Here is a 60,404-nt window from a genome sequence, read left to right as displayed (position 1 = left end):
TGCATGGCTAAATCGAGCAGAATCAAACTGTAACCTTACAGTTTTCACAGACAAGCAAACAACTTGAAAATAGCTTTCTGCAGTTTTGGTTAAAGCTAAGTTCTACTAACATTATACACTACACACATAATCTGCTCCCACACACAGAACAACGTCATGTAAAGTCATAAATATGGCAGCGACAGATATTATGTACATCCTGTGTAACTTTAACATTATAAACTTACCCATGAGATGATTCCTGGAGATCCTCCTGCCTTCTTCTTCTCTTGCATAAAAAATGCATGTGCATCGGCAATAATAGTGCCTGGTAATTCACTTCAATTGTGGCTTTTTTATTTGCAGCGTTTTTTATTTTATTTGCAGAATTTTTTTAATGTTTGGAGCGTTTTTTTATTTGCAGCGTTTTTTTTTATTTGCAGCGTTTTTTTATTTGCAGCATTTTTTTTTATTGTTTGCAGCGTTTTTTTATTTGCAGCGTTTTTTTTATGTTTGCAGTGTTTTTTTTATTTGGAGCGTTTTTTTTATTTTCAGCGTTTTTTTTATTTGGAGCGCCCTGGCCTCTCAGGGCCACCGTAGCTCCCTGATGCTAACTCCGGCGTCTGTTTACAAAATTACGTCATCACTGGACCATTCTATTATGAATTATATAAAATCTCTGTTGATTTTATTTATTTTCTAATAGGCCTACATTTTCCTTTCCAGACAAGTAAAACACATGCACTTTGGGCAATGGCAACAAAACGTACTTTTTCACTTGCAAGAGTCAAGTGAGCTTTAACCCATTCACACGCATTCATACAGAGGCAGAGGCTGGTCAGCGAGACTAACATTCAGACACACTCACACACTGTTTCATTTACTTTGCCCAGGCAAATGATGTTGATCCCTGAGACATTGTGACGTCAACCATTCCTTCAGTTAAAACCACCCATCTCTTACTCTCTTGGTCTGCTTTAGGGAAGGATTGTTAAAGTGCAATTTAACTTTTTGGACACTGTCAATACAGTTACTACCAAAACATTGACGACCCATTTTGGTCTAAGGCTTGGGTCGAGATGTACTGTAAGTTCCTCTGTAAAAGCTGTTGTAAAAAAAATAATGAATACAAAATAAATGTGTTAAGGATCAAGAGCCTGTTTAAAGATGTGTTTCTATCTTTAAGCAGGTTTTGAGAATTAATTTGGTTAATAATAAGTTAAATATATCATTATATTAAAAGAATAATTGGATTCACTTGGACCAAAAAGTAAAACAGAAAATGCTTTTTGCTTGAAAATGTTAATGAATATTAGCTGAAGCCCATTCATGTTTTATTGAGGATTCACTTCCCTAAAAATGTGGACCATTGATGTTTAAAGAGAGACGTTGACATCCTGTCAAGTTAGTCACAAAAGTAGCTGAAGTAAACAAAGGGCTTAGATATATACCTTCAAAATAAAAGCATGACATTTAGTGGAATTAAAAATCTACTGAGTTGTTTAATATATTACATTCTTCCATGCTGTCTGTAAAAGATTGTTAGGTCTTTGATTTTCCTAGCCTTTTCTCATGCCGCAATTGTTGTGTGTGTTTACTGTCGTTTTGAAGAGAGAATACAAATGTAGACATTGAAAAGATGCAGAATGGACTTCATAGAGGGTGTTTAATGTAATATAGAGCAACAAAGCCTATGAAATTCATGAAAACTACTGAGCGGTAGCTAACAGGCCTGTGCTGAGATGACGTCAAACCGCAAATCTTGAATCAAAGTCCTCTAAAGGCTTTCCATCGTATTTAAAGGTCTAGGCTCAAGCCTATTAGATTATGTTGAAATCTCGGAAAAGGCTAATAAGCATCCTTTATGATCAGTTTTTTTGGTATGATTATCATTTTCAAGATCAAGAATGAATGTTTTTTACTCACCTCTACCAAAATATTGGGTCCACCAAAACTATTCTCATTTTAATTTCAGGAACATAGAACTTATGCAATGTAATTTACCTAACAGTATGTAATTATATATATTTTTTTTTTACAGAAACTGATACTGTTACAAAGCATGACTATTTATTCAGAAAGATTTGTTTTTATTTCAATTATGATGATGATTGGTTTTCATCTCAATGAGACTACTGTATCCAAATTGAGATATTATATAAAAGAGCATTTTACATTAAAATGCAATTCAAAGCCACTGATTAAGTTTTAAACAAATTAAAATTGATGTTTAAATGGTATTTGTTTCTAACTTTAAAAAAAGTGAAAGTTCTCATTTGTCTTATTTTGAAAGTAACCGGAAGTGGTGCTTTAAGTGCTTGTAGCTAGACGGTGAAGCGGTTTCTTTTTGCGGAAAACACCCAGGACAGAAGCGGGGCTCGGTGTAAACGTCGAGGCGACTTTTTAAGAGCTTGTTTTTTTATTATTTCGTCAGCACTATTTCATATGTGTAAACCCGGCTGCTGTTTTTGCGAGGAGTGAGGGAACTACCGTCAGCATCTAAAGGAGACGACATCTGGCTTCACACGGTGAGCATCAGCAGCCTGTAGATAATGGACATGGTTTACACAGCATCTGGAATAATGGGGACACATTATCCCCGTACAGCATGTCAGGTGAATTGAAATTACAAACCACCATCGGAAACATTGTTACTGGACAGCTTTAAGCCGAAGTAAATATTAAAATCACATAATTAATTGTAAAATATACATACTTTAAGGCTTAAGGCAGCTAAAGCCAGCATTAAAACAGGTTTGTTGGATAAGTCAGTGGCATTAGAGACAGCTCAGGAAATGAGCTTATTGTGGAGGTGAACATGATGTATGTGGACAGTGAAGTGTTTTCACAGCCTGTGTATTCAACACAGCGCAACATGTAGCTAGGTAGGCCTGCAGCACAGAGTCCGGTCCCTGTGTGACAGACCCTGGAAAAGCTGCTAATATAAGGAAATATTCCAATTACGCATACATATGACACATGTCAGCTCCAAACGTGTGGTTTTAATGTATTTCCTTCTGCTGCCATTCACACGCCATTAATATATGAAAATAAACAGGAGAGCAGATTTTGCCATGGATGCTGGCGTGACTGTGTCTCTGCAGAGAAGAAGGGCCAGCTGCAGGGATCAGACTGCTCTGTACCTGAGCATCAGCTGCTAGGATGCTAAACATATGCCTCTGTTTGTTGAGAGATTATGGTGAATGTATTCCTTATTTGTTTTTCTTCATTCAGGCCATGTGAAGAGGGACTATGGAAGGCCAAAATGCAATAAACAGTCCAAAACAGAGGGATGATGGAGACAGAGGGAGTCATACAAACAACAACACATTCGATCCGATTTTAATGAAATCAACAACTCTGACATGGTGCACAGCTGCCTTGTACAAAGGTGGAAAGGAGCTGGTGAAACAGTCACAGTTATAAAGCTGAATGAGGAAACGAGAGGTGCACATTTCTTTGGATCACGTTGCTGAAAAAATGAGTAGGCGTACTCGATGTGTGCATATGACACAGGACTAACTGAGTCAACTGAAAGCGCTGGAAGGTGTGACCACAAATGACGTAGCTATGTAAGAAGACTTCTCTCCGATGCACGGGTCCTGACAATCAACACACTACTGTGATTCATGCCACATATGTGGTACCTCAGGGGGATACGCCGGTTCATTAGCAGAAGAAAAACAAGCAGATGATGAATACCTGAGTTTTCTCAGCGTTCGTCCTTAGACCAACACATTTAAAAAAAATTTGATTGAAGGAAGCATGTTCTGAATGTGCACCATGCCTAGGAACCGAGCCTTTTCCGAGCCAGAGTACTCTGCGGAGTATTCTGCAGACTGCTCTGTGACGCTGCCCTCTGACCCCGGGCAGGCGGTTGGGCGAACCCATGAGGTCACAGTTCGGAGCTCAGGATGCTGCCTCTGCCTGCCGCGGTTCATGCGCCTCACCTTCGCGCCTGAGTCTCTGGAGAACCTCTACCAGACCTACTTCAGACGGCAGAGACACGAAACCCTGCTGGTGCTGGTCGTCTTTGCCGCCCTCTTTGACAGCTACATCATCGTCATGTGTGCGGTGGTCTACACCACTGACAAGCTGGCTTCTGTCTTGGTGGCATCAGTGGGACTGGCGGCCGATATTGTCCTCTACCTACTGTGCCGGTTTGGGCTGCTTCCAGACCGCATATCGAGACGGGTGGTGCCCTACGCCCTGTGGGTGCTCATAGCGGCTCAGATATTCTGCTACCTGGGACTGAACTATGCCCGCTTCCACCAGGCCAGTGACACGGTGGGCTGGCAGGCTTTCTTCAGCTTCTCTTTTTTCCTGACTCTGCCTCTGAGGCTGACACCCATCGTGCTCATCACCACTGTGTCCTGCGGGGTCCACACCCTGGTTCTAGGCGTCACGATTGCCCAGCAGCAACAGGAACACATCCAGGGGGCCGCACTTGGAAGACAGGTAAGAGTTGGATGGAGGTGGTGTGGATGGATAGTTTTTGATTGTACTGAAATGCATTTACTGGTGTGTAATCTCATGCAGAGACCTCTCCTCATCAAGAAGTAGGAATTCAGTAGAAGAAAGTTAACATTTACTGTTACAGACGAATCGTTCTTCAACATATGATACCCAATTTTGAGATTGATACCTAACTCAAAGTCATTATCAATATTGTTTGTTTTATACATCATTTTATAAAGGTTTACATCAGGTAATGATTGGGTGTAATACAACAGGTATAACAGATATGATCATGGTATATTTTTACTCTGCTCAGAAGTGAAAGTTTATGAATATGCAAGAAAGACTTCAGAAGTCCACCTTTTGTCTTGCTGCACAAACCATGTGTGCATAATATAAGCACATTGATAAAGAACCATTCCCATGCATGGATTAGTGTCATGCATAATGCTGTGAATTGCATGATTTGTGGACTGTTTAAAATGTTCAAAGCCCAAATATTCACAGCACTGTTTATATTCCAGTGTTTTGCCATTGATATGTCCACCACATTTTTTTCTAAGAGAGAAGTCTAGACTCAACACTCAAATCGGATACCAGTTAAAACAATTGTAGTAAATTAGGTTCACTAATGATTCCTATTTGTCTTTCATTGCATTTTGAGTGGGCGGGGTGAGGCAAGCCAGCAGTGGCACATTAAGAAATTGCTTCACTTTCGGAGAGCTCCCATGTCCACAACCTATGGGTTTACCCCTCTGCAAATAGAACTACTTCTATTTTGAAAACGAACACGAAAAAATGCATGCTCAATCAAAAACTTCTGAAAGTCATATACAGTACGTACATGTACTACAGGGAAAAATAAAGGAGCTTATTTTTGTTGGAATTTGCCCATGATAGCGCTAGCAAAGTGCTAAAGAGTGTTGCTGAGATTACGCATTTTTGTAGGCTGACCTGGAAGTTAGCATCAACACCAAGCAATGGAATTCTTCCATTGGATTCCAGTATGTTGCAGAAAAATACTAATACTTACCATGTTTTGCTCAGCAGGATAATCTCCACATATCAACACCACTCTTAATTTTCTAACCAAAATGCAATCACCAGCAGTAAAAAGCTAACTTTAGGCTATAAACAAAATACATCACGGTCGCATGGCTGCTCATCAGCCCGCTAAGCTAAAGGCAGACTTGTGTAGCCATGATGACATTTAGGAGTCACTTGTTAGCAAATGTTGATTTAAGACACATGGAAGCTTCAGAGATTCACAGGTGGGGTATTTACTGACAAATTGAATGTCATAAAACTAAATGTGAAAATCACTTCAGCTTTTGTTGACCACAGACCATATTTCTGGCTCACAACCACAGTTGTGTACATGAGAGAAACAAAACTGTAAAAAAAAGTATTTTCCGGGTTTTAGGACTCTGCACTGCTCTATTTGAGTTCATATAGGTGCGCTTAAGCATAGACCTGTTGTTCAAGTTAACAGTAGCCAATAGCGCTGAATATGCGCTACGTTCCCCGCCATGCTTCTAGCAATCCTGTTGGCTGACAGAGAGGCATGTTTGACGACAGGTAACTCAGTAATAAGGGGTTTTACTTTGCTCCTTCTTTGGCACCCATGTGGTTGAATTAGCTGATAGGGGCGCAAGATGCATTGGCTAACTTAGCTAACTAGCTAACAGCAGCTACAGTTAGCAGCTGTTAGCAGTTACTTTAGCAACAAGTAGAGTTATCTTCCCATCAGTCCGTAAATAGCCTGGTACTGTACGGATTTGCTTATATGGGGTCAGATCAGTCTCATAATACACAAATGCACACAAAATCATTCATACTTGTATTTCAGGATACACACAAATGAGTTCCATTTCAAATACATGTAAATAAAATCCACATACAGAAAAAAGTTTTACATTTATACCGCTTTCTGTGCATGGATCGCTGTGCAGTCGTTTGTGGGTTTTTTGAGACTCCCCTGAACTTTATCAACAAAGCTGAAGGTGGAACTATCCATTTCATAAAATAGCTTGCTAATATGGTCAAAAAACTGTTCACTAACAACATAATCTGCAGCTACCACAAGGACTGTACTGTGTCCAATCCCACAGAGCAAAATTGTTGCCATATTTATGCATTCTGTCATATATAAGTTTTCAAATGATCTGTTTAAACATTGTATTTACATAAAGCCTTTGTGAAAAAACATGTTATGTTTCTTTAATTACAAAGGAAACTTAATACCAGATAACAAAAAACAAACAAAACCCTCCTGAAAAATAAAGTTCCTTATTCACAGTCAAACAGGTCCTTGAGGACCAGGCACCAGATTCCTCAGACAATCTGTAAAACAGGCCGATAAATGGGAAGATACATGAGGTCTTAAACGAAGGTGAAGCCTTTATCAGGGTGTGTGCTGATGAATATAATATGAGGATGATAACAGTATGACAAAATTGTTTGGGGGGTTTTCCCTTTCCATTGGACTCCTTTGTTTACTTCTGCCACATAGTGACATCACAATGTAACACTCAAGCTTATATTGCCTAGCGCGCCAACACATAATATATGATATACTGAGGGGTGGGACATTAACAACACATCTGTAAGCGGTTGGCCAATCACAACAGAGCCAGCTTAACAATCAGAGCAGAGTGGGCTCTGGTTTCAGACAGAGGGTGAAAAGAGGTGCTGCAGCACAGGCAGTATGAGAAGAATAAAGAGCTTTTTGAACATTAAAGCATGGAGACATGTCACAGTGAAGGCACAAAAAAATAAATGAACCTGAAAATAAGCAGAATAAGGCCCCTTTAAACCAAACATGAAACAACACGATAAGACCGCATGAGGCGAAAGTACCTGAAAATGAGCATTATATTTCCTCTTAAAATGAGAATGATCATATTTACCTTTGGTTTCTAAAACTCTTAACATTTTGACCTTTTGTTTTTCATATTCGCCCCTCTAGGACATGTCTATCAAGTAATCGACATTCAGACAGCAGCAACACACTCAAACCAGCAGGAATCCCAGATAAGAACTAAATAGACTGTTGGTCGCAGCTAAAAGTTAACCCACTATGTCTCCCTACATATTTGGAGGAAGTACATGACGGATATTTTATTGCTTCTTGCAGATTATTACATAACCTTGATTTCCTACCTGTCCTGGACCTGGTAAATGTGTAGTGGACAGCTAAGCAAAACACTAGGTTGGACCGGAGCGGTTGTTTTGTCCAATAAGTTGCCTTATCCAGCAGCAACTTGGACAAACGTGTTACCCACAAAAGAGTGGATGCTCTTTTGCTTCCACTCTGAATGGACATATTTGTTCTGAATAAACCACCGTGTCGTAGTTTGATTGTTTATAAAGCCTACGGTAAAAATCATGACCCAAATCTGTGTTACAGCTTTCAAGCCAACTGAATTACAGCTCATCATCATAAGCTTTACTTTGTTTTTGGAATTTATGATCAATAGAGCTCATTAACTCTTAATTAAACCTTAGTTTGATTTCAAAAAAGGCAAACATTTTGAATTATTTTGACAATAGTTACGATTATGAGAACATCTATTAATGGATTATCACAGATACATATTTATCATCCATATCAGGATTCTGTTTAAAAACTATTGTAAATGCTTTAATGGAAGAAGATAATGACCCCAGATGCTATACATGTAAATAAAACACACTTTATTCAATTCAATCTTTTTTTTGCCAAGTTGGAAGTAGGAAACTATCCATATTACTTTTGTTGGTGATTAGATTAAAAAAACCTGTTATCCGACCTGAAATGTAATGAAGTATGCCCTTAATGTGTTAAATACTAGACCTTGACGGTTTCATTGTTTTATTTTTTTCCAGCTACTGGCCAACATAGTGATCTATGTCTGTGCCATCACTGTGGGCGTCATGTCGTACTACATGGCTGACCGCAAGCATCGGAAGGCTTTTCTGGAGGCCAGACAGTCCCTGGAGGTCAAACTGAACCTGGAGGAGCAGAGCCAGCAGCAGGTCAGAGGTCAAACTGAACACTCGGATGTCTCCATGTGTCAGTTTATAAAACATTTTCACTGTGGGGGTTGTATACAGTTCCAGTATCATTTCAAATCAGCCAGTGCTGGGTTTCTGGTACGAGCAAGCCTGGTTAATACAAGTACTAAAAATAAATCTAAAATAAGGGTTGATAATTGAGCAAAGACAATGTATTAGCTCAGAAAGGGACTCTCAGAAAGAATATATATGGTACTTATTTAATATATTTCATTATAATTATATTTAATAAATTATTATATTAGTAGGACTGTAAAAGTGTCAATTGATAGCCAGTTTATGTACTCTCATGAAACTATGAAATCGACAGTGAACAACTATTATAGGAATGGATTATGATTACATTTGGTACAGGCATTCATAGTCAAAAAGGAAATTGGTATCAGTGTTAACCTTCTGCCATCATCAGTCAAACAGTGTAATGTGTCCACTACTTTGAGTGAGCTGTGCTAAAGCATTAGCATGCTAACATGCTTAACTAATTGTGGTTAACATTCTACTTGCTACATGTTGGCATGCTTTTGAATTTTGCAATGAGGGTTAGAAAAACCTGAAAATCAGCCTAGACTTGTTTATGATTTATGAGAGTTGAAATAATTGAACTCCCCATGTAACCCATGCTAGTGTTGGGATGCTACTATACAGCACTCCTTGGCAGTGCCTGTTCTAGTTCCAACAAATCAGGGACTTTAACTGGTGACCCTCAGATTCTCAAGCCAAATCCCGACAGACTGCCCTGCTGGTTTGTTTGGGTCTGGTATTCTCAGCAGTCTTCTCCTCTCCTCTCTCCCTCACATCTGTGGCTCTGGGCATTTTCCAACCGGACTATTTATAGAACAGATGGTTTGCCCCACGGAGGAGTAGGAAAAAGCCAGAGAATGCTTATGGAGTGAAGGTGTTGTGAGAAGGGCAAAAAGACAACAAGAGAGAAGATAAATCCACGAGTGAAAAAAAACCTCTCAGAATATTAATGGAGAAGCCCGGGCTTGGGGAGACGAGGGCCACCAACCAATCAAGCGGCATCCGGTGGCTGCTGGTTAACATGGCAACGGGCCTCCTGAGACGTTGTCAGCTGTAATCACAGAGCCAGGCGCTCAGACGCTGGCTGCTACTCTGCCTCTCTGTCAGCTTTGATAAGAATGCTGGAAGCTGCCCCCTCTTTCCATGAACACAGTGTGTGTATTTGCGTGAAGGCCTGCTTCTAAAACACGTGTTCACAGGTCCTGTGTTCCTGATGAAGATTTGTTCTTTGTCATGTCAGTGTGTGTCTGTCAACAAAGACTGCGCTCTGCACACCTTCTGTATTCCTCAGCACTTCACTCCTCCCTGATATAACTTTATTTGTGACTCAATAGAGTGGTACAGGAACGAGTCCTAAAACCCTCGTCTCAGAGTCAGTGGGATTTCTCCGTAGGATTTTGGAAAATAGCTTGAAATAAGGTCTGTTGTTGACACAAATTTAAGAGACAGATCACGTTTTGTTCTACGACATTAAAGACATCAGCAGTGACCCCCCTTCCAACTGGTGGTTTTTGAAGAGTTTACGTGTCTGAAAAACGATGGTTGTTAACAAGTGGCTGAGTAGGACTAATGAAGTTGTCGAGCACGTTGTACGTCATTACGCCGAACACGGAAACACTCCCGCTAAGTTTGTTAGCTCATCTTTGTAAAACAATATCAGACTGGTGATTGAAACAGCCATGACTACTAGTTAAATTCAGTGTGGCTAAAAGGAAAAGCTTTGTTAAAATATGCCAGCGTGTGAAAGTCAGTTGAAACGATCTTAAATTGGTGTGACGTTGAAGTCCTGCTGTACTCCTCTGTAGTTCAGGAGTTTATAGCATAACGTTTTGCTTCTGGCGATTACATTCATGATTTGAAAATTATAAAAGTAGGGTAGACATGTGGAGATTATCCAGCTGAACAAAAAGTGCTTTTCTTAAACAGGTTTGTTTTCCACAGACCTTATTTTTTACAATATTCCAAAATCCTATGGACAAATCACACTACTTTTTTTGTTGGGGGAACCCATGCGCAGCTTACTTCCGGGTCATCCCTGCACCACTCTATTGTATAAGGAACTGAAACATGGCACCATCACCGTAGCAATTGTTCTAGCTTCACCTTTTGTTTACACTAGTTGCAATAGGAATGTACACCATAGTCTGTTAGGACAGCCCTGAAAAAACATTCAGCAAAACCTCAGATCATTTAGTAGATGGCTGATGCACAAAATTACGATTTTATTTCCTAGTCGGAAAGGTTCCAATCAAACTATGCACGCTTGTGCTAACTTGAGGACCAGGCACCAGATTCAAAGGCTAAAATCCCTGTTTCTTTCCTGAAACGCCTCCATTGGACTACTTTGTTTACTTCTGCAACATAGTGACATCACTATATAACACTTGAACTTCTATTGGCTAGCGCTCCAACATATAATACGTGATATACTGAGGGATGGGATCTTAACGACACATCTGTAAGCGGTTGACCAATAACAACAGAGCCTGCCAGCTAACCAATCAGAGCAGACTGGGCTCTGGTTTCAGACAGAGGGTGAAAAGAGGTGCTGCAGCACAGGCAGTATGAGAAAAATAAAGAGCTTTTTGAACATTAAAGAATGGAGACATGTCACTGTAGAAGTACTAAAAAAATATGCACGTTACAATAAATATTTACATAATTTAAATTGAGACAAAGGGAAGGAAAAAGAGACACGGACTAGATGCAGTTAATAAGTAAGGTTAATACCCTAAAAATGTCAGTACTGATTGCTATCCATCAAACTTTTGTGGCTTTTGTGGGTTTTGTGGGTTTTGTGGCTTTTGCGGCTTTTGCGTTCTGTTTCTCTTTCTGTGTGCTGACTAGCTTAACAGCCAATCAGAGTGCAGGCAAGTGCTTGGCAGCTAATTCAACAGACATGCTTACTTGAAAAGGCGCCATGAACACTTAAACTAGAGCCACAGACACTCAGTGATAGCCCCACATTGGCCTGCTGTCAAAGGCTTAACAGTGTAACACTGATTAAAAAGGCACAGAGTAAGAGGACTGCTAACAATGTTGTAAACATTATTGAAACCAGCCACAGGTCATTGCTTTTTGGATGACCTTATTCTGCAGTCAGTTCTGAAGTGATGCAACCAGGAACACAATTCAAAGTGAAATCAGGCTTGGCAGCTTCATGCTTAACTTCAATTAAAGCCAGCATACTGCTACTTTCAGGCTTTTTGCTAAAATAAGCCAACACGCTGACTCCATGTCTCTAGATATAAAGTAGTTACTGACAGGAAAAACGATTTTTGATAGAAGTATGATCCCTGTTTTTTTCCTGAGCTGTGTATGATGTCCTCTGTCTCTGTGCTTTACAGGAGCGTCTGCTGCTCTCCATCCTTCCAAAGCACATAGCTGATGAGATGCTTCAGGACATGAAGAAGGAACCCAGTCAGAAAGAGATGCAGCAGTTCAACACCATGTACATGTACCGACACGAGAACGTCAGGTAACGTGCTCCTCAGTGGGTCTCAGGGTGCTACATGTCTGACAACATCAGGCTGGTGTTTAGCCATATGTACAAATGTAACATGAATCATGATTGCTGGTCACAGATTCTAACCAACGATTCATTACAATATGATCCTGTTTCAGTTCCTGTCGCAGCATGATGTCATTACTAATGTACTTCCTTGTCTCCTGTGGTCTTGCAGTATTCTGTTCGCAGACATCGTGGGCTTCACTCAGCTGTCGTCGTCATGCAGCGCTCATGAGCTGGTCAAACTGCTCAACGAGCTCTTCGCTCGCTTCGACAAACTGGCTGCAGTGAGTGTCACTACCTCACATCAATTATCTCATTGACATCATGGTTACAAGAAATAAGAAATATTCTGATCAAAAAATAATGTATCCATCTTTTTTTATATTTGGGATTGTGTTTAGTATCCAGTTAAGTAATGTAGTCAATGGTGATACTCTTTGAATATTTGACTTCAATGATAATTATTTTTATTTGTGATCATATTTGTATGTTATTTTACAGTAACAGTAACAGTTCCCTTACAAAACACACAAAAATAATTCAAAGAAAGAAAAAAAGAAAAGAAAAGAACCCCCACCCTCCCCAGGACCCCCGTGGGCCAGATCAAGTTGCAACAGGCCTTAAATGATCATTTTACATACAGATTTATATATCTAAAAACAGGTTTGGATGCTCAGGCTGTATTTTTTTTAGTTGCACTGCTTGTGCGATAAAAGCCATCTATTATGAGTCTGATGCAGGAAGTGATGAATTTCCAAATGAATGATGCAGATCCAGTTCTGGCTGGTATCCGATCTGCCACAGTCATGCCGATCACAATGGACTAGATTTGTCCTCAAAAACAACTCCAAAAAGAAAAAGACACCCATTCCTTTGTTACCATCACCGCTAGGAAACAAAAGGATATTTTTGTATGTATCCCTGCTATTTAGACATGTTGTCTCTATCTTATCTCGTCTTATCTCATCTACCCGTCAGAAATATCACCAGCTGAGGATCAAGATCCTGGGAGACTGCTACTACTGCATCTGTGGGCTGCCTGACTACAGGGAGGACCACGCTGCGTGCTCCATCATGATGGGGCTGGCCATGGTGGAGGCTATCTCGTGAGTACCGGGGGGATGAGAGAACTCAGATCAGTCAGTGTCAAATAGATTCTGATGTGATGGGTTGGGGGGGTCAACAGGGTAGAATCCCTCACTGATGGACTGGTACTTTTCTGTGAAGTGCACAATGATAATTAAGCTGAAATAGATTCTGACTAATCTTTTTGGACTGACGGGTGTGGCCTTTAAATGGAAAACAAAACAAACAAATTTGGAATGAACAATTTGGTTAAATTAGCATGGAACATGGAAGGGATGTGCCTTTTTTCTGATGTTGTTGGTCTAACTGTTGTTTGATAAAGTAAAAAACATAAAACAAAAGGATTTCATTTAGTTTTGATGCCCTTTGCTGCTCTACATGAGATATCTTAGAAACCAGAGGCTAGTTGTACTTTTATTAACACTGGCTGTTTTTCTGAAACCATCCACAGGTACGTCAGAGAGAAAACGCAGACAGATGTTGACATGCGAGTCGGAGTGCACAGTGGGACCGTCCTGGGGGGGGTACTCGGGCAGAAACGCTGGCAGTACGACGTCTGGTCCACAGACGTCACTGTGGCCAACAAAATGGAGGCTGGAGGAATACCAGGGTAATAACTCCATTAAGCACATCTATTGATTAGGTTTTCCAAATAAAAGCACTTCAGTCCTCTTACAATAATATGTACAGTATTAGTAGTTAGTAGTAAGTGTGTGTTGCTTTCATGGTAATGGTAAATGAACTGTACTTATTTAGTGCTTTATCTGGTCATTCACCCATTCTCACCCATTCATGCAGAGCAGTGCACCTTTGATTTGAATTGATTTGTTTCGAACGTGTAAAACAATAATACAAATAATGATAATAAAAATTAAATGAAACCAGAATTTTTCATACTGCACACAATTAAGGAGTATCAAATTGATAAACAAAAAATATTATTGACTTACAAATTATATATAAACAAATGATCTACCTAATTCACATCCGAAAACTAGTGGGAAGAAGTTTACATTTATTTAATCCCACCCCTTCTCCTAAGAACTAAATGACTAACATTTTTTTTTTAATCAAAATGTACATCCAAATGTATGTCTACATACAATATACATTTCCAATAATAAATACATTATATCTATATATATTGTTCTCTTTCGTTGTATTTATAAATACTATCTTTTAATATCTACCAGCCAAAATTCATTTGTTATTAAAAAAACAAACAGAACAAAAAACATAAAAACAACAAATAAAACATAAAGGGGTAAATGGTAATCAAGAAGAAAAGACTAAATAAATAAGCCGTAAACACCCAGTTAGGATTAAACAGTTTCATCCCCCCAATTTGTGAAAATCATGTCCTTTTTTTAAACACTAGTGAACTAAAATTCCAACACATTCACACACCGCTGTCCATCAGGAGTAACTCAGGGTTCATTATCTTGCCCAAGGAACATCAACATGTTGACTGTGTAGACAGGGGTCGAACCCACACCTCACTGGTTTAAAGACAGCCGCACTCCCTCTGAGCCACAGTCGCACATTTGAAATAAATACCAGTTGAATTATTGCCTTTCAAAAAACATAGACAACCTTTTTTAAATCAGCATTATCTTTCCTTTTTTTGCAACCAGTAGCTGTGCACACATACAGTCTTCTATTCACACTTCAACAGTGCGCTACGTTAGCATTAGCGTTAGCATACGCGTTAGCGCTAGCAACATTTACAATGTTCTCCTGCTAGTTATTCTGACTGAGTCTCTTGTGATTCGCGAATAGTGAATTTATCAGAAAATAGCCGCTGCTGCTGGAGTCGTCGGTAATAATTTCAATGTAACGCAGTTTGTTCAATTGTGTAGCATACATCTGTAAGAAAAGAAGAAAGCACACTGCAGCAACCAGACATTTCAACTCAGTTTTCAGTTCAGGTGACTGAGTTATTAAAAAGAATGTTCAGATGACTTTATTAAACTTTCAATTTACATGAAGTGGAACTGTGTCTTTGGCACTTGCAAATAAAACACAGCACAACGTACAGTTCAAACACAAAACACAAACATTTGCATCTAAAGTTCAACAAGCAACTAAGTGGCAGTCATAACAGACATGCTAAATGGATTATTCTGTGACTGCTGTGTAGTCTAATAAACAAATCCTGACGGATCAAGGTACTCATAAATGTCATCATCTCTAAGTGGTTGACCAATCACAACAGAGCCGGCCAGCTAACCGATCAGAGCAGACTGGGCAAAATGAGAAAAATAAAGAGCTTTTTGAACATTAAAGTATGGAGACATGTCCCAGTACAGGCACTAAATATAATATGAACCTCAACATTATTATCATATGTCCTCTTTAAGGGTTTTTTGACTGAATTCATACAGCAGCATTATACCACATTTTAAATCTTTAACCCTGTGCCCAGGCGCGTCCACATCTCTCAGAGCACCATGGAGTGTCTTCATGGAGAGTTCGACACAGAACCAGGAAACGGAGGAGACCGCTGCGACTACCTGAGGGAGCGCGGCATCGAGACCTACCTGGTGGTCGTTCCTAAAGTACCTGTGGGGAAGAACGGCATCAACGGCGTAGTGAGTCCGAGCCTCTAACACACCCACACGGCAAATATTTGGATATTCAAATGTTGTCCTCTTATTGAGCAAGCAGATACACACTGTCACAATATGTTACACAAGAAATCACATTTAACTGTTACACTTACTCAAAGCTGGATTAGGGGCGGTGGTGGCAAAGTCCATTGGGACTTGGCCTGGGAACTGGAAGGTCACCAGTTCAAGTCCCAAAAGACCAAGTGCTACCGTGGTCATAATGGCAACTGCTCCTAGCACTAGGATGGGTCAAATGCAGAGACCTTTTAAATTTCCTCTCTCTGGGACGAATAAAGGCATTCTTATTCTGATTCTGATTTAAATGTCCTGTACATGGACGTGTTCAGGCAAATAAAGAAAGTTAGCCTGCTCTCCGTAGTAATGTGCTCTGGCTTTGCTTGTTTCCATTAGAAGCTGTCTGTTACCTCTTCCAATGGAAACTCCCCGCTGTTGATCAACACCACAGAGTGTAACGGCAGTGTTAACACCGCCTGCACCACCCCCGAGGAACCGGAGGAACTGGACACAAGGGTAAACACAAAGTCTACAGACAGAATGACATTGCAATGTGCTGTTGCTGGCACCCAAAGGATTCAAGTGTTGTTCAGTCAGAACGATATCAGGAACTTTGATACATGAATGGGTGCTCTTGACCATTTGCATTTTTTCTTGGCTAGTGCCTCATTTCTCTTTAACTGCACCATACTCACCATATTTGGCTAGTATAAAGGTCAAAGTCATTAAAATTAATAACCCTTTGGTGAATTAACATTTTGTGCAGATCATATTGATGAGACTATGACACCATCTTGTGTTCAGAGGTGGAAGAAGTGCTCGGATAAGTAGAAAGTAGTAATACTAAGGTGTAGAAATACTCTGTTACAGGTATAAGTGTGATATTGTAAATTAAAGTCCAAAATATCAGCATCAAAATACACTAAAAGTAACAGAACTGAAAGTATTTGTTGTAGATAATGAACATTTATCAGATTATAATCAGTGATCCATTTGTGTCTTCACCATTTCTATTTTATTTAAGCTACTATAATACTTTTTGTAATGCCAGGTATATTAATCCATAAGAGTAGATCATAATTCATTAGTTTCTTTTTGTATTAATGATTTCAACCTACTGAGTAATCTTGTCATATAAATGTAGTGGAGAAAAAGTACAATATTTGCTTCCAAATTGTGAAAGTACGAACATAAAATAATAAATTATTAAGTAACAAAAATACTTTTGGCAACTTCAGGTGGTGAATCCGTCCTTCCCGAACCCTCGGAGGAGGCTGCGACTGCGGGACCTGGTCGAGAGGGTGATCGACGCTCAGGAGAACGAGCAGGAGCTCAACAAGCTGCTGAACGAGGCTCTGCTGGAGAGAGAGACCGTGCAGGCGTGAGTCCAGTCATGATGCAATATCATTATCCATGTGACTGTGCTGTTCACACTGTAAAAAAACAACAACATCTGAGTCAAATTTGTGCAAAAACATGGAGGAGCCCTGACCTGCCACATACTGTATGTGAATTTGTTTGGTACTAAGATCCCATTTTGGTTGGTATCATAGAACAGTACTCCCAAATACACCCACATTTGACTTGGTTCAGCACAATGCATTTTGACTGATCAGTGTTCAATGGTGTGAATAATTTTGGGGCCTATGATTACCCGAAACCAAACTGCACCATGTGTGATGTTAGACCAATATTTAGCATTTGATCTAATGCTGAGGTTCTCTTTGTGTTCAGTCTGAAGGGGAAACACACCAACAGGCTCTCCCTGAGGTTTGTGGATCCGGAGCTGGAGACCCGTTACTCCGTGGAGAAGGAGAAGCAGAGTGGAGCGGCCTTCTGCTGCTCCTGTGTGGTGCTGCTCTTCACCGCAGCCATGGAGGCTCTCATAGACCCCTGGTCAGTTAACAAGGCCGGGAGTATCACACATGCTCACAGTGTGGGAGTACTCAATAGGAGACATCTTTCCAAAACAGGCAAAAAATAATCTCTCTCTTTGGAGAACCAGTACCAGAGATGTTTTAAGAGGTTTCTGTGTCCATGTGTTTGAAACAGGCTGATCGCAAACTACATCACCTTTGCAGTGGGAGAGGTGCTGCTGCTCATCCTGACCATCTGCTCTCTGGCAGCAATCTTCCCCAGAGTGAGTTTGAAACTTTCACACTCTGTTTTGTTGACATGTTTTCACTTCCTGTGTGTAGCAGATATGGTGGCTGCCAGCTGTGTCAGGTTAGTCTAATGGAACACATTTTGGGTTTACTTCGGAGTGCATGTTTCGGGAATTACAGTATACAGTATATTCCCTTTTTTTAAGAGGGATGATCAGTGTCAATGTCATGTTTATTGTGGAGCTGCAACCAGTATGAAGTTGCCTTGATTGAAGGTCAAAGTTCTAAAATACACCGACCAACATCTCACCTACTGATGAACATGTGTCTGCAACCTTTAAAGGTCTCCTATTATGCTATATTTGAACAATATATTGTAGGGCAATATCTTTACTATCTATATAATATATATACAAAACTTGTCTGTGAAGACCAAACAGATCACGCATTGTAGCATGCCTCATACCCCTCTATTTCAGCTCTGTTCCTGAAGTGCTAATTCTGTGACTCTTAAATTCTCAGATTCTTAAATTTGAGCTGAGCTGAAGCTGGCCACGCCCCTTTGGAGCGTCAAGCAGCTCTCTCTGTCCTCTGTGAAAGTTTACTACCGGGAGAAAATTCTCAGCTTAACGCTGCCATGATTAAACCCCATATAATGGTCCAAACCACATCCAGCATTATTTCTGAAACACTTCTCAGTGTTTACCTCTAGAACATAGACATTATATATACAACAACTCTAAGTCCCTCTTGCAGACATCCTGCTGAACACACAGAGACACAGAGGTGCTGCGGAGGGGATTCCGACTGTATATGGGCGGGACGTTGCCAGGAGTTCAATGTAAAGCCAGCCCACATTACGGTTATGACGTCATATCGGCAGCAAATCTGGATCAGCGTGAGGGTTAGTGGATGTGTAGGACAGTAAAGGGCTATTGAAGTCAAGTCAAGACATGTGCTGCTACCAAGAGCGTGCCGAAATAAAACGTAAACGATGCGCGTCGCGCTCAGTGTGACGTAGGTCCCGTAACTAACAAAGTAAAATCCATAACCTGAAGCGGAGAAGTCAACATATTAAATGCCTAGAGCCTTTTGTATAGCCGCCCCCGAATGTACATGGTACATTTGCACCACGCAAAAGGCAATACTGTATTAGTCTAAACAATACTTAAGGGGGGTGACTGTCCTCTTCGGTCGGGAGGCCAGGCAGGATAACTAACTGGGCGACCGGCCTGGTGTACGTTCTGTCCTTGACCTTCACATCTGCTGAACTGACGTGACCATCAGGACTGGGGTGAACCTTCACAATGCACCCAGTAGGCCACAAGGCCCTAGGGAGCTGGGGGTCCACGATCATTGCCACAGAGCAACTTCTTTGGAAGCGACGGACTGCCTCTCTTCCCCGCAGAATCCAGTACGTGCATCGGATTTCAGCAAAGACACGTTCTGGTCCTGGGTGCCTCAGACGGCTGTCAAAGTCCTGTATGAGGAGGCAGCTCACCGGATGTGAGGGATCCAGGACAACAGGGTGTAGGCTGGTGTAGGCCAGATCTTTAGACCAGCGGAGACGACCACCGACCCTGATGAGCTCTCCAGTGTTGTCCAGCTCTGGAGACACGTTCAGGAGGCGGCTGCTGCGTTGCACGGGTTTCCCTGCTTTAAGGAGACGGAGTTCTTCAGGGAAGCTGTCACGCTGAGCCCTGCTAAGAAGAAGTCTCTCAGCCTGGTGGTAATCCTCTGCAGTAGCGCAGCTCTCCTCGGTAGCTGCCACATGCAGCTCCTGGACAGTGGCTTGTAGCACTTCCTTCCATGTGTGGTATCGGTGTAGTTCTGCGTCTGATTGCTTTGCAGCCACGGATGACACACCACAGAAAGTTGAGTTGCGCAGCTCAATAGCATCGGGAGGGTCTCCCCCTGCCTTAGTAGGATCGGCAAGCCACTGGGTAGGATCCCCAAGCAGGAAGGGGGGCCCTTGACTCCATCTGTTGGGCCTTACCAGGTCCTGGAGAGCTTTGCCATGAGTGATGTCGTCGGCTGGGTTCTGTACCGAGTCGACGTATCGCCATGGGTGCTGGTCGGTCAGGTTGTGCCCTCGATATTGGAGTGAGCTGTTGAATACGATGCGGTGTTTGTCATTATGGCTAACTTGGTGGTGGGGGATGTACCATGCCTCATGTCCCCTGCTCAGCTCTGACTGGTCGAGCTTGACAACTGACCCGGCCTGGATTAAGTTCTTGAACTCCGCCCGATACACCTTGGCCTTTTCAGGGTCTCTTTGGAGTCGTCTCTCTACTCCTCTCAAGCTAGGCATGACGGCGTCAGGGGTAGCTTGGAGACGTGGCATATCTTTGCGGCGCAGCAATGGGTGGCATAGCGCAATATTCCCTCAACCTCCACCCAGGTGGTTTTGTCTTCTAGGAGGCTGACGGCTAAGTTGTCTTGCTGCGAGTGCGTCACCACTTTGCTACTCCTAAGGGGTATGACATCAGTCTGCCACAGTCTGTGTCAGTGGTATTTTCTGACACTTTGTGAGTCTCCTTACACACCGGGGACACGTATTTATGTATAAAAGACATCAAAAAGTGCATTTTTCACAAAAGGGGACCTTTAAATAAAAAAATGTCTTGAGCCACAAAACATATTCAACTCAATTTAACAGCTTATAAAGTTTTACACATAGTTCTACTATGCATACAAAACCTATAAGTTGTTCATTCCTTTGTTTATGAATTTATAGAAGGGTTATTTGCTGTGCTGTTTTCACTTGTTATAACAAAGAAAATATAATTCTTATGAAGAGGAGAAAACACTGGCATGTGTAGGCCTAGATTGAACGAAGGTATGCCTTTTGAGTGTGGCATCATCCCCTCTGTAACAATATATCAATATCGCTCACATTACTGACTCATTCACAGATGATTGAGTATGATACAGCTGATTAAATGTCCTCAATTAGTTCTAATTTAACCGCTTTTACTGAGGGTGACATACCTGGGACTTCTGAACATATATCACTTTTGGTTTTAAGGTCGAAAAATAGATGCTCTGGGGTTTTAATGAATAATTGTTTTGTGTTTTCTCTGACTTTCCACACCTCACTATTTCCCAAGCTTCCACAAAAAAGCAGCAGTGATGAGTTTAGGACTTGATCAACTTCATGAAAATATATTTTTCTCTCCTCAGCTTTCTGCAGAAGCTCCTAAATCGATCGTTTTTGCTCCATTTTTTTATTTATCGGAATATAAATGTAGTGTACCAAAGGCAGGTAGCCGCCTGCAGGTAATTGGCCAGGTGTAGCTGTTGTAAGATGTGACGCACGTTAATTTATATAATTCGGATACTTTTTTTTTACTTTACTATCATAGTCTAACCTCTAACCCCAAGATAAGACATGTTCTTTACCAAACATAGTACACTCTGCAAAAAAATAAAAACTTGGGCTACATCTCTTGGCTTATTTCCCTTTTCCATACATGTGGAATGGACAAGTGCTTCTGACCCTTCGTCATGGAAATTCCGATTCATTGACTTTTTCAGGAGGCGGCCGGTGTCGAGTGCTGCTGTCTGCTCAGGTCATTCAGTGAGCCAGTCATCACATGAGACGATGCAGAGTCACTGTATATAACGCCCGTGGGTCTTCAGTGTTCATCAATACCACATCAAATAATGTCATAACGCCACAGTGCCCCGCACATCACAGTCTATTAAAAACGGCACGTTTCTGTGAATGTGATCATCTGTTTGCTGCCACAGCAGAATCAATGTGTTGCACTTGACTTTTAGTGGTTGAAAGGCTAGAAAGTGCTCTAAAAAAGGCAGTCTATTTACCATTTGAATACCAGACACCTGACCTTTTGAATCTTTTAGCTATGAATGAAGTACAGGGAGATATTAAGAGAAACTGTCGGCATAACTTGTGAAAAATAAGACAGATAGTACTTAAAAGAAATGTAATTATGTTTTACATATAATAATTGTGTATCAGAAGAGTGAGTTTTGGAAAACTTTGAGGACATAACATTTGGAAAAATGTAGAAAGGCAGAAGATAGGGGACATCACATTGTGATATTTAGAAAACTGGTGAAGCAGACAGATCATTTAATAGTTCAATGCCACATTTAAAGGGGCCTTATTCTGAGCATTTGCAGGTTCAAATTTGTATTTTGTGCCTCTATAATGTCACATGTTTCCATGCTTTAATATAAAAAGCTCTTTATTTCTCTCATACTGCCTGTGCTGCAGCCTCTCTTTTCACCCACTGTCTGAAACCAGAGCCCAGTCTGCTGTGATTGGGTAGCTGGCCCCGTCTGTTGTGATTGGTCAACCGCTTAGGGATGTCACACCTCTTAGCATTTCACGGACAATGTTTTGGAGCGCTAGCCAATAGAAGCACACCATTTACATAGTGATGTCACTATGTTACGGAAGTAAACAAAAGAGTGAAATGGAAGCGTATGTGGGAGAGAAACTCCCTTTGGAGGGAACCTTGGAATCTTAGTCTTTGCAGACCATTTATATGGACAAAATCCTGTATAACACACTACAGGAAAGGTAAACCCCAAAAAACATAAAAGGACCTGTTTTAAAATGAAAAATATTACCTCACTTGATGTGTATTTTATATATATACTATAGAGAGCTAAGAGTCGGATCAGTGGGGGTCCTGGGCCTCGGTCATGTAGCCAGTAGCTGACAGGAAAAACAGTTTTTCCTGATGAACCTCTTGCCAGAGGAGAGTGGGAGTGAGAAAAATTGCGATTGAATCCCATTCCTATAAAGCTTGGAAATGGAATACAGCTGAAGAGGGAAATGACTTTGTCCTAAATGATGTTTTTGGTTTCAGGTCTTTCCAAAAAAGTTGGTCTCTTTCTCCACCTGGATTGACCACACCCGCTGGGCTCGGAACACCTGGGCCATGGCGGCCATCTTCATCCTCACTATGGCCGACATCATGGACATGGTGAGCTGCTCTCTGCTGCTCCTCACAAGCGCTAGAGTCTAAACAAGAGCGGGGAATGTATTTCTGACATGAAGGACAATCAATTTTTTAGTGGGCTTTACGTAGTTCAGGCTACCTGTACACCGGTTTGGAAAGGGTTGATTAAAAAATAAATACAGAGCCAGGAAACTAAACCAAGAATGGAAATGCTGCTAAGCGACAGCTGAACTAATATCTAATGTGGGCTAAGAGTGCAGTTTTAGAAATGACATTAATTATAGCACTGAGCTCTTCTTTCTGTCTCTCCCCTGTCCAGCTGAGTTGTTTGCCTCAAGTTCCAGACTCAGGCAGCACCACAGCGGCCCCCCCCTCCTCCCCTTCCTCCAACTCCTTGTCAGGCCCGGGTGGTTGTCTGTACAACCCCAAATACTACAGCTACATCGCCGTGCTGGCGCTGATGGCCACCACCATGCTGGTTCAGGTCAGCCACATGGTGAAGCTCACGCTGATGCTGCTCATCACGGGGGCCACGGGCATCGTCAACATCTACAGCTGGAGGGACATCTTCGACCGCTACGACATGGCCCGCTTCCAGGACTACAGGTGAGGAAAAACAAGATGTGTGGAAAGCCCTTCGTTAATCTTACTCTGTGTATCTGGAGTTGACTAGGAAAAAAATTCAGCTTCCATGTCTTTTCTTAATCACTTTTTCTTAACGTTAGTGAAAAAGGCATGGGGTTAAAGAGGACATATTCTGCTCATTTGTCCGTGACATGTCTCCATGCTTCTCTCTGTTGTGATTGGTCAACCGCTTAGAGATGTCTTACCATTAGCTTCTCACATACAATGTGTTGGAGTGCTAGCTAACAGAAGCGCAAGTGTTACATACTGATGTCATTATGTAACGGAAGTAAACAAAGGAGCCCAATGGAGGCATTTCAGGCAGGGGGGGGGGGGGGAAATGTGTGTTGAAGAAAATCCCTCTGGAGGGCAATTTAGGATTTTAGCCTCTGCAGAGCATTTACATGCACCAAAACCTATAGAACACACTACAGGAAAGGGGAAACCCCAAAAAACATAAGAAGGCCTTTTAAAATAGTGTTCAAAGTTCAAAACATGTAAGCAAGAAATAACTGAAGATGCTTAATGTTACTTTACATTTAGCTGACTTTTTAAAAATTCAAATTAACTTATAATAAGCGCATTCAACCAATCAGGAAACATATTGTCGGTCTTGGTTGTTGTCTTTAAATGTTCCTTTCATAAAGGATGGTATGGTGTATCCTATACTCAAGGTGGTGATAAGGAAGGGTAAAAGCTCCATTCCTACCATCTAGAGCATTTGAACAGCTCTTATCAGGGCTGCCACTTAGCTATTTCCACTCTGTTAGGAATCTTCCTGAGATAAACCTACTTTTTAACCGCAACCTGACTATCTGCTGAAGCAACACATCTGGGTGCTCAAGTCTTGGTTTTATCACGTCATCATGTGTACATTTAAGATATTTAATGTTCTTTCTTGCAGCTCTTACCTGGTGCCCTCCAAGTTCACAATGACAATTATGATCTTCATTATGATGGTCAGCTTCTATTATTTCTCCAGACATGTGAGTAAACAACTATCAGTGCACTTTAACAGAATATAGAAGTAACAATGAACATAACAAGTCTAGCAATGTGTATTTGAAAAAATGAAGAGACCACTGCAGCATTATCATCTTCTGTTGTTGTTTTATTATTTATAGACATGTCTTTGAGTTAAATGATTTTTTATTTATTGTATTCTATAAACTACTGACAATGTTTCTCTGTGTTGTAATTCAACAAACACTGGAATGACTGCCATACATGTAGAGATACAGATTTAAGACACATTTGGAGTGGTCTCGTAACTTTTTCCGGAGCTGTATATTTTTGACAAGATTGTAACCTGAAGTCAGGGAAGTTATACTGTCATTTGCAAAGTAATTGAAATTCTAAATAGAAGTTGATGAATGCCACAAATCCTCTTTAACACTACTTTAAATTCAGAAATGTCCCAGTTTGGGATTAATAAAGTCATAAAGTCAACAACTCTGTTTTTGAATTCTAGGGCCCATTGTCCTTTACTTGAGATGATCATTTTACTGAAGTTATTGTTCATAATCAAACTTAAAATATGGTAGAAATGTTCTTTTGAGAAATAATTCCCTGTCATTGTGTAACTTAAAGGTAAAAAAAAATGATGTATTGTCATCAAGCAATAAGGGGTTACATATTTGGCATTAGCATGGTAATGTGAGGGTATCAACTATCAACAAGAGATCAGAATATCCTCATATCTGTTAGCTACCCGTACACATGTCCTGGTCAAAATCTCACTCAGTCCCTCTTGCTACTTGAAGGTGGAGAAGCTCGCCCGCACCCTGTTCCTGTGGAAGATAGAGGTCCATGAGCAGAAGGAGAAGGTGTACGAGATGAGGCGCTGGAATGAAGCCCTGGTGACCAACATGCTACCGGAACACGTGGCCCGACACTTCCTGGGCTCCAAGAAAAGGGACGAGGTAAGATCCTGCTTCCTGTTCAATATTCCATCAGCATTCAAGAGTGTTCCTCAAATTCTCTGATGTCTTGCTCATCACAAATCTCTCTGACTCGTTCCAGGAGTTGTACAGCCAGTCCTACGATGAGATTGGGGTCATGTTTGCCTCCATTCCTAACTTCTCGGACTTCTACACGGAGGAAAGCATCAATAACGGGGGGATAGAGTGCTTACGCTTCCTAAACGAGATCATCTCAGACTTTGACAGTGTAAGCTGATCTCCTCCCTCTCTCTGCTGTGTGTTCTAATATCAGTATTGGCGGGGACAACATGTCAAAGTCAAACACAAATAAAAGTTATATTGCAATTTAAGAGCAGAGGGCTGTACGACGAAGCCAGTTCAACAGACCCCGGATATGTTTTGAGTAATCTGGTTTAACTAAACCTAACAATCGGGATCTCACTAAACGGGCCTACGAGGCTGGTTATCAACTCGGTAAGTCAAGCCAGGGTTTCTCCATCCGGCTATGAGCCTGTTCACGTGAAAGGGACGGGGTTAACAACATTTGACCAATCACAACCTGGACAAGCGTACTGACAGCGCAGCGTCATACTTCATGAATGAAGAGCGAACTTTAATATTAGACAAATTTAAAGAAGTTCAACTTTATACATCCATGACTTCAACACATAATCCAGGATAACATACACAAAAAACTCTGACTATGTGATTGCGAGAATTGAAAGGGAATATAATCTAATATCGCTGACCCGTCTAAGACACGAGTGGATCCCACTTAAATAATATCTGAGTGTTTCGTCAACTTCATTTGTCGTTTAATTGCGTTTTTTGTGGAATACATTAGAAGATATTATTCATCCCCTAAAGTAAATGTAAAAAATAGTGGTAAACAGGATTATTTTCATATCTTAAAGGCAGTGGTGGTGGATTAAACGTTCATCTACGAATAATCTAATGTTCAGAGTTGATCTTTTCTGTCTTTAACATGCAGTTTAAAGACATGGTATCCATTGTGACACAGACAACAGACCCCACACTCCATCACATTTAAAAACTACAAACGGCTAAATAAATACATAATTAGCCGTTGCTTCCGTATCATCTGTGTGATGCTGAAGGAACAAAGCTATTTTAAAACCACTTTGTTCTACATCTTGGGACTTTTAACCTCCAGCATGAAGAAAAAAGCTGAAATTCACTGTGCAAATGGTGGGAGTCATCATTTATCATAGAGTTGGATAACCTCTGTCTGCTAGAAAAACAATCTGACGGTCTGTTTCTGCTCTTTAAAGACAGCTGACCAAACCATGACCCTTACAGTAAGAAAAATACAGAAAGGACTCAATAAAAGCAAAACGCTGGTGCCCCTTTTTGTACACGGCTTTGAAAATTTGCTTTAAAAGTTCAGTTTCGTTTCAATAATTGTCCTTGGATTTTAGTAAGATTGCGCAAATTCCACTGTCTGTGCCTTGATGGATAAGACTTCATGTATGTTGGGATGTCTTCCAAAATCAATTACCACATCTTTGGTTTTACATCTTCAGTTGTAGATAGGACTTCTCACACCACCTGACAAAGTCGTCAATGTCCGTGCCACGGCTGGTCTCACTGCCCTGGAGCCTAATAACAATAACAGAGTGCTTAGTTTAAAAATCTTTCCCTTGTCTCCATGGCAGCTGCTGGATGAGCCTCAGTTCCGCTGCATCACAAAGATAAAGACCATCGGCAGCACCTACATGGCCGCGTCAGGAGTCACCCCGGACGTCAGCAACGGCTACAGCTGCATAAAGGTGTGTTCACATGACTCTGCAGGCTTCAGTGTATCTGCTCATCACTAATGCTCACTTCAGTTGTGTTTCAGCCATCCTGATGCAGCTGGTGTTGAGGTATGTGTGTTTGTGTGTGCAGAAGGAGGAGCAGTCTGACAGAGAGCGCTGGCAGCACCTGGCAGACCTGGCAGACTTCGCTCTGGCCATGAAAGTCACACTCATGAACATCAACTACCAATCATTCAACAACTTCATGCTACGCATCGGTAAGTGCGTGTGTGTATCTGTGTGTGTGTGTGAAACAGCAACAACACTTAAAATGACGACAGCACTGATGGAGGTTTTCTGTAGCGCTTTAAAGTCTGTTCACATATTTTTTTCCATTAACCAGTCTCTAAACACTGCCAGAGACCATACCGTGTGCCTGTTAGTGTGTACTTCCTGCCTGCCTTCTTCTGATGTTCCCGTTAGTATTTACTTCCTGTCTGTCTTCTTCTGATGTTCCCGTTAGTATTTACTTCCTGTCTGTATTCTTCTGCTGTTCCCGTTAGTGTTTACTCCCTGTCTGTCTTCTTCTGCTGTTCCCGTTAGTGTTTACTCCCTGTCTGTCTTCTTCTGATGTTCCCGTTAGTATTTACTTTCTGTCTGTCTTCTTCTGATGTTCCCGTTAGTATTTACTTCCTGTCTGTATTCTTCTGCTGTTCCCGTTAGTGTTTACTCCCTGTCTGTCTTCTTCTGATGTTCCCGTTAGTATTTACTTCCTGCCTGTCTTCTTCTGATGTTCCCGTTAGTGTTTACTTCCTGCCTGTCTTCTTCTGCTCATTTCTCTGACGTCCAGCGCCCTGTCTTTTAACCACTTTCCTTCTCTTCTTCTTTTCTTCCCTGGGGACAGTCTACCCATCACAAATCCAAAGTTTTATGCTCTCAAAAAATATTAAAATACATTTTTTTTTAAATGTCGATCATATTTTCTGGCGGAGGAAAACAAACTTATTTTTTTGGGCCAGTGCTGACTCTAAATTGACAGGACTTCTTTCTGCGTATTGATATGACTTTGCATACTGTATTCCCTTGATCATAGCATCCTCTTTAGCGTTTATCTGCTCTCTTTAGCAGCAGTCTGCTAGCGAAAAATAGCAAACTTCTGAATTTCCAAATTGACCAATCAAAATGGAGTACTCAACTAAGTGTGATAGATAGATAGATAGATGTACTTTATTGATCCAAATTTGGGAAATCTTTGCATTGCAGCAACATAAAGATAAGGCATATAACACAACTAAATTTAAAAGTTGATATGTATATTGGCAGTATTCTGGCAATTGTTGGTATGAATTAGTGATGTCAGTAATACTAGATGTGTTAAGGTAAACAGGTAAACAAGGGGTGTTGAGTTTGTAATAAAGTTGCGTTATTACTGCAAAATGAGTGTTGTGTTAAACGTGGGGCAGCAATTACAGCACATGATAATATGAATGGATTTTCATATCCTATCTTAAAGCACAAAACCATGTACAGTATATAAAAAAATCTGAACCCCAACAGGCCAAATCATGTGGTTAAGTGCTGTATGTGATAAATAGTGAATATTCTAAAGTCACATGTGTGTTCTCTCCCCCGCAGGTCTGAATAAGGGTGGAGTGTTAGCAGGAGTAATCGGTGCCCGGAAACCCCACTACGATATCTGGGGCAACACTGTGAACGTGGCCAGCCGCATGGAGTCTACGGGGGTGATGGGAAACATCCAGGTACGGAAACAAGCCCCACTGCAGGCCTCTGCATCACTCAATAATAGTAGTAATAGGAGTATAAACTACTCAGATGCAGAACTATCCAATTTTCCATTTCCATTTTGGGTGTCCAAACTTTTTTCACCGAGGGCCACATACAGAAAAATACATGGAGAGCTGGGCCACTTATAGAGGTGAATATTGCCTCATACGTTAAGTTATAAGTTAGCAAAACAAATCAAAGGTAGGTGAATAATGTGCGATACTTTCAAATGCTTTAAGAAAAAACTGCCTACATCCCATCTGTCTTTAGGGTTTCATTTCATTTTTGGCAGCTCATTCCTTAAAACAGAAGTCTCGGATTGCTTAAAAATAAGAGTAAATATGAAGGTTTTAATGAATTAATTGGTAAATTCCTCGGTAAAATAAGTATTTGGTCACCTACAAACAAGCAAGATTTCTGGCTCTCACAGACCTGTAACTTCTTCTTTAAGAGGCTCCTCTGCCCTCCACTCGTTACCTGTATTAATGGCACCTTTTTGAACTCGTTATCAGTATAAAAGACACCTGTCCACAACCTCAAACAGTCATACTCCAAACTCCACTATGGCCAAGACCAAAGAGCTGTCAAAGGAGACCAGAGACAAAATTGTAGACCTGCACCAGGCTGGGAAAACTGAATCTGCAATAGGTAAGCAGCTTGGTGTGAAGAAATCAACTGTGGGAGCAATTATTAGAAAATGGAAGACATACAAGACCACTGCTAATCTCCCTCGATCTGGGGCTCCACGCAAGATCTCACCCCGTGGGGTCAAAATGATCACAAAAAAGGTGAGCAAAAATCCCAGACCCACACGGGGGGACCTAGTGAATGACCTGCAGAGAGCTGGGACCAAAGTAACAGAGGCTACCATCAGTAACACACTACGCCGCCAGGGACTTAAATCCTGCAGTTCCAGACGTGTCCCCCTGCTTAAGCCAGTACATGTCCAGGCCCGTCTGAAGTTTGCTAGAGGGCATTTGGATGATCCAGAAGAGGATTGGGAGAATGTCATATGGTCAGATGAAACCAAAATAGAACTTTTTGGTAAAAACTCAACTCGTCGTGTTTGGAGGAGAAAGAATGCAGAGTTGCATCCAAAGAACACCATACCTACTGTGAAGCATGGGGGTGGAAACATCATGCTTTGGGGCTGTTTTTCTGCAAAGGGACCAGGATGACTGATCCGTGTAAAGGAAAGAATGAATGGGGCCATGTATCGTGAGATTTTGAGTGAAAACCTCCTTCCATCAGCAAGGGCACTGAAGATGATGCGTGGCTAGGTCTTTCAGCATGACAATGATCCCAAACACACCGCCAGGGCAACGAAAGAGTGGCTTCGTAAGAAGCATTTCAAGGTCCTGGGGTGGGCTAGCCAGTCTCCAGATCTCAACCCCATAGTAAATCTTTGGAGGGAGTTGAAAGTCCGTGTTGCCCAGCGACAGCCCCAAAACATCACTGCTTTAGAGGAGATCTGCATGGAGGAATGGGCCAAAATACCAGCAACAGTGTGTGGAAACCTTGTGAAGACTTACAGAAAACGTTTGACCTCTGTCATTGCCAACAAAGTGTATATAACAAAGTATTGAGATGAACTTTTGTTATTGACCAAATACTTATTTTCCACAATCATTTGAAAATTAATTCTTTAAAAATCTGACAATGTGATTTCCTGGATTTTTTTTCTCATTCTGTCTCTCATAGTTGAGGTATACCTATGATAAAAATTACAGGCCTCTCTCATCTTTTTAAATGGGAGAACTTGCACAATTGGTGGCTGACTAAATACTTTTTTGCCCCACTGTATATGTTTTTTTTATATATATATATATATATATATAAAAAACATATATATGTTATATATATATATATATATATATATATAACATATATATATATATATATATGTTATATATATATGTTATATGTATGTTATATATATATGTTATATATATATATATATATATATAACATATATATATATATATAACATACATATAACATATATATATAACATATATATGTTACATATATATAAGATATATATGTAACATATATATAACATATATATAAGATATATATGTAACATATATATGTTATATATATATATGTATATATATATATAAAACATATATATATATATATATATATATATATATGTTACATATATATCTTATATATATATAACATATATATATAACATATATATGTTATATATATATGTTATATGTATGTTATATATATATATATATGTTATATATATATATATATATATAACATATATATCTTATATATATATATGTTATATATATATATATATAACATATATATCTTATATATATATATATGACATATATATGTTATATATATATATATATAAAAAACATATATATGTTATATATATATATGTATATAACATATATATACAGTATATATATATGTTATATATATACTGTATATATATAACATATATATATATATATATAACATATATATATATATATATATATGTTATATATATATATATATAACATATATATATATATATATATGTTATATATATATATATATATATATATAACATATATATATATATATAACATATATATATATGTTATATACATATATATATGTTATATATATGTTACATATATATCTTATATATATATATACGTTATATATATATATATTTGAGAAGTACAATATAAGACGAGCAAAAGTTTAATTTGTGGGCCATATTGCATTATACTTTTAGAATTTGCTGAGGGCCGATTCAAAATGGCCTGCGGGCCGCATTTGGCCCCCGGGCCGTAGTTTGGACACCCCTGATTTAAGTGATACAACCAAATAGAAACCCTATCATTGATTTATAGAAGTGTGCATACAAAAAGATTTAGATTTACTGATCAAAAAAGGCATCTTCTAATTGGTCCATCGGTGTACATTACTGAAGAGAACTGCTGTCACTAAAGAACAAACTGACTTTAATTTACTGTATTTGTTTATTTCTATATCAAATGATTGTGTTTGAGTAAATATTCAATTCTGCTTTGCTTCCATAGTAAGTTTCTTGTGTGTGTGTGTGTGTGTGTGTGTGTGTGTGTGTGTGTGTGTGTGTGTCTGTGTGTGTGTGTGTTGTCCTCAGGTGGTGGAAGACTGCTACAACATCCTGAAGGAGTACGGCTTCCGCTTTGTGAGGAGGGGACCCATCTTAGTTAAGGGAAAAGGTGAACTGCTCACGTATTTCCTGAAGGGAAGAGACAAACAGGGCTCATTTATCAACGGCTCCTCTGTCACTCTGCCACACCAGGTGGTGGACAGCTAAGGACTCGCACACAAACACATACACATACACACACTCCCCAGCAGTTACATCCAATGTGTGTAATGATTGCAGAGTGAGAGAGTTTCTGGAACGAGAAGTAATTTGCCAAAAAAACGCTCCGGTACCTGGATTCAACCAAATGTTTACAAATCACAGAACCACTACACACTTCATAGACATCTCAGACACACACACACACACACACACTTGTTCTCTGTCTGTGGAAAGATATAAAAGCCTGTAGAGATTGTATTTAAATTCAATGTCACCACAGAACTCAAAACTGAATAATTACAAGTTGATATAAAATAGAAATAGTAAAAAACTTCGGGAACATCTTGATGCAGACTCTATAAAACAAATAAATAACCCACATAAAGTCAAGCCAAAGTGTCACAAGATGGACATATTTTCATTTTCATGGTGGCAATTCATTTACTTTCTGTATAAAGAAAGAGAAGCTGTATTCCCCCCACCCGAATGGAATGGAGATGGAGGTTAATGGACTTTTGTTTGTAACTGGAGTGAGCTGGATGTGTGTTTTCACATTCTCCTGCTACAAAAAAAAAGTGATATGAAGGTTTCTTCAGTATTCTCCTGCTACAAATCTTCACACCTTCAGACACACACTCTCCTTCTGCTCATTAAAAAAGACAAATCCATTCCAGCAGCTTTTCATCAAACCAGGGACATTTGCACCCTAACCATTCAGCTATCAAAACCAGGTATTAAATATCATTTCAATCCAATTTCATCCACTGCGGATCAGCAAGAGGATAAATAATCCAAACTGGTTTTATTTAATTCAAATACAATCATAGGTTTTATCTCTTTCCAGATGAAAACATTGATCTCACACACACACACACACACACACACACACACACACACACACACAAGGCCTTTTCACACCTGACCACATTAACACTACGTAGCTTTTGGACGCCCAGCCTAAATTCTGGACCGCTCCCCATGTACAACATCCTTCCATGAAACGGAAAGCCGATCTGAGCTCAGATTTCCGGTCTCCTATGAAGAAGAGGATTTGGAAGCGGACCAACGAGAGGCCAGAAGTGACAATAGAGCTGCTGCCAATATGTGCGCATAGTGTTTTCCTGCAAAATCAAAGTATTCTCTCTCGTGTGTGATCTGAAGACTGATCGCTCCTCGGTGTACACACCTCTGGAGAGGCTCCAGGCCCCCTGCGTGAGGGGTGTTGGAGATTTAAGGGTGTACGGAGAGAGACAGGGTTCAGGTCAGAGGGTAGAACACATGGCAGGAATATGTTTCACTCTGATTGTGGATTGATGGAAGTGCCTATCACAGCTGTGATGTTTTCATGAAGTTAAAGGAGTCCATAGCCTTCTACAGGTAGTCTTTGAGTCTTTTCACATTGCTGTGTGAGGACATTCCAGTTTATTTCAGCAACTCCACGTTCTATTGAATTAGTAGCTGAGATCTGGAAACATGATGAAATCACCAAAAAGGTTCAAGAAAGTCTGAGCATCAGAAAGTTTGGAAACACAGCAACTTATTATTATTATTTAACTTAAATTTCACTTAAGATAAAACGAAGGATTGCACTGTAACATTATTACCCATATTTTCAACATCCAAAACAGTTTATAAACCCAGCCTGCCTAAACATTGACATACTGTACCTAGCAAGCCCCCAGGAAGAGTGGCGGCAATTAAAGCAAAATGTTGTAGAGGCCAAACGGTGGTACTACAACTTCCTTGTCAGTTTGTGACATTGGGCCACAAGAAGACTTTTCCCATTGATTTAAAATAATTGTATAATTAACTACGCAGGACAAACACTTTTATAGCCCTGATTTAAATTACTAGGGTCTAAAAGTTGTAAAATGCGCTAAAAGCTGTATGTACTTATTTAACTGAGCCAAAACCCGGCAGATTGGAGGAGGGGCTTAAGGGAAACTCGCTCCATTTTGGCTTTATGTTGTGCCACTGAGCAACTCTCAAACGCTCTATCCAGTTCTTATGATTATTGTCAACATTTTAGGGTTGCTCACTTTCATTTTAATCACAAATGAGGGTTTGGACTATCATTTACGTTGCCTAAATTTTTTTTTAATTGAGCGTCCTATTTATCCTGGGATTTAGGTTACTGTTATGTGTATTTACATTTTAAAAAGTCAAACGAAAAAAACAATATAAAAACATTCTCTTAAAATGATTATTTTGTCAGGAAAGGACAGAGGCTGTAATAAACTGGAGTTTCCTTTCATTGCATGTGGATTAAAAAGAGACTTAAATAAATCTAGAACGTATTCAACATGTCAATATGTCAAATGGCCAACGACAAACAGTTCAATATAGGAACTTGTTGCAGCGTCCCACATCGTTTACACAAGATTTGGATCTAGCCCATTTCTATCTGCTATTAACATGAGTGGAAAGCGACATGTGGCCTTTGGATTCACACCTGTCGCGTTGACGCTGCTGTCCACAGTGCTACTGATGGACGAGTCATTCATTTATTGCCATCCGAGTTAACCGATCTGAATTCTGTGTACATTTACACCTGGTTTAAAAAACTGATTCCCTGATCCAGATACACGTCTCATGTTAATACCAAGTCGATTCGGGGTCAAACTTTTCTCTTGAGTTTTGTCTGAAGTTGGCTATCATCTGTGTGTTTGTTAGTCTCCGATTGTTGGACATCTACAGCCGACATCCACAGGGTTTTTCATACACCAGTGTGTTTACACGTGCATTTGGCAGATGCTCCTAACAACGTTTTGGTTCATGTGAAAATCTGCAAGAAGTTCCGGCTGACCCTAAAGCTGCTTTCATATGATAAGTCATTTTCCCTTCGCCCACTAGAGACTTGTGGGGGAGAAAACACCAAGTTAAGTTTTGTTTCTATGGTAACCTCCTCCGCTAGCTTGCGCCACTTCATGCAGCTGTCATCTGATTGGTTGCACGTCGATAGGTCAGCAGAAAACGAGGTTTAAATAATTAGAACTAGGAGCAGAGCGCTCCTCGACCCCAGGAAATGTGCTGGCAAATGTCTTAGTGGTCAATCAGTGGTACTACAGTCTCTTTCTAGTCAGAATCACATTTTTGGCCAAAAATGTCCCATTGGGAAAGAGATTTCTGGAAACCAGCGGGGTTTTTTTTAGCTACATTAACTACCCTGTACGAACAATTTGATATCTCTTATTTAAATCATAAGGTTTGAAAAGTTGTAATAAAAAGCACTTAAAGCTGAATCCAGAGTTATTTTCCTTCTCCATTGATTTCACTGAGTAAGAGCGGGAGATCAGAGCGGGGCTCAAGGAAAACTCAAGTGCGCATGTTTGAGCCCACTTAAAGGGGTATTTTTGCTCTCAAGTCAGGCCACTTACCAACTTTCTTAGGAAATAACAGGGTCCTGCCTCCAACGCTGTACCAGTTCTCTTTATACATCCTTGATGGCTATGTCCCCTGCTAGCTTGTACTACTTCATACAGCTGTCGTGTGATTGGTTGAGTGTCGAAAGGTCAGTGATAAAGGAGGTTAAAGTTGAAATAGCTAGAATTTTGAGAGCAGTGCTCGGCAACGGGACTCTGAAATGTTGCGGCATCTCGCCCGGGGGGCGGGGTTACGTACTGCGTCACATCTCTCATGCGGGTTCGCCGAACCTAGTGCGCGTACCATAGGGCGCACAGAGCTAGCGAACCTAGGTCTTAGATCTAACAAGTTATGCTTTTTACAACAAGCTTTTTGATGGAAAAGTGGTGTTTAATTTCCATAATCTTTGTTTAATGAACGCATAAAACCGTCAGTTTGTAAGCGAAATTAAGAATTACGATATTTGAGTTTGTTTATCGTTACCCAGTAACCGAGGCTATAAGGGTTGTAAATTATTGCAATTTCATCACTCATGACAAGTGTCGTAGCACAGTGGTTAGAGGAGCGGGATTACACCGAAAGATCTATGGATCAAATCCAGCATCAATCATTGTTCCAATGTTCGTTTTGGACTGGATATTTACATGCCAACACAAAAAGTTGTAAAAGTAGCCAAATAAGAGTTCGTTAGTGTGTCTACAGTTTAAGTGCATTTATAGTATATAGTATATATGATTAGCATGCTAAGCGGATATTTAGCTTTATCCAATGCTGACTTATGAAATGGGGATGTGTTCCTCCTGTTTAGTTAATATTTCGACTGTTAATGGGCAAGATACATTTTGCTTGGTGTAGCCTAATGCACACTATGATTTGGAGTTAAGTCCAGTTACGAGTTAAGTTTCCACACGCACATACACTCAAGTAGACCTATCCTGTCCCAGCTTGAAGTAGCCTTTGATGAAGGTATACAGCATGAGAGATGTGACGCAGTACGTAACCCCGCCCCCCGGGCGAGATGCCCCAAAATGTCAAGAGTCCCGCTCGGCGACACGTGACGCTGAGGGTAGCGCTTCCACCGGGTTGGGCGGCACCTCTTTGTCCATCGAAACAAAACAACAACGTCAGCGCAGAGCAGTTTTACTGCCTATCATGTGAATGCAGCTTCAGAGACCTGGCCAGGTGAGAAAATATTGACACAGACAGTAACATCAAACTAAAATTGACTTTATTATTTCACATTTTTGGACTAATTGCAGATTTGAAGATGGCAAACTGTATTCTTAGGGAAGCCTGTTGGTCTGCCTCGACAGTTTTCCCACGCAGGGAATGAGGCCTGTCACGGTGCTTACTTTTACATAATTTTGCCAAATTTGTTACAATTAGAGAAGCTCCGACATGACTCCCCTATTTGTATATAGGATGTCCACATGAAGGCAGGACACGCAGGAGAATGAGCGCCCCCACCTGGCAGGAAGCAGATGTACTGTGTGAGGGTTTTGGGGATATGAATATGTATACATCTCTTTCCTCCGCTGATTGTAAAGCCCAGTAGAATGGGATGAAAGTGCAATAGTTTCTTCTTCTACAAAACCTGACACTCTCCTCTCTTAAGGAAAGGTTCAATCATTCCTTCCCCTTTAATTCATATTTTTATAACGTTACGTACAAGTTTTGTTCTATTTAAGGAAAAGGAAAGAGGACTGAGTAAGTCCAATTTGTATATAGACGTTAGAAGGTGTTTATGAATCAGATTTATTTATTGGAAACGACAGGGACATTGTTTTTTTGGTTTGTTTTTTTACACCGATGTGAAAGTGCCAATGATAAAAGGAATGACTTTAAATGTTAAAAGCCAAAAATGGACCACGGCTGTTTCCTGATTTGTATTTTAAAAGAATCTCAGGCTTGGGAACAAAAATGGAATAATGTGTCATGCTTCCAGGTTTTGACTGCGACAGAATCTTTTTTTGTTTTAGCTAAGCAGCAACACAGAACAGTGAAAACACCATCTGGAGAGCCAGCAGGGCCAGCCAATGATGAAGTCGACAAAATGATTTAATCTTGTGGTTTTAGTTGTTGTTGTCGATCCATTTTTGTCCGGATATGATTCAAAACTTTGATTCCTCTGCACATTTTTTTGTGATTTTTAATTAGCTATACTGTAGATCCCAATTCTGGTTTTGAAGTATTTCTCATTCAGTGTACCATCCTTCATTTCATCTGTCATCGTAAGGTGAGTTAATTAAAAAAATCCAATAAAAAAAGAGTCTCAGTGTCATGATTACTGCACAGTGGACACTGCGGCACAGTGGACGTCTCAACATCTCCGTAGGTGGACTGAGTTTTAGCAGAGAGGCTGACAAGAGCATCCGCAGGTGAGTCATTCACACACTCCAACTGTACTAAAGTGTAGAAGCAAAAACACTTATCATCACAGATGCTGCACTTCTCTGATTTTAGCGATCCTTTAATTGTCTTCAATTTGTTATACGTTGAATACGTTTTTGCTTTGAAATGAGAGCTATGAACAAACTACAGTAAAAACTAGGACCATTATCCACCTGTAAATATATAGGAGGGTTACTTTAAAAAACCTGCCTTTCATGAAGCATATTCAGGCCGTAGCCTATAAACCAACAATGAAACACATGAGCACATACTACAGTTTAAAAAAGCAGAAGTAGTATTAGCCTACAGAACAATACAGTTTACAAAGAAGAAATATAATCTGATCCTTTTGGAAACAAACACAATGTGCTCTTTTTAGTAACATTGTAATCCTGCCAGTGATGCACATTTGCTTGATGTCACTGCAAAGGAATACAGTTACCAGTTCATTACCTTGTTTTGTTTTCTGATTACATAATCCTATATATATAATCCATTACTCCCCTACCCTGCATACACTTCCCAGTGTAATGAATCTATGCACAGATATATGATACTGCAAGTAAGGTAATACTGCTAAATTGTTATGGCGATACCATATACAGTAGCAGTAGTGGACTTAATGTAGAGTTGTGGGTTCAAATCAGAAAGGGCAAGTGGAGTTATTATTATTTTTTTGTTTAACACTTTAGTTTTTAACTGGTATTTTTTTTAAATTATTTATAGGACTATGAAATATAACTGAACATCCTTGCAGCCCCGAAACCGGAAAATACAAAGGATAAGATCTTGGAGATAAAATACACACTGTTATCAAAACATGATGGTCAAAATAACTATATAACCAATTTTATATTTTATTTGTCATAGACAATTCAAAATCACTTTGTGACACAATGTGCTGCATTCTGAGTTATATAGCTCTTAAAGCCTGTAAGATTAGAACGTCACATTGACATTCATACAAAGTCAGTACGATTGTATGGTTTAAATTCAAATTAAAAATGGATTCACAATGCATGGGGTGTAATGGATTATATGTAATTGGATTACATAATCAGGAAACAAAAAAAAGTATTCCCTTACCGTCCTACCTAAATGTTCGTACAACAGTGCAAGTGATTTAACTGTATTAAACTAAAATTGTTAGCGCTGAATTAGTTTTTTCTCTTTTAATCTGTAGTATGTGCTCATGTGTTCATTGTTTGTTCACCATTTTTAAAGGTAACCCTAAACGAGCATGTGAAATCCAAAATGAGATGCACAGCGCCCCTCGCGGCGACGCAGCGCGCGCAAAAAGACGTGGAGGAATTTCCGCTGACGTCACTGCGTATGTCAGGGCTGCAGCTGTCTTAGAGCAACAATAACAAGCTCTCCCACATTAACTTAGCACGGCTTTACGCTCCCTGACAGCGCCAAATAACACCGAATTTTGTCAAAATGCGGCTATCGGAATAACACAGGCTTCTGTCTCCTCGTCGTCCGAGTCGAACACCGGGGTTACCGTCTCTGCCACCGTCGCTACAGACCCGGAGAGTCGGCCGCAGGGGGAACTGGGCAGGCAGGGCTGCATCTGGGTCAGTGGGCCTTTCGGCGGCAGCACCGGTGTTATCTCCACAGGCTCACATTGCGCCTGTCATTCATTTTTATATAGCCTACATACCCGCATAACCCGCGGTACCATGCAGGGGAACGGGGCAGGACAGGACCAAGACTCAGAACTGTCCTGCCGAAACGGTGCGCAGAACGGCGAGTCGTCCTCTACCGGAGAGGCTCACTCCAACGGACTGGAGTCTGTGACTAACAATGGAAACACTGTCAACAACAACAACAACGGAGTGTCAGCAGCGCCGGAGTCCAACAACAGCAACGGCACGGCGGACGCGAAGAAGAAGAAGCGCCTGTCTCAGTGCGAGGAGGACGTCATCAGGCTCATCGGACAGCATCTACACGACCTGGGGCTCAAGTGAGTGAGACATAACCGAGTCACCCTCAGCTGAACCATCACACAGTTTGATGAAGCCATAACATTATTAAATATAGTTAAATACAATGTAAATATGTGCATAAAGGTGCATTTGGCTTTTACATAACCCATAAAGCAAAAACATTTCCATTGTTTTTATTCTGCAGTGTGGGACTGTGCTCCCAGTGGATGGAGGAGACAGGCTCAGGATTTACGTTTTTTATGGAGTTGCTTTTATTAGTTGCCTCACAACAGAACATCATGTCCATTTAATAAAGAATGGTCAATATATTCAACAAAATAAAAAATGCTCCTAATTACTAAAACATTTTTTTTTTAGTTGGATTAAAAGTTATTTGGCTTTGATTTTGGGTGGGAATTATGATTGTTTTAGCCTTTAAACAAGTGTGTAATAGGCACACTGGGAGAGGATGGCATAGATAGATAGATAGATAGATAGATAGATAAGTAGATAAGTAGATAGATAGACAATAATTCTCAATATAAAATGTTCCAGATCATTTATTCTGTTCCACAATAAATGTTATAACAAATGTGAAAATGTCAAAGGTTACCTAATAATGACATTAATCCATGGTCATTAATTCTGCACATATAGTTAGATTGTGAATAAATGACCAGTTGAAGGATAAAGAAAGTCAGAAAAAGTGTGTCATTGAACATCAACTTTGGTAACATTAGTTTATGGACCTCAAATTTCATGCTCAAATTGAAAGAGTTTACTGCCATTAAAAGATGGAATTTCTCCACTTTTTCTACATTCTTCTCGTTGGGTACGACACGGTTTCATCTGCTTAGTCCTATTTTGGATAATAGGTAAGGCCTCATTGAGTCGGAAAATTTGCCAGAATCTTTCTCATTGTCCATCAACTTTGGCAACACTTCTTTATGGACCTCATATTCCACTGCCAAATTGGAAGAACTAACTGCCATTGTACGTTAAATGATCAACTCAAAAAGTATCATGAACATTTTTCAAACCACCTTTTTTTTTCATGTCCTACTTTGGTCTGTGTCTCAGTCATGTGTTATTCATCAGGTGGTCACATAAAAAGACATCAAGACCAGTATTACAATTGATTATAAGTGCTGACAGATGCCCAGGTCATTATCATTCTGCTGATTGATTTTCCTCTATACTGTGTTCATGCTCACAGCCAGACGGTGGACCTCCTGATGCAGGAGTCCGGATGCAGACTGGAGCACCCCTCTGCCACCAAGTTCCGCAACCATGTCATGGAAGGAGAGTGGGACAAGGTGCAGCCAAGTGATCTGAAATTAAATACTGTTTTGAGTTTTTTATAACAGTAATCTGCACACTATTTAATTTTTTACCAAAAACAATTGTTACACTGCTTAAAATCTCTCTTAGGGAGTGATTATTTATTAAAAGGTTAATCAATAGTGAAACCTGCCGCACTTTGTGTTATTTATACTCTTTTTCTTTTTGTCCAGGCTGAGAGTGACCTCAATGAACTGAAGGCATTGATGCATTCTCCAAGTGCTATTGTGGTAAGTGGCAGTCCTCAGACCCCTGACACTCAGCGGTCTCTGTGCTCTGTGTCTCATCAACATATACAGTGCACAAACACTGCAGCCAGAGGCACAAGGTACCGGACAAAATAATAGAGACCCCCAGCACTTAGTGCGTTTAACCACATTAATAAAAATATGAAACCATCACAAGGTTTTACAGAACAGCCACAGGAAAACACATCTTATACCGTTACTGCAATGAGTAACAGAAATCAGATTACAGTGTTTTTTTTTTAATAGCCGGATTACAAACTTTAATGCGTTTTAAAATATAGATCAATTTATTATACTGAATAATAATTTCTTTTAGGTTTTCATTTAGGCTAATTATTTTTTCATTTGAAATGGAGTAGATGGACACCTGAGTTATTCATCAAAAATAGTTATTTTGCTTTTCATGTATTAAACTAAAACAGAATTTGTAAACTAGACTTAATTGATTCTAAAAACGTTGGTTTCTTCTTTTCTAAGGTTACAGTGCATTGTTCTGTTGTCTTACATAATAGACTTAACTAAAAAACCTCTTACTGATATTTATTTTCTCTATTTATTTGCTTTGCATTTGATTTTGAGGTAATCCAAAAGTAAAGGAAAGTAATCAGGATACATTTCTTGTATGTTTTGTGACTTAGAATAGTGCACTGTTTAAGTTTTCTACAAGTAAGTAGTAATTGTAATGGTATAGGTTTTTATAGTAACCCTCCCAACCCCTGGATATTGGTATAAAGCACGTGAAGGCTTCCTGCTACTGGAGCACAGTCTGAGACACACTCCATCTCAGTGTGTTGTCTCTCTGCAGAGACATTTTTAAGATTAAATAAGCGAGACAGACATTTTTTTCAGTGTTGTGTAAAATTATATCATATATAAAAAATGTTATAATAAGCAGTCCTTTAAATAATAATGGTAAAAAATTATACCTGTAATCAAATACACTTTAAACAATCCTTTACTGCCTCTTTTTCATTACAATAGTTCCCCTTTTCATACAAACAAAGGCAGTTATGTGCCAATCATCTCCAAATATTTAAAATATACTAGATACTTGATACTAGATGAAAATGATGTTAAATATCAAGTTGCCAGGAACAATAAGCATATTTTTATACCTCTAGCAAAAGAAGCATTCAGGTCATTGCTCTTCCAAATCAGTGTGAGGTGTGTTCCATTATTAGTGTAAAGAGACAACAGGTTCTGTGCTGAGTTTTAATTACAAATTCATAAATATTCACCAAATACAATACAATGTTTCAGCTGAATAGAAAAGAAACCCTCACTTTAATGGTGTCTGCTGGTAATGACACCTTGGTTTTCTTATAATAGAAACTCTGTCTTGGTAAATGTTGCAGACCACATCTGACTGATGTCCTCCTCTGCTCTGTGTTCTTGTGCTGTCCTTCTGAGCAGCGGATGAAGTTCCTGCTGCTGCAGCAGAAGTATCTGGAGTACCTGGAGGACGGGAAAGTGCTGGAGGCCCTGCAGGTCCTCAGATCTGAGCTCACCCCTCTCAAGTACAACACGGAGCGGATCCACATCCTGAGCGGGTCAGTCCAGCAGCACGGGAGCTCACACTGCTCTGGAATATCCACAGAAGCAGGGTTTTCATTTTCAGAGAGTATTCAGAGTACAATGTGTGACAATATGGCACGATGTTTTCCAGATTAACACTTGAACCGGCAACATCCAATACTCCTGAAATCACTGGGAAGGGTCATTGTCATCACAATAGGATCAGTACACCCATATATGCAGCAACTACATTTTCCCTTTATTTCTCTAAATAATAAGTAACAAAATAACTATTTAAAACTCACTTTATTGGGTTTATTCACTTTAAATGTGCTTCAGTTTACATGGAACATTTATATACATTTTATAATTAATCCATGAACTGTGGATTACAAACCTACACTTTACTATTAAAACTCATTTTAATGCAGCTTGCTGTATCCACAAATGATTGACCAGAAACTAAACAATATAATTATTATAATTAGTTCAGGTAGTTGAACAGGTAGATAAGAGTTGCTTAATGTGATGGTCTCACTAGAATCCTGTTTGGCCCCCGCTCTCTGGTCCCGTCCCACTGTGGAGCTGCTGCGAGATGCGTGGTCGCTGTCAGCAGCAGACCTGAGAGCGGATCGTTGAGCTCTTTCCCATCTGATTCTCGCTCCCTCAGGTTTATGTCCTTATCTATCAAACCTAACTGTAGCTCATGATATGACAGCCCGCTTATCAAGAGCCATCCGAACAAAAGGCATTGCTGAGGCAACCAGGTGGAGCGCCAATGTTCAGCACAGCATTGTACAGCTTTTTCGATGAGGGGTAAAATTGTCCCCTTTGCGGTTCTAGGTAAAATCGCTGTTTGAAACCAGAGCTCAGTCTGCGCCGATTGGTTAGCTTCGGGTAAACCCCAAGAACTAGAATAGGGCCTCTTTAAAAATACATCCTGCTGGTTTTTGGCAGTAAATGTGGAGTATTTGTAATGAGGTGTAGCACAGAGCCCAGGAGGACACACTGACAGAGTGATACTGCAGTGTCAGCTGCTGTGAGTGTGTGAGCACAGCAGCTGAGTCATGTCCTCTTGTGTTGAGCAGGTATCTGATGTGCAGTCATGCAGAGGACCTGCGGGCCAAAGCAGAGTGGGAGGGCAAAGGCACGGAGTCCCGCACCAAGCTGCTGGACAAGCTGCAGAGTGAGTGCACACTTTACACACACAGCACTAGCAGAGCACGATCATTACTATGCATACAGTATGTTTTAAAATGTGACTCTCTTGTCCATTTCTCCATGACTTTACCATGATGAGTTTTTCCCAAGTTACATCTGTGCAGATAAGAACATTATCAATAAAATATGATGGAAATCTTAAGGTAATTTTAAAACATCATGTAGTCATTTGTTAAAGCAAATCGTTGTCCTTTAATGGGTTGTATGAAACCAAACGGAAGCTTTTCACAGAACAGGAAGATAAGATCAGAATTACTTTATAATCCCAAACTGGGAAATGTGTGTGTTGCAGCAGCATAATACAATACAAGGCACAGAAAAAAAGGAGAAATAAAAAGGAGAGATAAACAATGCTAAAGTGCAGACAAAAGGAGAAATAACAATACTGGCATTAAAGAAAAGATATATACAGTTGACCATGAAGATAAATAATCTATAAACTGTCAGACAAGTAAACACAGTAAAGCAGCATATTATATACTGTACATAATAGTGCAATTATGATTGTAGTGATTGTTGACATGGTCCTATTTACAGCTTGGAACACAGACTTCACAGTGTTTGTTGCAGGTGTTCAAATATCTGGACAGCTATGATATTCTACCATTGATGCTATCACCAAGTTTTGACACAATGATCATTTTATAAATCCTCATCAGCAATGTGGGGTTATTGATTCAGTAGGTAAAAGCAAAAAATAAAAAAGCTACAGGTCTGATGAGTTTAGAAAATGACATAATTGTACGTAAACGCAGCCGTTAAAACCAGGGAAAGACACACACATATATCCAACAACAACATCATTTAGTAGATCAGTCTGTAAGGACTTGGCTTGGGAATCGAAGGGTCGCAGGTTCGAGTCCAGATCAGAGCAAAATACAGAGGAAGCTGGAGGGGTGCCAGTTCACCTCCTGGGCACCGCTGAGGAGGGCCTCTCTTCACACACTTCTCCACTAATGCATGTGTATTTCGGTCTATTTTTGTGGCATTGAATTGGAATAATATCTCTTTCGCTTCGTCATATCTTAGTATCAAATGTAGATCAATCAGCCAGCCCTACTTGATGCGTGTTAAATCTAAGTCCAGTTTTTGATATCTTTTACTGTTGGTCACTCTGTGTGTGTGTGTGTGTGTGTGTGTGTGTGTGTGTGTGTGTGTGTGTGTGTGTGTGTGTGTTTGTGTGTGTGCAGCATACCTGCCTCCCTCAGTGATGCTGCCCCCCCGGCGCCTGCAGACCCTGCTGAAGCAGGCGGTGGAGCTGCAGAGGGAGCGCTGCCTGTACCACAACACCAAGCTGGACAGCGGGCTGGACTCTGTGTCCCTGCTGCTGGACCACGCCTGCAGCCGGTACCAGCTCACACTGAACATACTCCATAACCATCTTTGTATTCAAAGTTCCAGTTGTGTTTTTTTGATTGCCCTTAATTGATCACGTCTGCAATAATTGAAAATTGGCAGTAATTAGCAAACCCTGGTATCTGACCACAAACCCTAATGTTATGTCTCATAATGATATTGATACTTTCGTGTCCCCATCCCTATCTTCAGAAGCAGTTCCCCTGCTACACTCAGCAGATCCTCACTGAACACTGCAACGAGGTCTGGTTCTGCAAGTTCTCCAACAACGGCACAAAACTGGCAACCGGGTCCAAAGACACCACGGTCATAGTGTGGCACGTGGACATGGTAATCAAAAGCGACCTAATGTCAATGGCCCCTCAGAGCAGGGGGAATGAGTCAGTGATTTATGACTGCTTTAACTGTTGGTCAACAGGAAACCCAGCAGCTGAAGTTGATGAAGACTCTGGAGGGTCACGCGTACGGGGTCTCGTACCTGGCGTGGAGCCCTGATGACACATATCTGATCGCCTGTGGACCTGATGACTGCTCTGAGCTGTGGCTGTGGAATGTTCAGGTACCACCTCTCACTGTCAGCTGCCATTAGTTCCTGCCTGTTTACTAGACTGTAATCAGGGTTGGGAGGCATTAAGTTTCACAAAATAAAGGTAATGTAACCTGATTACTTTCTGTTACTTTGGAGTTACCTCAATAGCAAATACAATGCAAATAAATTGAAAAAAGTTTAAAGAAATATCAATAAAAGGGTTTTTTAACAGAACATTACGACCTTAAACATACGGAAGAGCATTAGGGCCACATGGAAATATTTATTGGGGGATTTGAAATGTTTAGTTCTGAGAAAAATGTCTCAAATATATCCATGTGGCTTTAATCCTCTTCCGTATAAAAAAGATATTTAAGATCAAAAATGATTTTGCGAAAACGTATGAATTAACTGCAAGGCAATACAGTTTTTTTGTGTTTTACATATTCCTGTTAGAAGCAAACCGCTACTCTCTAAGCCTTGCTTTGGTTCCAATTTGTTGCACAGAATCAGGAAATCTTTTTCAGGGTAGTTTCAGGTTGCTCGAAGAAGGATAATCTTCCCTGCCAGTTTAAGTACAAGGAATAATGATTAGTATACAGATATTTATGAAAGTGTTGTATTAATACTTGAAAAAATGTGAACCTTTCATTTAAATTCTACTTTTGAATGAATAAGGCACCTGGACCCTGTAAACGCAGGTATACTGCAGTGAGAAAAGGGGAGAACAGTTTCAACCAATGAGAGATGTGCTTTCAGTTATCAGTTATTCAGTGTGTTTAGAGTGTGTTGTCTGATTCATGTTTCTCTTTCCTCGCTTCTGTGTTGTAGACGGGGGAGTTACGAACCAAGATGAGTCAGTCTCATGAGGACAGCCTGACCAGCGTGGCCTGGAACCCCGACGGCAAACGCTTCGTCACCGGGGGCCAGAGAGGCCAGTTCTACCAGTGTGTGAGTATCCTTCACAACTCGAGAGCATTGCATACACTGCAATGACATCACACACACAATGGGTTATAAAGGCTTGTAACAGATGTGTACAATTTTGAAACATTGGACTGTCAATAGGGAAAGTAGAGCAGGGAGACTTTTGTAAGCAGATTTGACTTTGATTGACAGGTATTTGATGAAACCATACCCTACTGTACATTCTATATTTATTCTATTTAATATTTCACACCTTTCACACTTATTGTACATATAACATCCTACTTCATATTTTGTTTTTGTTTATATTTTGTGTTTATATTCCGAAATGTATATTTTTTACTTTCTTTTTAAATGCTATTTTATTGTAATTACATTGCCTTGTTTTTATACTGCTGCAACGAAATATTTTCCCAAATTGGGATCAATAAAGTACTTCTATCTATCGAAATGGTGAGAGCTAGCTAGCTAGTTGCTAGCTAATTATGTTTATTGTTTGGCTGTTGTTTAGTGTGAAAAGTTAGCTAGTTTCTAAAAAAGATATTGCTATAAGAACTATTACATATATTAGGAATCATAATCTGTGGAGGCCATGTGGCTTTGCTTTTTGCCACGTGGTTAACAGGAAGTTGTCAATGGTCAAATGGACATGTGTTGGGCCTCATGTTTCCTGCTGTTGTCTTCAGTTTTTAAGAACTGATAAATTGACTATTGACCTTACTGTATGTATGTGATGTTCCTATGTTTAAAAAATGCATATTGACTGCAGGACCTGGATGGGAACCTGCTGGACTCCTGGGAAGGAGTGCGGGTTCAGTGCCTGTGGTGTCTGAGCGACGGCCGGACCGTGCTCGCATCCGACACCCACCAACGCATTCGTGGATACAACTTTGAGGACCTGACGGACAGGAACATGTAAGACACCAGCAGCCCGCTCTCGAGAAGCTCAACAGCCTCCTCCTTCACTACATCTGTTTCTGTGGATATTGAAGATTATTTATTTAGATTTAAATCTAATTGTTCTGCCGTGTTTAAGCATTGGGCCTGTGCAGCAGTGTTAGATCTGTCTGAAGTGATGGTGTGTGTTCTGTGGTTGCAGAGTGCAGGAGGACCACCCTATCATGTCCTTCACTGTTTCCAAAAACGGACGGTTAGCTCTGCTCAATGTCGCAACTCAGGTGAGCTACCTAAAGGAATTATAATACATTTAAATAGGAGGTCCTGGTTAAATCAACTTGAATCATAACACAGTGACTTAGACTCTGGATATACTGTAGCCCACAATAGTATAAAGAGCACAACAAAAGGCATTCCTTTCATGTGAACTTCAGTTGGTTAGATTTTGGTTTTGAAGTGTCTGTCTGTGTGTTCATAGGGAGTGCACCTATGGGACCTGCAGGACCGGGTGCTGGTGAGGAAGTACCAAGGCGTGACCCAAGGCTTCTACACCATCCACTCCGGCTTCGGAGGGCATAATGAAGACTTCATCGCTAGTGGCAGCGAAGGCAAGAAGGAATCATGTTTCCGTGCCCTCCCCCCTTGAAGCTAGAGCTGCTGCTAGCTTCAGGGCTAACAGAGCTCCATCACTTTGATCAGAAGGTGGTGTTCAGGAGCTTGTAAATTTAGACTTAATTCACGAACAAGTTTCGTATTTTTATTTAAAAAATAAAGGTAAAAGGTGAAAATATGGAATAACTGGTACAATACATTCCCTGGTACTCCACATAAAACAGATTTCCATTGGTAATGATGGTGTAACTCTTATCCAATCAGCTGACAGCGTGTCCTGTCTCCCGTCAGACCACAAAGTTTACATCTGGCACCGGCGCAGTGAGCTGCCCATCGCAGAGCTGACGGGTCACACCCGCACGGTCAACTGTGTGAGCTGGAACCCCGTCCTGCCCGGGCTGCTGGCCAGCGCCTCTGACGACGGGACCGTCCGGATCTGGGGCCCCGCCCCCTTCCTGGATGTCCAGGATGCAGACGGGCTCAATGGTAAGAACAGGAAAACTAGTGTGTGCTAATCAGGGAAAATGCCTGGTGATGATGATGATGATGATGATGATGATGTCTCCTTCTTTGTCCTCTCCTCTGTCTCCTCCTGTGTCTCCTCCTGTGTCTCCTCTTCTATCTCCTCCTCTCTCTCCTCCTCTGTCGCCTTCTCTCTCTCCTCCTCTGTCTCCTCCTCTGTCTCTTCCTGTGTCTCCTCTTCTGCCTCCTCCTGTGTCTCCTCTGTGTTCTCCTCTCTCTTCTCCTGTGTCTCTTCCTCTGTCTCCTCCTCTCTCTCCTCCTCTGTCGCCTCCTCTCTCTCCTCCTCTGTCTCCTCCTGTCTCTTCCTGTGTCTCCTTCTGTGTCTCCTCTTCTGTCTCCTCCTGTGTCTCCTCCTCTGTCTCCTCTCTCTCCTCTCTCTCTGTCTCCTCCTCTCTCTCCTCCTCTCTCTCCTCCTCTGTCGCCTCCTCTGTCTCCTCCTCTGTCTCCTCCTCTCTCTCCTCTCTCTCCTCTCTCTCTATCTCCTCCTCCTCTCTCTCCTCCTCTGTCTCCTCCTCTGTCTCCTCCTCTGTCTCTTACTGTGTCTCCTCCTGTGTCTCCTCTTCTGCCTCCTCCTGTGTCTCCTCTGTGTTCTCCTCTCTCTTCTCCTGTATCTCTTCCTCTGTCTCCTCCTCTCTCTCCTCCTCTGTCGCCTCCTCTCCTTCCTCCTCTGTCTCCCCCTCTGTCTCTTCCTGTGTCTCGTTCTGTGTCTCCTGTTCTGTCTCCTCCTGTGTCTCCTCCTCTGTCTCCTCCTGTCTCTCCTCTCTCTCCCCCTCTCTCTCCTCCTCTGTCTCCTCCTCTGTCACCTCCTCTCTCTCCTCCTCTGTCTCCTCCTCTGTCTCTTCCTGTGTCTCCTCCTGTGTCTCCTCTTCTCTCTCCTCCTCTGTCTCCTCCTCTGTCTCCTCCTCTGTCACCTCCTCTCTCTCCTCCTCTGTCTCCTCCTCTGTCTCTTCCTGTGTCTCCTCCTGTGTCTCCTCTTCTGTCTCCTCCTGTGTCTCCTCCTCTGTGTCCTCCTCTCTCTTCTCCTCTGTCTCCTCCTCTGTCTCCTCCTCTGTCACCTCCTCTCTCTCCTCCTCTGTCTCCTCCTCTGTCTCTTCCTGTGTCTCCTCCTGTGTCTCCTCTTCTGTCTCCTCCTGTGTCTCCTCTTCTGTCTCCTCTTCTCTCTCCTCCTCTGTCTCCTCCTCTGTCTCCTCCTCTGTCACCTCCTCTGTCTCCTCCTCTGTCTCTTCCTGTGTCTCCTCCTGTGTCTCCTCTTCTGTCTCCTCCTGTGTCTCCTCCTCTGTGTCCTCCTCTCTCTTCTCTTGTGTTTCCTCCTCTGTCTCCGCTCCGTCAGATTGCAGCAGCATGGACAGCTGATGGCGTGCGCTGAGCCTGAGGAGCATTGAGACTCTGTGAACTCTTTGAAATTAAGAAGCCGGAAGTGCTCCCGTCGTCAGGCAGTAGCTTCCTGGAGACGGCCCGCCGTGCTGCATGTCAGGATGTCACTACACAGAGATGTCAGAGCGGGCCACATCATCCTGAGCAGAGCCGGACACATGAAGCTCTGAACCCTCCTCCTCCTCCCCCCCCTCCCCCTCTGTTCCACCCAGGACCACCAACCTGCTCTTATTTATTATCAGCTATATTATTTATTCATGAGTAGTTTACTGACTAGGCTGTCACATAGCGGCGCCTTGCTGACCGTGTGTTTTAAGGTTTTTTTAAATGAGCTGCTCACACCCAGCAGCAAAGACCTCCTTTTTCCTCCGTTACCTGCAGAACCTTTTTAGAGATTTGAACCATCCAAACATCACCTATTTGAGAATCTTTTAAATAACCATGTCTTTTTTTTCATGCACTGTACATTTTACATGTTTATTTCTGCTCCTAGCCAGAGAGAGTAGTGTTTGATGAGCATGTTTCACACGTCCTGCTACACCTCTCCAACCCGCTGTGTGTCAATGCCTTCTGAGAGTACGCAGCAGCTGATGTGAACAGTGTGAGGGGTCTCCTGTCAGCACAGAGGATCTAAGTAGAGTCCTTCTTGCCATCAGTGTGGATTTTAACCTTTATTTTTCGCTGTAGCTTCAGTATTTACTCCTTGATTCGTCTTGTCAAACAGCATATGAGTTTCACTTGGTTTGGTTTAGTTACATGTTCTGAGTTTAATGGTGTTTGTTTTGATTTAGTACAGGTGGAGATATGATGTTTAAAAACACTGATTTATTGCTTTATCCTCAACGTCCTGGCTCAGTGTGAAGTGTTTTAGAGATGAGGCTGGTGTTACACTGTTTTATATTGTTAGAAAATCTAATGCAGAAACCACGAATGTGTTCAAGGTGATGAAGTTAACTCATAATAAATGTCAGGCGTTGATACACACACACACCAACTCCCCAGAAGATACAGTTATTCTTTTTTGGTTTCTGCATTAGATGTCATTATGCTGAAAAGAAATAAAAAATTGCCAGCCTTCTCCTTCAATCTGAGCACATCCCTTGTCACACAACACGTTCGTACACAAGTGTAACACATGAAGTGAAAATCAAAAGAGCAATTTTGCCTACTATGATATTCTATGCTGTGCTGTGTATGTATTTGTTATGGCATGTATTTTGCGGCTGTGTAGAGTGGCAGGATGTCAGGTGTGTTCGGGGTTCCCTTTCAAGTTTTTTTTTTTTACTGTCAAAACACTTTCAAAGCGTTGCACCACATTTTCCAGACTTACAAATTCACTTTACACTTTGGATATTTAAAATGGATCTTTTTGTGACGTTTTTTCCAAACTGCTTCTACAGATTTTTTTTAAAGCCTTTGAAGTACAGGAGCGTGGGAACCCTGTTTATCATCAGCAGCTCCAACTCCTCCATCAGAACACACACGCTAGAGATACACAACAATAGATGTCTGACTCACACACACTCGATCTGCTCACAGACTTGGTGTTCTAGTGACTTTATTTATTGGAGTATTTCTGGCTTCTCGCTGTAAGAAGCCACAGTAGGAACTTAGTTTGCTTGCAGGCAGTTTCTGCCAGAAAACCATTTTACATTTTAAATGTGTTACTACAAAAAAAGTGATTGTACTGTTCTGTATTGTATGTAGAAGAAGTGTTATGTATGCATATTTTAAATAAATAATTCAGGGTTTTAAAATGTAAATTTACTTTGAAATGTTCTTCACTTGATGGAAACAAAACTTTCAGCGGCTGGAACAAAGACACAGAAACATGTTCTACTGAGTATAAAGCAGGATCAGAAATCCTTTATTAGTCAGGATTTCTGATTCGGTTGTCATGGTTCCAGCCACTGAAAGCTTTGTTTTAGACCTCAGCCAATGAAAGGGGAGCTATTTGCTGTTGGGGGTTTTCCCTTTCCTGTAGTGTGTTCTATAGGTTTTGGTGCATGTAAATGGTCTGCAAAGGCTAAAATCCCTGTGTTCCTTCCAGAGGGAGTTTCTCCCCCCACCCCCCTGCCTGAAACGCCTCTATTTGAGTCCTTTGTGCACTTCCGTAACATAGTAACACTCATATTTATATTGGCTAGCGGTCCAGTCAGAGCAGACTGGGCTCTGGTTTCAGACAGAGGGTGAAAAGAGGTGCTGCAGCACAGGCAGTATGAGAAAAATAAAGCGCACAGGCAGTATGAGAAACATTACGCGTGAAGCTTGAGTGGATGATGTAAACAAACATTGGTTGCTCTTTGTTATCATTTTAAAAATACATCAAATTGATTTATTATTTCTTATTGCTACAGTTATCTTGCATATGTAATCGAACCAACTACGTACAAATGGATGTTCTATCCCTACAAAAATATAAAACTATAGTTGGATCCTAGTGTTTTGATATTATTAACAGAGAAAATGTAATGTTTGTAGAACTAATCTTACAAATGTAGGTCAGAACCGGGTTAGGGGGGGGGGCTACAAAATATTTCCAATTACCCAAGGGGGGCCTGACTGAAAAGTTTGGGAACCACTGCATTAAAGCATGGAGACATGTCACAGTAGAGGCACAAAATACAAATATAGACCTGAAAATTAGCTGAATTTGTACTTTAAATAGACTCTTAAGTATTCATGGTTAAATTGACTTAGAAGTTGGAGTCAAAGTAAAGCACGGCACACATCAGGCTAGACCGACAAAACTAAAAATGATTATGTTGTATTATGAAACGATCTGAAGGAGTGTTACGTTTGGAATCACCTCTTAAATGATCCTGCAAACTTAGTAAGATGTTGTAGATACAGAGGCAAAATAACACTTTATTATTATTGCAAAAATGAGCTTTTCATTTTAAACTGCTTATGGGTTTGTTGATTTTTCAGTTTTGAAAAAATGAAGATATCGCTGCAGCATTATCAGTTTCTCCTGTTTTACTATTCATAGGTTTGTCTTTGAGTTCAATGACTTTTTAAATTATTATTGTATTCTACTGACAACATTTCTCTGTGTTGGAATTCAACAGATACTGGAATGGCTGCCATACATGTAGAGATAAAGATTTCAGAGTGGTCTCTTCATTTTTTTGGGAACTGTTTGAAAGAACTGCTTCATTTCACATTTGTGTATTGAGGGGACATGACATTATGAATAGTTCCCCAGAAATGTCAAACAGAAGAACTCAGACTTGTCTTTCACTTTTATTTATGAAACACCCCAACCCAAAAAATAGATACCGCAGTAAGACAGTTGTGTGAATAAACAGGAACTTGTTTACTAACGGTACCCCCCCCCCCCCTTCTTTCATAATACAGTCTTTCAGGGCAGCTCTGTGTGTACAGATAACAGGGAGAGGGTGAGCCCCCCGCTGCCCAGGGAACATTAACATACAGTACAGTGTGTTCAATGCAGAGTCAGTTACATCAGTGCAGCACTGAGGTCAAATTCAAAAATCAAACTCAGATTGTATTTACAGCCGTCAGTAACACACAGCATCAATTCTTCCAAACAGAACATGGCATGAGACCTCTGAGTGCAGACAGCATCCAGCTCTGTGAGGTCCCACACACACCACCCACACACACAGAGCAATGTTCCGCATACATAAATATGACTGGATGTAAATCAGATGGTGTTTGTGTGTGTGGGCTGAGCTGGCGATCAGGGAGGAGTGTGATCCAGGAAGCCTGTATGCACAAAGTCTCAGAACAGGCTCATCAGAAAACAATAACACTTCAATACCATCCAAAAGCTCTGATTTCTAAATTTAGATTTTTACCGAATATATCCGTTAGAGAAGACAAAAACAAAGGAGCAACGAAGAAATACGATCAGACAGAGAGCAGAACACCAAAGCACAGCGCAGAGAGACATCCAGAAATGATGACATCTCACACACACACCAATTCAGTTTCTTTAAAATCTCTTCTTAAAGGCCCAGTGAGTCGGATTTAAAGGGATCCAAAACTCAATTTTTCCTTATGGCTTGGTCCTTCCAAGTTTTTCTGTTTTAATTCTGTTAATTAGATTTGATTTTTTTTGACTTTGTTGCTATTTGAAAAGGTCATACCGAGAGCCCCTACTGTCCCATGCAGGTAAGCGGCTCACACACTGGAGTTACACATCAAACTTATTTCAAACAGCTGATCTCTGAAACCCCGGAACAGCAAGTAATTCACAGCTGCTTTATGTCAGGCTTGGAGGATAAAGTGCCAGCAGTTAGGATGAAACACAACTCAGAATATCAGAATACACACTCAGGAGCCCCCTCACGAGGTACATCTGTGTGTCATCAGTCAGTGACCAAACATGTGAAAGCAACTCGATGTAAGTTTGTTCAACAGGCCTGTTGTCTCGATTTGGCGTCAGGCTGGTGTGATCCCATCGCAAGACAGTCTCTAGTTGTAGGAGATTTTGTTTTTAAGTGTTTATTTTTAAATATTAACCGTTGCGTTTTATTAAATCAGGTCTGACATCACAAATCAAAGCTCAGTAAACCAGTAAAAACTTCTCTGAGCTGCTCTGAAAGACTTTATGGATACAGTACAGGAGCAGGATGTGGAGGGAGGGGGGTGAGGGGGAGGCAGCAGAGCCTGGAGTTTGGATTTTGGCCCCCTGCTGGGTGCTTCAGTCGTTGATCAGAGCCAGGATCATGCTGCAATAAAAGGGGGGTTAATACAGAACTAACGGCTGTAGGTGTTGAACATGTCATCAAATGTTGTGTGTGTGTGTGTGTGTGTGTGTGTGTGTGTGTGTGTGTGTGTGTGTGTGTGTGTGTGTGTGTGTGTGTGTGTGTGTGTGTGTGTGTGTGTGTCTCACCTATACAAGTAGATGAAGAAGCAGAGCAGGTGGTAACCCAGTTTGATCATGGCCTCCTTCATGTGGGACTTGAGCTGCCCCCGGTTGTGGATCTCAGTGGGGTCGAACACACCCATGTTTCCCATGGGAACCTTCACGTACCTGCAGGGACCAGAGGAGAGCGAGGGATATACATGTATTCCAATATCTCTACAAGAAATATGTCTGCTGCCTCACACACTCCTCTCTCACCTCCACCCTCACTGATGGAAAAAAACTGAACTGTGACAAAACTGAAAGGCTAGAGACGCAGAAAGACTCTGGGTTTGAGTCAGGGATGATACGCCTAACCTACTCAAAATGTGTTTACTTAGATTATAGCCATCTCCGTGATCCAGCTTTAGGTAAACAAAGTTATGACTCTCCCTCTCTAGGATGCATGATGGCATACAATATCTCTGCATCTCAATCAAAATATACTGTAATTGATCTTGTAGAGATCAGAGAGGAAAGACTGTTGGCTAATCCAGAAAATAAAATAACTGAACAATCGAATATCACCTGTCCTACTCATCCAGTTGCAATCATAGCTGTCAATGGTTTGGTTCACCCAGAGATATTAAATAAATTCTAGGGCTGCCCCCAACTTAAGATTTTTGTAGTCGACTCATAGTTGTCAATTCCGGCGATTAGTCGACTAATTGGGGGCAGCCCCAATAAATTCCTGTTGGGGTATAAACCGCATGGTTAAATGTCGAGCAGATAAGACCTGCAGTATGACCGTACCTATAAATGTTCCAGGCTGCTACCGGCAGGTTGAGCAGGAAGACGAACCAGTGCATGGAGACCAACATCAGCATGGTGGAAAGACACTGGCCAACCATCTCTGGAATGACCCACTGGAGACACAAAATGCAAATCAGTATTTCATCAAAATACATAGAAGGGCCCGACAAAGAAAAAGACATCAGAAAATGAAAAAAGAACCATTAACGTGACTCACTTTGTTCAGTTTGGAGCAGCAGGCTCTGGCGTTGATGTAGTCACATTCTAGATCAGAGAGGGTGATGATCTGAGCTGTCAGTCAAGGTGCCACCAGCTGTCAATCACAATTCTATAGAGCTGAATGTTTCCCGTTAACCTTTCATTCCCTGCTTCTATCAGCTCTATTTAACTGAACATATAGACATACTGTGCAGCTCAACGGCCCTTCCCTCCTGCAGCGATCAGACTGTGCAGCCACCACGGCCCCTGGCAGACCCCCACCCAATACAATCCTGTGTAATATGCACTTGTTGCATTCTACTTTTGTTATTCTGGTTGCTTCTTCACCCAGCATAGTGCAACCATCACTGCTATGTAAAATACATGCATTAACCCAACAGCTTTATATGAACTTATTTGTGACTTTAGTTAGAATCAGAAATCCTTTATTAGTATATATATCATGTTCATGTCCCTATATTAAATAAGCTGACCGTTTCATTTCATTGTGTCTTTTTACCTGCACTGTCACCTTTAATGGAAAGGAGTTCTGATCTGATATTGATGCGTTTATCAGACCGGTTTGCTACTTAAACAAAAAGCTGATTCTAATGTGCTAATGCTAGTTCAGACATAGATGTAAAACATATATGTTTAGCAGATCTTTAGCATAGAACATTATGCATTTGACAGCGACATTAAATGCCCAGAACAGAGACGAGTTGCCATTACAGAATGTACATGGTTACTATGGTATGTTAATCCAAACTAGTAGTACATAGGTAGGTGAAATAACTTTATTATTATTTGTAAATTATAAGTTTAACAAGATAACAAGTGCTGTTATCAATAACAGCGACATGGGAACTCGACATAAGCAAGCTAACGATGTGTTTTGTTTATATGCCACTATGCTTATGATGATATAAAATAAATGCTTTAAACTTTTATTTTGTGATTAGGTTTTCGTTACCACACCTTGTCATCCGGGTACTCTGCTGTTGACACAGGTCCAGGTGAACTTAGTTCAGGCTAGCCTGTCACTGAGTCTGTAAGAAGGCGGCTAGCTAACAGTTAGCTCGTTAGCTCTAAAGTGCAGAACGTAATTCACAGGAGCCTCGATCAGCCGGCCGCTGGGAGCAACAGGCCGGACACCAATAAACACCCGCCAGAAAACACACAGCCGAAAAGGATACAAAGTACACCGATAGGAAAATCAGTGCACAGCAGTCCACCAGTGACAGAATGAACACTGCCGCCTCCATTTTTCTTTATTCTTCTTCTTCTTCTATTTTGGCAAACAACGTTTGGAAGCATTACCGCCACCTACCGATATGGAGTGTGAGTCTGGATACTAGTAATACCAAAAAATAATAATAATACTAATAAAATAATAATAATACTAATAAAATCATAATAATTTAAAATAATAATAATAATATTAGTAATAATAATAATTCTAAATTCGACTGATCAGACCAGTCTTCTCAAGAAATTAAACAATAAAGGAAGCAAACCTACCTAATTTAGCACAATATTCTACTACATGTTCCACATTCTCTGCACTGTTACATACACTACAATTACCATCAGCATGTTTCTTTAAAATAAATAGAGTACTACTTAACAGTGTTGTAGTCAAGTCACTATGCCTCGAGTCCAAGTCCAGGTTCAAGTCTCCAGTGTCAAGTCTGAGTCAAGTCCAAGTCGTTAAAAAAAATTCCAAGTTGAGTCCACTACTCATCCAAGTCAAGTCCGAGTCGAGTCCCTATTGATCAAGTCCAGGGGGGGGGGGGGACACGCACGATAGCAGAGTGAACAGGTACAGGAGGCGTAGAACGAGGAGATCATTGTCCACTAGTTAATCGATCGCGGATGGTGTCGTGCTGGCGGACGGGTAAAAAAAACCTAAAAACTAAATGGGTCGCGAAATACACTTGGGCAGCCGTTAATATACCTGGGCGGCCCGCCCAAGTAAAGTCTATGTGTGGGAAACCCTGTGTTGTTAAACTTTAAAAAAAACATAACTGGTCCCGCAGCTCATAGGCGTGTCCTAATGGCGGGCGCTATGACCTTTCATATGCATCGAAAGGGCGAATAAGAGCGCTTGACACACACATCATTCACAAAGATGTATGCGTCAAGCTCTTTTATTGGCCCCCTAGCTCCGGCTGTGAATCACGTAGGATCTCGCGGGAGAATGCATCGGAAAGAAGAGAGTCTACCGATTCCAGCAACATTTCTACGCCGTATTATGGTATAAATGCGAAAACGCGCCGGCGCGTTCGTCGACCTCAGGGTTTTAATGACAAAGTCGAGTCCTTTCGAGTCATCGCGAGTCCGAATGCACGAGTCCAAGTCCGAGTTCAAGTCATTAGTGCTCAAGTCCAAGTCAAGTCACAAGTCTCTAAATTTAGCTCACGAACTCGAGTTCTACAACACTGCTACTTAACCCAGTATGCCCAAATCTCATCCTAGAGATTATGTTTTCCTCTTGAGTAGTTCTAGATCAGCTGTCTCCAACACGTCGCTCGCGAGCTACCAGTAGCTCGCCGCCCCCTTCAAAGTAGCTCGCCAAATAGTAAACCATAGACTGTATATATAAGATTTAAACACAAATTTTCATAATATGCCAATTTCATTTGTCACCTGTACATAAAGTACCGCTCATCTTCTATCTGAAGATATGTTGCTACGATATTTATTTTCACAAAATATGACACAGAGCGCTGTTATCAACCGGTATTGCTAACAATGGCTAACCCGAGGTAATTGCTAAATCTGTAAACAAGGCGCGTCCATCTTTTCCGACTTTCCGACCTCGAATGTGACGTCACTCCCAGTTCCGACCTCCGACCTCCGATGTAAACGCGGCAAACACCGAACGCGGCATTAGCTTGACCATGGCTGCTGAATGCAACAAGAGGCGGAAAACATACTTTTTTCACGAGAATTGGGAAATAGACTTTTGTTTCACAAGTGTAAAGGACAAGTGTGTTTGTTTGATCTGTGGAGTAAGCGTGGCGGTCGGTAAAAAATGCAATGTGGAGCGCCATTTCACCACAGTCCACAGCACCTTCTCACGGAACTTTCCCGCTGGTAGCAATCTACGAAAATAAAAGATAAAGGACCTGAAAATACAGCTACAACGACAGCAGTCTGTTTTTACCAGACCAGCACAGATGGCTACTGCTTGTACGGAGGCTTCGTTTAAAGTGGCGCACATCCTGACAAAACGCAAAAAGGCCTTCACTGATGGCAGTGTTGTAAAGGAGGCCATGAACGCGGTGGCTGAAACGTTATTCAAGGACCATAAATGTAAGACAGAAATATTGTCTGCTTTTGCTGATGTACAACTTGGTGCAAATACAATGGCAAGGAGAGTGTCTGCACTGGCTGTGGATGCGGGAAGACAGTTGGAAACTGACATTAACAGGTGTAAATGGTTTTCTATTCAGCTGGATGAATCTGTTGACGCCAGCGATACAGCCCAGCTGGCTGTTTTCATCCGCATGGTTTTTGATGATTTCACTGCGCATGAAGAGTTTTTGACTTTACTTTCATTGAAAACTACAACAAGGGGAGTCGATATTAACAATGCTGTGAAGAACTACTTCACGGAACAGAAGATCCCTATTGAAAAGCTGGTGTCAATAACCACTGACGGAGCACCAGTGATGACAGGTCGTCACTCTGGATTTATTGCCCTATGCAAAGTAGACCCGGAGTTTCCACCATTTCTGGCCTACCATTGCATAATTCACCAACAGGCTTTATGCGCGAAGGTCATGGGATTTGAACATGTCATGGAGCCGGTTGTCAAGATTATCAACTCCATCAGAGCAAAGGCTAAGCAACACAGGACCTTCATGCAATTCCTGGAGGAATGCACTGTGGCCTATGGAGATCTCCTGCTCCACACTGACATCAGATGGCTCAGTAAGGGTAAAGTACTGCAACGTTTCTTTTGCTTGCTGGGTGAAATCAAGATTTTCTTGGAAGAGAGGGGGGAGGACACCACCTTGTTATCTGATGCAGTGTGGGTCCTTGATATTATGTTTTTGACAGATGTAACTGAGAAAATGAATAACTTGAACGTACAGTTGCAAGGTAAAGAGAAAGACGTCTGCAACATGATCAGTGCTGTTAACGCGTTCAGCGCAAAACTGGCC

The 60,404-nt window shown here is 41.0% G+C and overlaps 3 protein-coding genes across 7 annotated transcripts; 2 read left to right on the top strand and 1 right to left on the bottom strand.

The window, feature by feature from the left end:
- Positions 1–2,314: 2,314 nt before the first annotated feature.
- On the top strand, positions 2,315–37,774 carry adcy3a (adenylate cyclase 3a). Of its 3 annotated transcripts, none has more exons than XM_063879656.1 (21): positions 2,315–2,507; positions 3,214–4,437; positions 8,305–8,454; positions 11,862–11,992; positions 12,198–12,309; positions 13,004–13,131; positions 13,563–13,721; positions 15,537–15,702; positions 16,135–16,251; positions 16,974–17,116; positions 17,470–17,631; positions 17,788–17,875; positions 22,685–22,801; positions 23,097–23,383; positions 24,306–24,387; positions 25,165–25,323; positions 25,424–25,570; positions 27,000–27,113; positions 27,232–27,358; positions 28,716–28,840; positions 32,008–37,774. In XM_063879656.1, the coding sequence occupies exons 2-21, from the start codon at positions 3,754–3,756 to the stop codon at positions 32,185–32,187; spliced, it is 3,378 nt and encodes a 1,125-aa protein (XP_063735726.1). In that variant the 5' UTR covers positions 2,315–2,507; positions 3,214–3,753; the 3' UTR covers positions 32,188–37,774. The 3 variants fall into 3 exon arrangements, with proteins under 3 accessions (XP_063735726.1, XP_063735724.1, XP_063735725.1); XM_063879654.1 differs by having other exon boundaries at positions 16,132–16,251; XM_063879655.1 differs by having other exon boundaries at positions 2,335–2,594; positions 16,132–16,251.
- A 1,482-nt stretch (positions 37,775–39,256) lies between these two features.
- Positions 39,257–52,168, top strand: wdr26a (WD repeat domain 26a). Of its 2 annotated transcripts, none has more exons than XM_063879819.1 (14): positions 39,257–39,901; positions 41,080–41,179; positions 41,378–41,434; positions 42,866–43,002; positions 44,056–44,153; positions 45,379–45,536; positions 45,737–45,874; positions 45,963–46,103; positions 46,905–47,024; positions 47,770–47,915; positions 48,100–48,178; positions 48,376–48,505; positions 48,801–48,995; positions 50,362–52,168. In XM_063879819.1, the coding sequence occupies exons 1-14, from the start codon at positions 39,618–39,620 to the stop codon at positions 50,382–50,384; spliced, it is 1,806 nt and encodes a 601-aa protein (XP_063735889.1). In that variant the 5' UTR covers positions 39,257–39,617; the 3' UTR covers positions 50,385–52,168. The 2 variants fall into 2 exon arrangements, with proteins under 2 accessions (XP_063735889.1, XP_063735888.1); XM_063879818.1 differs by having other exon boundaries at positions 48,774–48,995.
- Positions 52,169–53,635: 1,467 nt separating this feature from the next.
- Positions 53,636–57,554, bottom strand: cnih4 (cornichon family member 4). Of its 2 annotated transcripts, none has more exons than XM_063878153.1 (5): positions 57,429–57,554; positions 56,252–56,320; positions 56,035–56,147; positions 55,270–55,410; positions 53,636–55,105 (listed from the first exon to the last, which is right to left on the bottom strand). In XM_063878153.1, exons 1-5 carry the CDS (start codon positions 57,495–57,497, stop codon positions 55,078–55,080), a joined length of 420 nt encoding a protein of 139 aa, XP_063734223.1. In that variant the 5' UTR covers positions 57,498–57,554; the 3' UTR covers positions 53,636–55,077. The 2 variants fall into 2 exon arrangements, with proteins under 2 accessions (XP_063734223.1, XP_063734231.1); XM_063878161.1 differs by lacking the exon at positions 57,429–57,554 and adding an exon at positions 57,211–57,399 and having other exon boundaries at positions 56,252–56,347.
- Positions 57,555–60,404: the final 2,850 nt, after the last annotated feature.

Source organism: Eleginops maclovinus, chromosome 3 (genome assembly GCF_036324505.1).
Source record: "Eleginops maclovinus isolate JMC-PN-2008 ecotype Puerto Natales chromosome 3, JC_Emac_rtc_rv5, whole genome shotgun sequence".
In the NCBI taxonomy this organism is placed as follows: domain Eukaryota; kingdom Metazoa; phylum Chordata; class Actinopteri; order Perciformes; family Eleginopidae; genus Eleginops; species Eleginops maclovinus.
This window is presented reverse-complemented; position numbering and strand designations above follow the sequence as displayed.

Bases quoted from the DNA above. Each gene is read 5' to 3' on its own strand.
- adcy3a (XM_063879654.1), top strand. From the start codon at position 3,754: ATGTGCACCATGCCTAGGAACCGAGCCTTTTCCGAGCCAGAGTACTCT. The intron at 11,993-12,197 runs GTAACGTGCTCC...GTGGTCTTGCAG, and splicing joins TACCGACACGAGAACGTCAG to TATTCTGTTCGCAGACATCG. The intron at 12,310-13,003 runs GTGAGTGTCACT...TCTACCCGTCAG, and splicing joins GCTTCGACAAACTGGCTGCA to AAATATCACCAGCTGAGGAT.
- wdr26a (XM_063879818.1), top strand. From the start codon at position 39,618: ATGCAGGGGAACGGGGCAGGACAGGACCAAGACTCAGAACTGTCCTGC. The intron at 41,180-41,377 runs GTGCAGCCAAGT...CTTTTTGTCCAG, and splicing joins TGGAAGGAGAGTGGGACAAG to GCTGAGAGTGACCTCAATGA. The intron at 45,875-45,962 runs GTAATCAAAAGC...GTTGGTCAACAG, and splicing joins TAGTGTGGCACGTGGACATG to GAAACCCAGCAGCTGAAGTT.
- cnih4 (XM_063878153.1), bottom strand. From the start codon at position 57,497: ATGGAGGCGGCAGTGTTCATTCTGTCACTGGTGGACTGCTGTGCACTG. The intron at 56,321-57,428 runs GTATCCTTTTCG...CTGACAGCTCAG, and splicing joins TTTTCCTATCGGTGTACTTT to ATCATCACCCTCTCTGATCT. The intron at 55,106-55,269 runs GTGAGACACACA...CTTTTATTGCAG, and splicing joins TTCTTCATCTACTTGTATAG to CATGATCCTGGCTCTGATCA.